The following is a 72,089-nucleotide window of genomic DNA, read 5'->3' as shown; positions in this document are numbered from 1 at the left end:
GCTGGAGTCGTTACTGTTGGTGTTGGGCTGCTGGAGAAGCCACAGGCGTAAGTCTGTGAACGGAAAACAAAGGCATGAAAGCGTATAAGCCGCTATGGTGACAAAGATGCCAAAAGTGAGCAAGCAACCAGAAGTGGCAACTCTGGCAACCTGCTGCGTTGCATAAATGTCGCGTGTTGCCGCCACACGCTTAAATGTTTGTTATTGTTATTATTGCTGCGATTGTTGTTGTTGTTGTTGTTGTTGTTGTCATTGTTGTATGTTGTATGTTGTAGTATATAATTAAGGATTTTTGAAAAAAAGAAAATCGAACAATCCCGATGTGAAACATATGCGGTGGTGAAAGGCGCTACCTTTCAAGAAAAAATACGAAAGAAAAAACAAAGCAACAGCAACAGCAACAGAACAAAACTTAAAAGCAACAACAATAAAAAATGCTTAAAAACTTTTCATTTGTTTAACGTTACTGCGTGAGCTACGTTCTATTGTCCTTTTGTTGGGTTATGTTGGGTTTCATTTGCCTGTAGTCTATGCTTATTGCATAAATCGGATGTTAAGAGTTGTGCATACGAAAAAATATCACTCATACGCCCCGTGGCTTTAAAATTCATAAACAAAATGGCATGAAATTACACAATAAAGAACAAAATGGTGCACATGCGGTGCCCGATTTCAAACACGAGATCCATACAATTGTTCTGCAGGTGGAACTTCAAATGGTTCCTTTTGGAGTGAGTTTATACTGGAGCATTTAAGAGCTTTATGTGAATTTGCATGAAAAACGACCACTACTTAACTGCTATTAATTTAAATTAAGTGTACAATCTTAATTTTATGTGTAGGTAAGCGAAAATTTATTTGCTTAGTTAAAATGATATTTAATTTAAATTATTATTTGAATTATTAAGCAAAGAAACGCACTCCGGAAAAGTGTTCCAACATAAAAAACAAATTTTCTGGTTGGTGTGTAAGGAATGGTGTTGTAGGAATGCAGGATTTCTAGAAAAGACGTCAAAGATATTATTTCAGTTGTATGTTTAATACCTAAATGAGTACACCTTTACAACTTTATATAACAGTAATCGATTTGTATATATTATACCCAATTTTAAAAATACGATTAGAATAGAACCCTCTTGAGATCTAACAGATCTCTGTTAGATCAGACCGCTTGTTTCACACTATTTCTATAGTAGCAGTAAGAGTTATAGAAGTTTTGACCTATGAACCAAGAATAGATAATGCAGAGAAACAAAAAATAGACTCATATAACAGGCTCGACATAGCTTTTATTTTTAAAATTGAGGTGTTAAAGATTTTTTATAAATAAAAAGTTACCAACTTCGAGAGGATTTACAGTACAAGAAAATTTATTTAAATTCTAGACAAAAATATAAAATTTAAAAAAATAATTTGAATAGATCTATATGAATTGAAAGCAATCTCACACATAATACAAATACAAATTATATATATACAAATTATATATTAAAACTATATACAAATTATATATTGAATCTTCTAATTCCTAGAAGGAGCATAGAGCTGTAACAAAGATCTTTCACTCGGTACGATTGTTGGTTAGTAGCTTCAACTCTCCCCAGCTTTCCGCATGTGTCACATTTCCATATCAATTCTTCTTCTTCTTCTGCTATCCATCGGGTTTCACTCAATCGCCATTCTTGTTGTGTCACCACTCGCTCTACGCAAAGTGTGTCCGACCTAGACGATTTCTATATTTCTACTCAAAATATCTACAAGCCAAGAAACCTTCAACATTTCAAAAATGTTTCACCCATTTTTATAAGTGTAATTATGTGCAAAATATAAATAATATATTTCACATACATTTACTACAGTAGTTCCATTAGAGAACTAATTGTATAAATAATCGACTTTAACACCAGATACAATTTATACATTATCTTACAGATCCGGTTGCTAAATTTTTTGCTTTTAGACAGCAACAGGGAAGAGTTTTTTATATGTATTTTAAAGAATCGTCAATATATCAATAAAGGTTCATTCAAATAGCTTGTCATATATCAGTATTCAGTCCAATAATATTTAAATTTGATGACTATTATGTTTTTGAAACGTAATGGATTCAAAAAATGTGATGGTTGAAAATTTAACTGCTTCCATGATTAATATGTTGTAAAACTTAGGTATATGTTAGGGAAAATAGTTGTTTTTCTAGAAAAATTTACATGATATATTGACTTATTAATAATCATTTTTTAATATGCATAAAGTAAATATTATGTTTGTAATATAAATACATCAATTTGAAGTTAAATCAACCGCGTTGGGATAACATAAAAGTGATATTCCATGAAAACCACAAATGGGCGCATATGTTCCTTTACCACAATATTCTCGACTTAGCTTCCAGCTACTATTTCCTTATTTTCAAACCTAAAGGAATGGCTGCGATTTTGTTTAAATAAAGAGGTCATTTTTGAAATAAATGGCTATTTTAAGGACCCTAATGACATATATTATTTGTAAGATACATATAAAAAATCGTAAAAGAGTATCGCTTAGTCACTGTATTACGAAACTGTCTCTGAGATTGCAGCAGAAATATATCGTTTTCACCACAAATACGGGAGCACATACAGATATTTTTAATTTTATACTCATAAAAACATTTAACTAATAAAAAACTATGATATGATACAATGTCTTGTGTAAAGTACGCATCATTTTTTTTGTGTAGGAAACTTGCATACGGCACTTTATAATAATATTAATTATTGTACTTTTATTTGTCGTATTTAAATAGAATTATTTTTAAAATTATGCCAATGCTCTGATTCTTCAATAATGGCGTGATCGTACAGGTGGACTGTTCAAGAGTAGCAGTGACAAAGATGAGATAGAATCGATTAAACATTTTAGATAATGAAAGTTGACTTGTAGAATCAGCTCAGGTTTATCTGAACATTTCAAATGGTTCAACAAGGTCAATACCAGGAGATAACTACTATTAGTGTAATTCGCCTCTCCCAGACAACTTTGAGCGTATCGCAATAGAAAAAGGAAGTTTCCGATTGAAAGTGCTAATGTCACAACACTAAGTTATTCATAAGAATCACTTCAACTAAAACAACAAAACAGCACAAAATAAATGGAAAAACTTAAATAAATGTGGAAACACTTGTGTAGATTATTCAATTCAGTTCTTTATTTCAGTTGTATTTATAATGTCGTTCTAATATGAAACTCCAGAATTTGTTTTGATCCAAGCCAAGTGACTGGTTACACGTGCGAAACCAGCTGGAGCACCAGAAGCGCAACCTTTCGATGAAACGAAAGATGTGACACCAATAAGTTCCTTGCTTGATTCCAAGGCCAATGGGCCACCAGAATCACCTTGGCAAGTAGATGTTCCAGATGGAGTTGAAACACAAATTACTGCTGATGTAATTACACTGGAGCCATAAGTGGAAGAGCATACGCTGTTAGTTATTACCGGCAAACGGGCGTAGTTCAGTGTACTGGATACAGATGAACCTTAAAATAAAGTTAAAATAAAGTAAATAATCATTAAATAAAGTAAAAGAATTTATTTTGTATTACTGTCGCTGGTACGTCCCCAACCAGAGGCGATGGCGTAAGAACCGGCATATGTGGAATAGGAAGAAGCGATAGCTGGTAACTTAATGGCTTGTATATTGGTGGTGTATGACACAGCTGCGATATAAAGTAAAGAAACATCATTGGCCAAGGTATTTGAATTGTATCCACTATGTTGAATTATATTGCTTTTGCTGACTGTGCGAGTTACTGTAGGTGAAGTACGTACTGTAGAACCGAGGTAAACAGCAATTGAAGTAGCACTGTAATAAAAAAATATTTTAAAATATTATTTTAATATATAAGTATTAATACTATATTGTATTTTATAAATTGTTTATAAAAAAGTAGTAGAGAGTCAAATGAAACTTACCCATTGGTACAATGAGCGGCAGTTAATACATAATTTTGGCTAATTAAAGAACCTCCACACCAGGAAGTGCCACCTGATGTTGTAATTGATAAGCCAACTTGGTAAGGAAATTGACCTGCCGAGGCTTTGTTACCATTGGTAATGCGACCACTGATTTGACCATCAATGGGTAAGTCCTCGAGGAACACAGGTTTGTCCTTTAAGGCAAACTCACCGGCTGCGGCGAATGCAATTAAAGCGAAAAATACCAGAACTTTCATTATGTTTCTTTCAAAATTGTCGAAACAATTGACTTACCTCAAACAGCGAACAGCTTTTATAGGAAAAAATTGTTGTTTAGAACTTTTTTCGGGTAATATAAAATCTATTAGCAAAAATTCTTGGATGATAAGATAGATTAGTTGTATGCCTTGAAGCACGACAAACCCCATCGTAAATACACAGTATGATTTTGATTAAAAAACTTCAAAGATAGCGAAATACGAGTATTTGTGCTTTGTTGCAGATATGATGACGATCGAACCGAAGTTGACATAATAAATCTTTGACGATAATAATTTATTTATAAATGTGAATAAACACTATAATAAATAATTAGGATGAGGTCTGCCAATCAATACATGCAATTGAAACAAAATAAAATAAATAATTTTCTGATTTACTAATTTGTAGTGTATATATGGGTAACTAAGTACGGACTAATTATTTGTTTATGTTTAAATATAAACTAATTGGTTGTAGATGTTACAGAAGTATAATTACGACTATATTTATATAATAATTCATGTTGGTATAATTATTCATTCTGTCTGTCTCCGCTTATAAATATTCATATAATTTTTTATATATGTAAGTTTTGTATGTAATGTGTTTTTCGAATGGTTTTTCAATATTACGTTTGAAGAGCTAATTATTTGTTCAGATTTCAGTCTACAGAATTATTAACTTAACTTCGTTACCTATGAGTAGTGAAGTATAATCAATTATATTTAGTTCTTAAGTAACTCTCGAACCTTTGTGACACCTAATACGTAATGAATTTTAATAAATATTGTAAACATTATTTAATAATAAATTTATTAGAAAAAGCTATATATATATATATATATGTATATATACACGAAATTTTCATGTGACAATTATGTATATCAATATTTGCATTGTGAACTTGAAATTAAAGAAAATTGTATTAATTTTTTTTAATCAAGCAGAAGAATAGAAAATTTTGACACAACTAATCAAATTTTTAGTGCCAAATATATATGAGTTTAAATTAATTTTAAAAAAATAGTTATTACTAGTAAAACCATTTATTAATGGCTAAATATTCCGATTCAACACTTCCAAGACCCTTTTCCTTGAGGATCTTGATCAATCAAAACACCTCACACTAAACAGCATCCTTAACTTCACCAAAGGTTTTAAGTTATTTTAAACTCTATGGTAAAGGGCCCCTTAGACAGCATCGCGCGTTGACAACGGGCCACTTAAGTTGCTTAATTATACGTTAACACAATGGGTCAATAGGTCTAAGTGGATCCTCTAGGGATCGCCGGTATAACTTAATCTAAAATAAATAAAACTATAGGTGTTCCATTTGGGCAAAGTTAGCATTATTTTTATATCGAGTTTTGGATTTTAAGAATTTATTTACATTATGGTTTCCCTGTTCCCTAATAGTGTGATAAAATTCGAATGGAACTTTGCGAGGAAAAATATTAATTGTTGGATAATAATAATATTAGACGAAATAATTCGAATTATACAAAAAACATAAATGCTGTGAACTTTATAAGTGCACTTCTTTTAGAACAACTTGGTTTTTGTTTTTGTGAATAAAAGAAATATATATATAAATATAATTTAAAACAATTTTAGAAATTTTGAGTTTATTAAAAATATCTTCTTTTAGCCAACCGACAATGAGTCCATGTCTTCTTTTTATGTAGTCGATGTTAAAAAGTTTTGTAAATTCTTAAGTGTCTTTGTGGGTGCATAGAATAGGCTTTTATTTTTAGTGTTAGTGATATTGATATTGATTGAGGTCTATATGACTATTGGGATTACAAACGTAGTACAATATTTCTGAGTTTTAATTTCAAGCAGTTGACTTCTGTTAATATTGCGTTAGGTATAATACCCTAAAGTTTATACATCATATAAGCAAACTGGTTGTTTGATTGACTGATTTAAGACCGATTTAATATAACAATGTTACTATAATTGAGGAGCTTTCCTCAACTGCTTGAGGAAAGCAGTGATGATTTAAATCATATGAACATCTTTCGGATGAAACATTTTTTTAAAACTATTTTTATTTTATTGGTTTTTTCCATTTTAGCTTAAGGAATAAGGTTGAGGCAAGAAAACTAATTTAAAAGAAATGCTCCAGCCGAAAGTTGTACATAATACAATAATATATATGATATTAGACTATATCAGATTATTTGTATATATATATTACTTTATTATTGCATTATGAACAGCTTTCTACTGAGGTATTTTTTTGAATTATTTTTATTTTTTTTCTATCTAAGCTTAATATCATGTAAGTTATATGTTAGTCTAATGAAGTGATAAACAATAAGCCAGTCAAGGCGTAAAGAGGGGTTTTGAAGATACCTCGAGTTAATAGAGAGTAACAGTGCTCAAGTGCACTGGCTCAAATAGCTTCAACATAATGATATATATACAAATATTAAATAAATTATAAATAAATATAATAATAAATAATAAATACATATACATAATATATGCAATTAGAGCATCAAGTAGCAGTGTTGCATATGTGAAGTATTGTTCTTAAAATTTCATTATAACCTCTCAAAATTTTAAAGGCTTATATTAATTTTAAAGCAATATCATTAAATAACCTTTTTGTGAAATTATTTTAAACAATAAGAGTAATTAGTTATAATTTGATATAAAAGCCAAAGAGACTGCACCGCAATACTGGGTCGTTATATTCAACTGGTTATGAATATGAAAACTGAAAATGTGTAGTAAACAAGAAGTAATAAAGGAGACTACCACATTGCTACTTTGGTAAATGTATCTGCATATGTGAAACGTATATGCAGTTACATGCAACATGCATCAATTTAATAAATGCAACAGGAGCAGAGCCAACTGAATAGAATAGTACAATTTTATCACATAAATTTTTTCACAAATGTCCTTTATTGTCTTTTTTGGCAACATTTATTTTTGTAAAAGTTTTGATAAATGTTTACATTCCGGAAATTTATGACAGAAACTTATATTTTGTGGTAAGATATGACAAAATAAATTATGAAATAAAAATGTTGCAGCAAAATAAAATAAGACAAAGGAATCGCCGCAGTATGTGTTCTAACGTGTATGTGATATGTAAATAAATTTCAAAAAATTTTATGAGTATTTCGTATATAAAAAAAGAAACTACGGAAGAATAGTTAAAATATACGAGCACGAGTAGCAATGCAAAGTAAATGTCACTTTAGTATGAAAATTGCGGTAGACTCCAGTGCATACCACATACCATATACTATGCACTATGAGTATTACACTTGACTACACATCTCTTGCATTGTGTTCGCAAATGTATCCTTTGCAAGGAGGTTGAAACAATGCATCGAAACAATCAACGATTTGATTGAAAATATTCTCGACTTGTTTGTTGGCAAAGTTTCCAAACTTTTCAACTTGATTTCGTGGTTTTTGAGGTCGTATGTTTCTTAAATGTCGTTGCCGTTGGTGTTAGCATTGGTACTGTTGCTGGCTGATTGCGTTACTGCTGGCAACAAGCAACAGTATTACTAACAGCTTTCCAGCGAGTATCGGATGCTATCGCAGTAAAAACTGCATCCATAACCGCAGCAGCTGCAAGATTGAAAAATGATTTTTCCTCACTTCTTTGGTATCTTTTTTTCCGCACTATTTTCGCTGGTAATATTTGCTGTGGTTCCACTGGCTTCCATCAAGCGTTTGTTTTCTGTCTTAAGGGCAATAAATGTAATATCGCTGTCACTGCAGTTGTAGAGTATAACATTCACTGTCAGTAGCGAGTGCTCTAGGGCATATGTACTGCAGTTGTTTTGCATGTGTTAGCCGAGTTAACACAAACGATACCGTGTTTGTATATGCTTCATTGAAAAACTGTAACAATCACAATAGAAATTCAATAACTTCTCAACAGGAAATGAGGTCAGTTCAATGCAATTCTTTGATAGATAGAAATATGTCAAATAATGTACTCGTAGGTATACAGCAGATGTGCTCGATTTCTTTACAGTTGTTATGATACAAAAATCACTTTTGAAGTTGTTTCTTGAATTTTTTTCTGAGTAATTGTCTGAGTTCTTAATTTACGCTTTAAGCAGCACTTAATGCACTTAACTTGTGCTGTCAATCAAATGACTGTCAAACATGAAAAAAAAGATGAAGTATCCTTCAGACCATGACAAGCAATTCGTATAAAGGCAGCTACAATGCTAACTACATGTACGTGTATAACACTTCGAATGAAGGCAAAAGAATTAAAAATGTTACCAAGAAAATTTCAGTTAACGGCAATATGAACTGATTTAAATAAGCTACACTTAGGTATTTTTTATTCTTAGTTGGTTTCGTCTTCGAAGAGCCGTGGTGCCTTATAGTACTACTCGATGACTTGGCACATAACTGGCAATAGCTTTTTTACTTGACAAAGGGTCATTTCAAAACGTCGCAAGTTGAAGGATTATTCGCACAAACACTATCCAATACCCAAGCCCATAAGAAACTACCCAGTATTTATAAATCGCTTGATTTTAATTTCAATATATATCGTCGATTATTATCCGCATAAATACAATATTTTCCTTAAGCCTATGAAAAACTAACCAGTAGTTATATATCGCCTGATTTTTATAGTTATTTATATCGACCAATATTATCCGCACAAGCACAATCCTTTGCTTGAGTCTATGTAAACTATTTAGTAGTTATAAGTCCATATGGTGTCCATATTTTTTTAATATAGTCAAAATAGTACTTGTTGAATGCCATTATGTTGAAAGTATCATTTCTGTTATCTATATCTTAGGTTTTCTGCAATAAAAATAAAACAAATTGTCGATCATGTGACTTCGGTGATTATTATTGAAGGATTGTGTCGTACCGTATCATTTTCTAAAAAGTAATAGTCTATAATTGTAATCCAGTTGACCAAATGCCCCGCACCACATTGAATTCTTGTGAGAGTAGTACTTTTTCGAAAGTTATTTATACTGCATTCACACGAGCATTTTGATTGTAATTTAAGCTGTCAAAAATTTTGAATTGACGTCTGTGAGTCAAAAAGCAAAAATATCGATTCACACGACTTATTATTGTAATTTCATTGTTAAAAGCACTTTTCAACTACTTCCAAAAAATATTAATTTTGCTATTATGATATATACTTAGGATAAATAACACTTTTGTTTAATTTTGTATGAAATGAATGAACTTCATTCATTTCTCAAAACTATTCAGAATAGCATAAGATTGTATTGCACACTACTGTACTATAATAAACTGTCCAAGTTGAAATCAATTTTGTAGAAATTAGGATTTAATTCTATTTTCAGCTGTTAAATTTCTCATAAAAATCTTCTTGAATTGTACTTGTTTTGCAAACGGTATGGTTTCTCTAAACTTCTACATCTCCTAAAGTCGCTGTTTAATAATAATCACTTCAACCTCAAAAATAGAAAGCTATTATATACTCAATAATTAGGCCAGCATTACTGTAGAGATGTGTAACATATAGCAAAGCCTCAAATACTGCCATAAAGTAATTACATATAGCACAAAAGCTGGCTTTAAGAAGACTAATTAAGATTCCTTGGTATATTAGGACAACAGATATGCATAGAGATCTAAGGATCGACTCAGTGAAAAAATATATCATGGACTGAGCCCTAAAATTATTCACAAAAGTCGATAGGTTGCCCGAACCCACCCTAACAAACCTTAAGTCCAACTCAGGACGCACAGAAGGATATGCTGATCTACGGTTCGTCATCAGTTAAAAGATAAATAAATGATAATAATTCTAGTATAGTTAAAGCCTAATGTGGGGCAGGGATAAAAGAGTAAAAGTGCGCAATAGCACTAATTCAAACCACAACAACATGACTTGTTTTGCTATTGAAAGCAATAATAGTTTTAAATGAAAGCTAAAATTACAATTGAACTCTCATGTTAATCCAGTCTTATGGATTTACATTATCCGTAAAGTGACATTTTGTGTCGCATCACCGCTAATTATTTTTTTTGACTGTTTTATTCTGGAAGTTCTTGGAGATATAGAAGAAAATCAAATACTTTAAATACTTAAAGTATTTCCAATAAATGTAGCTCACCTCAAGAAACTGAAGCAGTTTTTTGTAATGATATTCCTTGACGGCAATCAAGTAAGAAATTCATTTCACAAGGAAGAAAGTGGAAAAAACCTAGAAAATATACCAGAAAAGGAAACACCATAACAAACTCTGGTGCTTTGCCACTTGGCGAAGTGTTTTTGTTTGGATTTCATTATACAATTATCTCGTTACCAGAAATAATGTGATATGCCAAAAACATTGCAATGCCAAAAAACAAAAGCAAAAAAAGGCAGTCATTATAATCGAACACAGACATTCGCACATATAAACACAATGAAAAAATAACAAATTAAGTAGTAGAAAAATAAAATGTCGGCAAGGATATGTGTGCTGATATGTATACGAGTGTGTGCGTGTGTATCTGTGTTAGAATATTTGTCTGAAGCTGTATTGTTGGTACATTTGCAGGATTGTTCTTGATGCTAAGGCATCAGCGTGAGTAAAAGCTAAGCAGACAATTTATACGTTAAAAGCGATGCTTGATGCTTGATGTGCTGTCAAGAAAATGACAACGGCAGTAACAATATCAGCCATAACACCAGCTCCATCAAAGTCATTAGAGTATGTGGTACCAGGAAGTGCGTACGTATACACTCGCTCATGTACTGCTGAGTAGTATTTAATGTTTATTTGCGAAATGTGGGCGCTAATTACAAAACATCACTCAAAGTGTCACAAACAAAAGTCAAACGAATACATTAAACAAGTTAACTGTTTCAGAACAGAAGTCAAATGTACAAGTTTGTTGCATTACTGATGTGGTCATTATACCCGAAATGTCATAAAATTAAATTTTATTAAATAATTTGAATGAATTGAATAAATACATTGAAATGTGAAAATATATAAGATAGATAACACGGCTACACTCTTTACTCTTTACTAATCAAATGAGTTCTGCCAACGAAGATTTATTTAAACATAAATCTCAGAAATCCTTTGTGGATCATATATTATTTTCTCACTGATTCTATTCATATTAATTATATATTACATATTATTGTAAAATTTTTAATATATTATAAAAACCACATTCATTTTTAGACGCATTTACAAATTTTAAAAATAATAAATCGTCATGTCCTTGCCCAAACAGGAGCAATTTTTGCTCTTCATTTTAATTCATGTTGCTTGGCTGCATTAATTAATTTCCAAAGCTTCTCATTTTAATGACTTTATTACTTTTGCTAATTATGAGGAAAAAATGAAAGTTAGTTTTGCCAACGTCATCGTTCTCATAAGTCGCAGGATTAACTTTGTTATTGGCTTTCAGTGAAATGATACGAACGAATGTTTTCCTTTTTTTGCGATGGCATTGGCGGAACGAAATTTTCAATTCGCATTGGAAAGTTGTGCTTCGAAAAGGATTTGTTGGCAATTTGCGTGCTTGGCAGATTATCATAATTAATTGTAGCTGGCAAACCAATAATTAAGTTGATTGGATCCGTTTAATACTTAGCGTGTTATATGATGCTTATCAGTATTTTAGATATTAGCTTTTATTCACTATTTGTTGTGGTTATAAATAAAATAGTTTAGTTAAGATCTTTCAAAAGTATAATTCAATTATTTATTGAGGATAAAATCTGAAATCATAGGTAAATATAAATTTTCTCAAGTGAATAATATTGCAGCATTCATTAATTTTTAGATTATTAATTCCTGGGAATGTTAACAGAAGATGTGAAGAAAAATATTATATAGTAAAATCATAAAATGTGTAAATACTATAAGATCTAATAATTATATCTCAGAATATCTCATTAGCAGTCACACCTTGTACAACAGTCGTTGTGCCATTGTAAGAAAACAATGGACAATCATTAAGTATTTGAGTATGTGAGTTTGACAAATGTACTTCACGTGGCTACATAGACATTTTGAATGACTGTGTTAGACCTTATTTTATTATTGGTGTACTGCTTCTATCTTTTGATATGCGTAGCTAACTTGTTTGGATTTTTATAACAAACAAAGTTTAGTGGGATCAGCATTTGATGAGAATAGTAAGCAGTTATAAAATTGCTAGATTGCCACTCCGTCTTCATTTTACAAGTACTAAATATTATTAATAAGAAATCATAGAATTAATTTTAAAAGTTTTTTAAAGGATTTATTTGCTTTGAAATTTAAGAAGCATAAAATCGACACAATGATTTGTCGATTATAATTCTGCAACATTCTTTAAAATCTTACCTTTTCTATATAAGTAATCAGTGGTTAATCATATAATTTAACGAAATCTTTGTTTGCTTTTGAGAGAAAAGGCATTTGTGACTGTTTAAACTACAGATGCAAGCTCAATGACTACTATAACTCTAATCAAGTTCTTTACTTTATCGCTAATATGAAAAGACTTGATGAGTATCCCTTGTCTTTGTCATACAAACATCTAACTTATTTCTCTTGATATTCAGCACACTGGGACAGTTTTCACAGAAATGCTCTAAGCTCTTTTTCAAAGATCTCTCCAATCTCTTGCTATTTATTTCAACACAATTGATCATTTTCCCACACAATCACGTTGTTCGATCACGGATATAGCAGCCCGGTCCCGTTATCATCCATAATCAATGTTTATTACATTCTCACTTCCCCGTCAGATAAATTTGGATATTTACACACTAAGCTTTTTATGTTTCATCCGCTGATTACTGGAATGCGATTTCAGCCGAAAGTCTTCTGTAATCCAAAGGTTGGGATCTCACACTGGAGTTACTAGAATTGAATGGTTCGTTAAATTGGGAATCCGTTTAACTGGGTATTAGTTATATTGGACGTCTACTGTATTTGATTTTTTAAATATTGTTAATAAAAGTTTCATAGCAAAATAACAAAACTCCAGAAAAATGTTCAGACATGAAAGTAAATAACGGCTTGGGATCAGTTGGTTAAGGTGCGCTGATTCTGAGATTCAAATTTAGCAAAAACGAGTTTGATTCCTGGTGCTTGCAGTTTCAAAAAAATTATTTACGAATAATTAAATACGAGAATTATTTCCAAGACTACTGATGATGGGTACTTCGCAATACTCGAAACCGCTGTAAGGTAAGTCAAGAATTCAATTAATTAAAATAATATAAAATGAATTTTTGTTGTTGTAGTTCACTACTGTTCAAAAAACCTTCTTTTTAAAGAATTTAAACGAAAATGATGTAGGTTATTATTGTTATTATTAATATTTTATTGTCAAAAAAAAATGTTTTTTATATTAAAAAAATTTAGATATATCTTCCAATCATAAAATTTTCCAATTTTTGATAGAAATATGCAATAAAATTTTTTTTAGTAAAATTCCTGCGTTTTCTTCAAATATTTGAATTTAACAAATAAATTTATAATATTTCAATTTCATGCATAAACATTTGCATACAAATTTCATGGCGAATTTTTTTAATATGGGTTTTGTCATAATCATTTAACGCTGCCTAAAACGATGCTGTGAATATTGCTGGCCTTAAAAGTAATTGGAATTATGCAGAAAATCCAATAAATTTCGTAGAAATATGCAGTAAATATCTGTCTTCAAATTTATATTTGAAAACTTTCATTATTGGTTTTTAGCGCTTCGTAAGTCTGAAAGCATATTTTACTGTATTTATTGCAAAAAAAGGACAAACTCTACACTACTTTGTTACTGCATGTCTTTGTCAACTTCTTTTACTTTGTATGCGCCAGAGAGCAGCCAAGGACTGCTATGTAACCGATACTCGTCTCAATCCTAACTTTTGCTGTCAGTTAACATAGAAGCTTCTGCAGTAAATCGAATGCTGAATATAATATTATCAGTTTGATAGGACAACCTTAGCAACAATACAAGACAGTGAATGTGAAAGTAAATCCTTCAATTTCGCGTTTCACTGCAAGTACAAAGTAGAAGAAATCCAATTGACAATGTTGTATGATAACAAAAATATTTGCTTCATCCTATTGAAAAGGATTTAAATCCAAGGAATTTATATTTAAATATAATAACAGGAAACAAACAAAGAGCAAAGCTACAAACACATCAACTTGTGCGATGATACAAATATTTGTGGTGCCTTCTCATACTTGTTCTTTTTTGGCACAATGTGGAGTACATTTACTATATTATTATCAATATATATTCAAATAGAAAATTTTGAAATTTTTGGTTATTGACATATCTAAGCCAGGCATTTGGGTATGCGCTGCTCTTACTGCCGCTTTATAAAATAACCAAATTCATATTGGCATTCTTTTTATAATGGCTTAGTTGATCCTTTCGCATAAAAGTTGATGTCCTTTTTGCTGGGGCAAAAGTTGCTTGTCAGATTTATATAAAGCGGTAAAACCAATATTGGCATTTGTGGGTGAAATTGGGATGTGCTATCATTGTTGAGGTGTTGTAGCTCAAAAGATTTTTATGCGCTGATTTGACAGTTCGAGTTCGAGTTCGAGTACGACTACTCTATATTGATTGCAGATTGTATGTGTTTTATCTGTACATATTTATGAGTCAACGCTTTATGTAGATTTAACCTTTGTCAATATTACGAGATATTGCTTTTGATATGTATTGAAATATTTGGTCTGTTTTTAACTAAACCAAATAATAAAAAATAATTCATATTTTTGCTTTCATGTGTGTGCAACATCTCATATTGTTATTATATTTGATTGCCTTGAGGTTACACATAACGTAATAAGTTCAAGTTCGAAATTGCTATATTCTGTTATAAAGGATATTATATTGTGCAGCCGAAATTACTCAAGTTTATACAAAAAATGTAATATATGTCATTATAAAAACGTCTTAGTTCATTCAGTTGGAGTAAAAATAAAGATAAATTGAAAATGTTTAAGAATTCTCTATTTTTCTTATTTAATTTAAAATAAATATAAGGAATGATATTAAATATTATTTTTTTGAAAAAAAAAAGTTATAAACGTTATTTACCTAATTTAAATTAATTTTTAATTGAGTTTAATAAATTTTGTACAATTAAATAATAATTTATAATATTATATGTTACTTTGCTGAAAATTGGATGAACAAAATTTAAAGCATACCAACAGGCGAAAATATCGGATATTGTTTGGAAAGGCGCCCATTAAAACTTAATATTAATTTCTATTTATGGGCATAAGATATTTCTTAACTTTAATTTGGTGAAGTATCAATTCTCTATTCTTATAGTTAATAAAAAAAACTAAAGCATATCAACAGGCGAAAATATCGGATATGGTATGGAAAGGTGCTCGTTAAAATTTAATATTATTTATGGGCATAAAATATCTCTTAACTTTAATTTGGTGAAGTATCAATTCTCTATTCCTATAGTAAATAAAAAAAACAAAAGCATATCAACAGGCGAAAATGTTAAATATTTTGTGGAGAGATCTCAGTTTATTGCCAGCTAAAGTATTTGCATTACAATTAAAAAAATTTTGCATAATTTTTGACCATCATTTGATAAGCAACAGATTGCAGTAATTAAATTCTTAATTTTTTTTAAAAAAATTTATACACTATATTAATTAATTTGTTGGATTTATTGCGTCCCGGACTTAATAAAAATATTAAAGCATAGCAACAGGCGAAAAATGTTAAATGTTTTATAAAAAAATGCTTATTTAATACTAACTGTGGGATTTCTATTAAAGTCATAATATCTTTACTTTAATTCAATCAAAATGCTTCTCTTCAAATAGAAAAATGTTTACTACAAAAACAAGTTAAGTATCCTATTTTTCTTCAATTTATTTATTGCAGTTCACATGGTGTACAAAAATTTCCACAACTTGTGAAACTTTAAAAATGTATTTTTGTCAATGCATGCATACAAGGGCCATATGCAGGTAGCAACAGCAATAGCAGTTGTCGTATATGAACTATCCTCTTATTATTGAAATATATATTTTTTTCTTTGTTTTTGTTTTACTGGGTAAAGTTTGTGCAATGTCTGAGAAATTTTATGAAGCTGATCAGTATGCATCGTGCCTCTGAATGTACTATTCAGTCTACAAGGCGGCAAGTTCTCAAGCCATTTTTACTAGAAAAATTGGCAATGTGTGTCCATAGTATCTTGGCGGAAAAAATCTCATGTTTTCGGAGTTATTGCAATATCATACGGTTGCTTTTGATATTTCGTTAAATTTTTCAGTAGACATTTTAATATTCTCGAAAAATGTCATGTGTTTTGGGAAGTGAGTTTGTCTAAAACCACGAAAAAATCGATTCAAAATTTTCCAACAGCTGCGTCTGTAAAACTTTTTTAATGTCACTTTATGCGATACAAAATTCATCTGAGCATTGAAGTTGGTAAAATATTTGTTAATGTCATAAATTGATTGATAAGCTACAACCAAAATATGTTGGTACTTGAAGGATGGATGAAGGTTTTGAAACACGAGGTGTTTTATAAAACTTTTTGTGACAAAAAAAAAATTGAGAAAGCTTATTTCATGTATGATTTTTGAATATTCTAAATTTATGTTTTTTATACATACGAATATGTTTGATTTGTTAATATATATATAGTATTATACAAACGATTTTATTTTGTTTTAATTTTATTGAACATTGGTTTCAAAGTTTGGTTGAAAGAAAATGAATGTTAGCACTGTACTTACTATTTTAGATTTTGTAGATTTGAAGATTTAATTTATTTGCAATACTAAAGATATCATGTTTTGATTAGTTTTATTATTCTTAATTTCAACTATAAGACCAACATGGTCACTCAATGCATGTAAACTAGATTTTCTTGTGGGGTTCTATATGTTAAAACACATACTCTGTGAGAATTTTATAATAGCCACTTAATTTTGTATATATAGCTTTTATACGTTAATACGTATAATTATTATCATATATTATAATAATATATTATGGTTATAAAATTACAATTATTATATATAATCCTACTTCATTTTTTACTTCTTTTATGGAACCTCTAATATTGCTTACTTACCAAACAAAACCTAACAACACATTGTCTAATGCAAAAGTTTTCACACAGCATCTTTTTTGATCCCAACCGTTCTCCAGCTTTTTACTTTAAGAGTGATAAATACTTCTTTAACTAAAACATTCCACTGTAAATATGGAGTTGGAAACATGTTATTGTTATATTCTTATATTTCGATTTTAGTTCGTTGAAATATTATTATCCTTCTGCTTTATGTAGAAGCATTTTAAATATCTAAAGAGCCTATTATTTAAACTTATTTATATATAATTTCGATCAGTTATTGAGTTATCCGAAACCGATCCTGCTTACATGATTTAAGCAAATCTCCAAATGACAAATAATATTAATAATCGGAAACTATACAGTAATTATTAGGAATCACTGTAGGAAGAGGAGGAGGAGGGGGAGCAGATGAAATTGAGGATGAAAAAGAAGCAGAAGAAATAGAATTGGTTTATTAGAATTTATTTAAAATTTATTAATTTTTTTAATAATATATACTTCGCAACTACTAAGTATTTTGAGTATTTATTTTGTTCTTTTAAAAAAATGAGTGTTCTTTCATTTTATTTAAAATGAAATTAACTGTGATTCTTAATTGGTTGGTTTTATTGGCGACAGAGTTTCTTCTTCCATTCAAGTAACACATTATTACCACACACGTGGTAATAAAATCTAGATTTTAAGACGAATCTACGTGGTTTATAAAGAAAATAGTTTTTTGAAAATCTGCGTTTGGGAAGTTATTATGGTTATTAGCTCGTGGATTTCTATAGTAGAATGTCTCTATCTTGCCAGGTCTGCAAATAAGTGTTTAATAGCTCCGTTTATTATTATTTTTACCATTCGAAGAAATTGTTTATTTTTCTAAAAAGACGAATTTATTTCGAAGACCAGCTGTTTTCCTGTGAACCCCTTCTCTTAATGCAATATTGTGTTTCGTAAAAGTCTCTATATCAGCTATTATATAAATTAATTTATTAAAGTGTATGAAAACAATTTTAAGTAATTTTCCCTAAAAACTGTATTCAATAAGACATTCCCATCACCACAACCACAGCCACAACAGGAATCTGATGTCGACCATGTAAAGTGCAACCGCAGTCTTTCAACAAAACGACTAGAACAGGAGCAACTGTCAACGGAACACATTCGAATTCAGATAATTCATCAACAAATGTGTGCAGGGTCGACTGTTCTCGACAGTTGTCATTAATTTTGGTCAAGAAATGTTAAGAGGAAGTACAGATAGAGCAGAAAAAACTGAAGTAGTATAAGAAATGAAATGCCTTCTCCATCTTCACGAGAATTTAACGCATCCATAGGAATTTCCTATTTGACAATAAAATAAAATGCCATTGTATAAGCACTCCTGACAATATAAAGTATCGGAGTTTTAATGAAAATATATCCGAAAAAGAGCAAAAACACGCTGAAGGATAAAAGCGAATTCAACAAAAGCAGCTGCCAAAAGAAAGCAATTCACATAAAGGCAAAATAAAATAAATGAGAAATTTTATAAGTACAAGGAAAAAAGTGTGGAAATTGCGAATCCTTAAATCGATTTGGCGCACATAATTACGTACAACATTTGCCGAAACGCTGGTGTCCTGTCTTCATGTGCTGCGATTACAATATTTTTTTGGTATGTATTTTTCTTATTTTTCTGGTGAACTTACCATGGTAAAATGGTAAAATAGTATCCTTGTCGTACAGTCGTAAGTTGTTCATTCTTTTTATCATTTGTTGTCCACTTGTCGAAATTTTATTGCTGCAATCTTGTTTGTAGATGATACAACATTTCTTATATATCACAACCAAGTAGACAATGTCGTCGTTCAGTAACAACAATAAAACTTCAATAGAAATAGAAATGGCAATAGAACGCATCTATTACTTAAAATAAGTGGAACAAATTTGTTAACATGAATTATGTGCAACAATTACTGCAGGAGCAATTGACAAAATTGTGAGAAAATAAGCGTAGAACTTAAGCAGCTTAGAGCATTAAAGGATTCCAATACATTTTTCAATTTATAAAAAATTAGAAAGGATATTAGAAACTTCTAAAATTTTATTGATAAACATTTTTTCAGAATTTACTATATATTAAGTGAAAACCTTTCGATAATATCACTTAACACAAAAGATATATACTATCCAAAGTGACTTCTACGAGACAGAATTGCAATCACAGTATTAACATTCGCTTTAGAGATACTTACAGCAACTGCCTTTGCAGTGACAGATTTTGTTGTATCATTCTTCCTTTCTTGCTGAAATGCAAAAGATCCTATGAGTCCTTAAAGCTCATAAGTGAGTGAGTTCATGGCACAGCATACGCTTGAACTGAAACAAACTCTTTCTTCGGTAGAAAATGTGGATGTTTAATATAATACATATCTGTAGTGATTTAGCCTTGCAGATTTACGTTGTCCAATTATTGTTTGAATTTAAGTTAAATTTAAGTTATTAAAATTTCTTAAATTGTTAAGTTAAAGTTAAATTTTTTCAAAAAAATTTATGACTAGTTTCTTTTTATTGAACATCTTTTAAAATTTCTTGATAGGTAGTTGTAATTTTCAGATCGGACACTTGCTTAAAAGCTTCTTTATCTTGACATATAAAAACAAATTATTATAGGTAATATTCAGTTTTAGTCAATAATTTAACAATTTCTTTATTCATATTTAATGCATAAATTCTTATATTTTTTAAATATTTCTAAAACTATTCGTTACATTCAAATAGAGGCTCTGTTTCGATTATCAGTTTCTCTGCATATCATATCTATTTCCACAGAATATTGCGGATTACATACACGATTAGCTTTTCGATCAGCTGTCCTATCTGTGATAGCTTAAGTAGGGTTTTAAAAAGTAATGTCGTGGAAACCCTACCGATCCACTGCTGTTTCCGTGATCGTTTTAGTTTAGCTTTTTTCCTGCTGCTTAACTCGATGCTGATTTATGTCTAAAAGTATATAGTGACCTATATCAGTTTTACTTTAATGCATAAATAAATTTTGTTTTGTTGCCGCTTAAATAGATCTAAAGATCTATCTGAATCTGAATGTTCGATTAAAATCAAATACGATGTCAAGTTTGCTAACGTCTTTTTGTGATAAAATGCTTAGTATAATTTTTTGCTCATTTATAGTTGTAATGTATTTACCATCTATAAATCTGAAAATTTTTATCTTCTCGGATAGCCAAGCTGCTATTAAATCAGTGGTAGGCCTTACAGCCACATCCTTTATAATCCGTAAATGTTGCGTTTTCCTCAACGAGTTAGCCAGACTCATTAGGGTCTAAGTCATATGGGTTCCTGGGCATAGAAATATCTTGGGCAATTGTAGGGCGAATAAGTTTACCAAGGCAGGCATTATTCTCCCTGATATACACTTCACATATACTCGCATTTCACTTGCAACAGTTAAACTGGCAAATAAACAACAATATCTGAGCATGGCCAAGTAAAACTGCTTTCAGATCTCTAGGCAGTATGGGTGGTGACGAGTCACTGTTTATTTGCATTTCTTACATTTTTTTATTTTATCTGAATATTCAAAATTATGTTGAATATTACTATATATATTACTATATATATATATATCTATAGCAAATTTTCTGATTTTTTACTTCAAGGGTATTTTCTCATTTAAAAAGGTCTTTTGGAATAACGATAGGGATTTCTTTATGAAGTTGGATTTATATGTCCAACTTTTCACAGCGACATCCTAAAAAATTTAAAATTTTTAACTTTGAATGATGGTAAATTAGAAAAACAATATTTTTTATTATTTATTTATTAATTTAATTTTTGGCTGACCATACAGCTGTTTCGAGTATTGCCAAATGCCCATTATCAGTGATCTGGAAATTATTTCTCAGATTTAATAATTCTTAAATAATTTTTTGAGACTGGAAATATCAAGACTTGAACTCGTACCCTACCAAATTAGAAACTCAGAGTCAATGTGCATTACCCAATTGACTAAAATACTTGATTTGTATAGTATGTTCGAACTCGGAGTTATGTTGATTTATTATGAATTAACAAATAATAAATTTTTATTGTTGTTGTATTTGACTTCAGATATCAAATTTATTTATTAGCACTTAATTCTTAAAGTTTTTTAAACACTAGAAAGCCACACAGATTTAATTGAACAATATTTGATTAATTTTATTTTAAATCAAAATTTCATGTAAAAAATCTTTAAACAAAGTGAATATATATTCGATTCTGATGCGTTTACTGTTTTCAATCCTAATTCAACTCCCTAACGCACACCTTTGGATTACTTACATATAGTATCTTTAATAAGTTTTTTAACTTGCTACTCTATTATTTTACTTTATATAAACAAAGCGAAGTAAGTTCTTGCAATCATTAATATCTCCTTTATTTTTAAAAAGTAAAACTTTTAATGCTTTTTATCTGGATTATTAATATGAATCCTTATCCAACAGCATGGCGGGGCTACTTATTCCATTGTCATATTTTTAATTTTTCCTTACTTTCTTTCCGGCTTTTGTTCATTTGGTTTCATTTCAAAAGAATCGCCACAGGAATAATATTCATAACTGCAATACTACTTCATACTTCTTGCCATCCATTAAGCACAACTGGTTGCACATGCAACCTGCATTTCCTTCTCTACGGATCTATCCATTCCACTCACTGGAAACAAAAGAATTTCATTTTCTCAGAAATCTTACCATTGTTTGACATTTGCAGTTATTGCTGAAGTAGTTGCAATGGCTTGATTCCATTGCTTTTAGTTGTTATTAATACAGATTAGTTGCAAGTTATGACCACAACTGCAACCCGCTATATCTCTATGGGTACATATTCTATGAAGTATTATTTATAGTTTCTTTTTATGACTAAATACTGTGCAATTTTTAATTAAGTGCTTCAATGGAAAGCGTTTGTCTTGACCATTGTTTGACTTTGCTGGTTGCAGTTTTCTTTTAAACAATAATAACAGAAAAAAAATAAAAAACAAATGAAGTGAAGCTATAATAATACATATATAAAAGAGAATATTTTATATAAATAATTGAACTACGTAAAACATTTATATTGTACAGATATATGAAACATTAAAGCCACTGAAGCTGATCTGAAGTAGACCGAATATTTATTTAATAAATATATTTTTAAAAATATGTAAAAAATATTAATACGAATTAAATTTCATCGGCATTAAGTCTGGTAAAAATTAAAAATTTATTCATAAATAGATCGTATTCACAATTAATTATTTAAAATAAAAAACTTATAAAAGATATCTAAAAAATTAGTAAGTGTGAATTAGGTTGTGATGACGACCCATTGTGAGGCCGCATAAGACTTGAGTAGCATAAAAACATTTGGATTCAAGAAACTTTAGACACAATCTTTCAGCATGTAGACTGAGATCTTCTTAAAAGTGAGTACCCAACATATCTGGTTTATGAAACTGAATGATCAAAACTAATACAGAACTACAACAATGTAATCATACCAGAGATCTTCAGATACTTATTATAAGTGCCACCTTGTTTATTTTTGTATTAATTTCGTTTGCTTTACATGTATTCTCCTTTTGAGCGCAAGCATTCACTCTTTTTGAAATCCATTCACTTACCTGCTAATCACAAATACTTCAAATTTCTTCAATGCCTGAAATCGTAATAAAGTGGTTTGAGCTAACGCGTTATAGTGGTGCTGAAAGTATCAACATAGTTACTCCATCTTTTTTCTAACGAACTTTCAAAAACTTGTGATGACTAAGTTGCAGTATATCATTCAGCAGTTACCGTGTTATTACAGGATAACAGCGAGGTTAGTTGGGACAGAAAAGAGGCCACGATGATTTCAGATATTGTTCTAGACCAAAGATGGACTCTGATACATAAGGTGGAGCACAGTTTCATCTTTTCCCGTGAAGCCACAACCTCGACAAAAGGTATTATAGGTTAAAAATCGAGAAATTCATCGTACTAATTTCTTCATGTATTCAATATAACTGGTTAATATTCCTTATGTATATATAGCATTCAAGCCAAGTTCATTATCAATCATTTCTTGTGCCAATCTTAAATCATCATAAATTTTGAACTTCACCAGAGCGACGTTTACGTCAACATTTGAAGATTTTAGGTGACCTTTGCGAGATTGGTCATTCATGGGGAAATGTCAGATCTTGAACTACGAAAACCTGAATGAAAGAATGGATGAAATATAAAAGAGAAAGTAAGTTTCGTATTGCAGTTTTATTATTAGCTAACTGAGAAACAGTGCCTCATGGGTACTCGTATATTATAAGTTGTTTATGAATAAAAAATTATTATGAAATAAATAGATTATATATTTAAAGCTAAACACAACTTTCAATTGTCAGTATTACGTATCTTTTTAATTGATTAAATGAATGTAATTTCGGTTGAAAAATCTTAAGCCTTATTGTGTTGCCTGGTGTTGTGTTCTAAGCTCAATGAAAGTTTCCGAATCAACATTCAATGCTGAACTCATACGAAACACGGTGCACACGTGATGTAATTAAAATAAGCATGTAAGTAAATCGGCGGGACGTGCCAAAGTTTCCAGCACTTCTCAAAATAATGCTGCTGTAGCAGATGTTGCTGCTGTAAGATATTTCTGTCTACGGCATTGAATTGCTTAATAGCAAATCATTAGAATCAATAAAAGCACAATTAGTTACGTTGTTGGTACGTGATAATAATTTCACTGCCAAATGTTGCCAACCATTCAATCGTGCTCTCTCATCTCATCTCAGCAATTGAAGCTATATAAGCCTCTGGAAAGCTTTAATACTGTTTCCTATGTTAACTCAAGCACTACGGAATGAAGTTAGCGCGTCTATGTGCGGTTGTGGCTTGTGCCACGTTAATATTTCCTCTTTTCGGTTGTTATGAACGTAGAAATTTTCACGGTTACAATAGCTTCGATTTTTGGATTTTGAATCACACTTTCATTAATTGGTTGAAGAGATGCAGACATTTCAACAGATATGCAGAAACGATAAAAACGCGGATTGCGGGCGGTACGTTGGCGGGTACGAATCTGTTTCCGTATCAAGTAGGCTTGCTACTACTGCAAGCGCCAAAAGTTTATCAGTGTGGCGGTGCGTTGATTTCACAGAACTATGTTTTGACGGCAGCACATTGTCTGCTCAGGTAAATTTTTGTTTTTACTTCCAATATAATTTATTTAATGAAATACGTTTGTATTTAATAGAGCCACAAAGGTTCGAGCCTTTGTGGGTAGTAATCTATTTGCGGATGCAGCTACAAGTACAATGTATGAAACCAACCGTAGTGACTTTCATATATACGAACAATATAGTTATGGTGGCTATGATGATATTGGTTTAATATATTTCAAAAATCCTATACAATTGTCAGAGAAAGTACAGATTATACCGTTAGCAAAAAAATTTATGATTCAATCTGCCTTGGAAGGTGAAACAGTTACCACGTCTGGTTGGGGACGTACCAGCGATAATACAACAACTTTCGATATAGAACTTTATTATATAGATGTGCCAGTTATACCGTATCAACGTTGTGCTTGTTATTATCTGCCAGGTTTGGTAAGAGAAAGGAATCATATTTGCACAGATGGCAAAGGTGGTCGCGGTAGTTGTGATGGTGATTCTGGTGGGCCATTGACATATCTCTATAATAATGTTACTTATTTGATTGGTTTGACTTCATTTGGTAGTGCGAGTGGCTGTGAAATTCAATATCCTTCGGTATTTACAAGAATTACAACATATTTAAGTTGGATTGAAAAGAAGACGGGTATTAAAAGTGCTTAATAAATTCCTAAAATATTAAATTTTTTTATATATATTTTGTTTTTCATTCATTACTTGTTTGAGTACTGCAGTGCTTACCTTTAAATCGTTGATTATCTAAAATATATGAACCAATAAAAAGTTTCACTTAACAACTTCATGAAAAGCGTAAATTGCCAGGATGGTTCCCCCCATGCAATTAACGCATAATTGGGCGTCATTAATTACAGAACGATGTGCAGTCAAAGGCCGACAACAAACAAAAGGAAAACAACAACCAAACCATCAACAACATCGGTAAACAAAACCAATTAAAACATAAATACTTCTGCACACATAAAAATAGTTGTTGACTAGATTGTTGTTGTTGTTATTGCTGTAGTTGTTGCTGATGCTGCCATTGTAAGTCCTTCTATAATAGTGAACCAGGAGCGTAGGTAAAATATATGAACTAATGGAACAATTTAATAAAATTAAAAGAAAATTAATTTGAAGTGGTCTTTGACGTAATGAAAGATATATAGACTATGTAAGATGATATAAGGAAGAGGGAATCTAATGTGTATAAATTTTATTGTCTTAAGTGGATCGATCCAATCTTTTCTAATTGAAGGCATGTAATTGTTACTGTAGAACTCTCATGACTAAAGTCATGATTTTATTTTACTTATAAAATATTAATACTCTAATAATGCATAATTTTTTTAGAATAATCTGAGTATAAATTTTGAAAGACACACTGGGTTTAATACAATATATATTGTAGAAACTCTTCATATTAAAATGTTCTACCATAGCACGTATACGAATATATGTTGAGTGTTTAAAATTCTTTGGGACACAACTGCATGTTGTTCAAAGGAGTAAGGACTGAAAATAATTCGGTATATTTACTTAGTATTAATTTTATAACAAAGAGGTTAGCCATCGGTGCAGTAAATCACTCGGCTGGGAGTCAGTACCCTGTATACATTGGGTAATATAAAACGTATATGCGGTTCCATTATATCTAGTAAATATGTATTTGAAAGAGAACATTTTAAGTCACATTGTTTTGTGAAAGAAAAATTTATATTGATTTAAAAATTAATGACTTAAGAGTGGTTTTTTCACCTCGCTATGGTCGGCCAGTCGCTACAAAAGCCGATACAATTTTGCAATTGGTGGAGAAAGTTAGGTCAGGTTAGGTTAGGTTATATCGACAATACAAGGGAATCCATCTACTCATATTATCACATTGTGTTACTGTATAATGGAGAAACTCAGATTTTAAAACAAACCTGAAACCTTTAGCGAATTTTGAAATTGTGTTCAATGGGAGATCTTGTAGTTGTTCAAGATCCTCAAAGAAGGACAGCAAAAACAAAATAACGAGAGGCACTTTTATCGTCCTCCCCACAACTGCGACAGATATAATTGAAGGGGAGATTCAATCTTCTAGTATCTAAATCTAATTTACAATGACCTGCGAGTTAACCTACTACAAGTACCACCTACCACATATATATGCCGCACATTCAATATTAAAGAAGCAACTGAAGTTAAGGGAGAAGAAAACCAAAAACAGAAATATGTTGATCCCTTCTCTCTAATACGAACTACGTCACTGCATTGACAAAAGTACTTTTATTAGCATTCGTAGGAGTACAAGCAGAAATGGAAATTGACCAATAAATAACAATAAAAATACAACAACAACTACAACAACAAGAACGATGATAACAGCGATAACAATGAAATCGTAAATGGAACTTTTGTATGAGAGGAAAAAAACCAATAAAATCCCCAAAATTGCAAATGAACAAATTTTCGAAGAGAAAAAATTAATGCCCTTTTTTAGATTTTGCATAAAATTTGAACTAAACTTCGTTTAATTTGCGATTTAAATTGGCAATTAACATTATTTTCGGGGTAACAAAGTAATGCGCATAGTGCCAGGGGGACTCAAATGGACTAAAACTTTTAATGAGCGAAAAAACTAAAATTTGAAAATAATATATATACTGCTAATGAAATTGAATGTGGAGGGGTTCAAAATGATGGGGGTGTGAACGTTTTGGAAATTATATAGAATCAGTCAAGGGAAAAGTTTCCATTGTGAAAAGGTTAAAGGTGATGATAAAATAATGATGTTGCAAAATAAGTTGGTTAATGGGCTTTAATTAGGCTTTTACAATGAGTTTTATATATAGCCCATATTAAAATATATCTATTTATAAATACATATAAGCTAGTTTATGTTATTCTAACATTTTACTCATTTAATTAAATATTTAATTCTGACCTTATGAGGTATTAGAGATGATTAATATATTTCAAGAAAAATATGTGTAAATATTTTGAGAAAGTTTTTGGAACAAATATTTAACCTAAAACATAGCTAACTATTTTTTCTAGTATAAATAAAATGAAACCAATTAGTTAGTAAATATATATAGAGTACATCTTAATTACATATAGTAGTAAATATATATTTTTTGATATATGCATATTAAATCTTATTGTCTACATTCAATGTTACACATATAATTGAATGACAGACTCATACTAAAGTTTGTTTTTTATACTCTATATTATACATATATGAAGTTGAATTGCAGACATTAGTCGAAGATAACTCAAGCTGGAAAGCCTATTTACAAGTAGCTGATGCTTAGTTATAACCATATATCGGTAATAACTATGCGATTCCTGACTTCAAAATGGTCCAATTCCGGTTTATGTAAGTAGACCAGCAACGTCATATATTTTCATAGAAAATAATTCAGATGTATGAGATCGCATAATCGTGATGGTTTATTCAGAGAAGCACTAAGTGAAATGAAGTCCTTATTTATTGCTATAGTCTGATTGTGTCGCACGGTATGTGGCATATTGCATTGTTTTGTTGAAAAAAAAGCAGTTGTCCATTAAGCTTTGAAACCTTTAAAAATTGCTTATAGACCTTCATATTTAGTAATCAAAAATAGCTGGATCTAACAATGAAGATCAAAGTGGATATTTCTACAAATTTGATTACAGTTTTGTAGATATAATTTTAAAAATTGCATTTTGTCAATAGCAAAGTCATTTCATAGAATTGAAGGCCACAATAAAATTAGGTTACGATAAATGTATAGAGAACTGAAGGGTAAGGCATTGTTATGATTGTATGGCACTCACTGGGACCCAGATCGATTACGACAATATAAATTTAAGTGATTAATATGCTTGTATGTGTTTTATTTTATGATTCTGGAGGTTTTCTAAATAGCATATATAAATACCATGAGCACATACTAAACTTAAAACAATTAGGCTTGACGTAACAGTAATAACATTAGCATTCATGGCAAATTTAAGACGTACTTCAACTTTCAGAGGACGTTATTCAGTTAAGCTCTAAGAAGTGAACCTATTACGATATGAAAGTTTAGTAGCAAGTTAGCTGTTATGAGAAAGTTTTTGTAAATATATCTAAATCATGTGTTGAAAAGTCACTGCAATGTTTTAATAAAAGATTCAATACTTTCAATGTTTATATTGTTTTATATCGAATTAACACTTGAGAAAATAAGAAGTTAGAGTATATACATATATGATTTCTGTTTAATCGAATTTAACTTTGGTAATAAACAAAATGCTGATAAGTCTGTCTATATGCATTTGAGCATCGATGGTATGTTGGTGGTGATGGTTGAGATGTACCATGTTGTAAGTTGCTTTATTCGAATACTTTATAAAACTCTTTAATTTGAAGTTTTGATGTATGGGGGTGTAGTAAAATAAAAAGTTTTGGATTTTTTTTGAAGATACCTATTGTACTTTTTAACTTATGAGCGTGTGTTACTGTCGCACTATATCATTCTTTATATTGTACTTCATTGCTTTGTAAATTTTATAATAAATAAATTATAAGTACCCTTAGTACTTGCAGTCTTAAATAAATTGTTTATAAATAAAACCAAAAATTCAATTAACTAAAAATAATGTAAAAAAAATAATTTTTGTTACAATTTCACTACTGTTCGATGAAACCCTCTTCTATGAAAATAATAGTTTATATTAAGAATTTTATTTCTTTTGTCACACACAACGAATGTTAAACATCAATTTAATAATAATTAAATTAAAATATTTGCTAAGGCATAGACCCACTGTTGGTTCAGGTTTCTTGAGGTATTAATAACTTAAGGCAATATTCTTACTTAAAAGTTAACAAAATTGCTGATTTCCAAATTAGTATTTCGTTTTTGATCCATTAAAATAAAGTAAAATTGTTATCGATTAAGTCCTCTAACGATGAAACATGAAATCCTATTAACATATTTTGATAAACAACACTGGAATCCAAACTTTTGGGCCTGCAGTTAAAAACGGAATTCGCCAATTCACCAGCTGCCAATTTGCTTTGTATTGCTAAAGCTTTTCGAACCTCTGGCCAGAAAATAACTGAAAACTACCAAAAGCAGTCCAAAGTAGCTCGAATCAAATAACATTAAATAAAAGTAATGGCCAGAATTGTAACCTACAACAAAATAAAATCGTGCGTAAAACTTTTCCATTACAGAAATTATCTGTGAATTAGTGTTGCGTAAGATTAAGTAAATTCGATTTAATTTTGATTTAACGAAATTCCGCTACAGGCAATAAAAGCGCTGAAAAACTTTCTCAAAATATTTTGCAACAATTTTAATTCCATTTACTGGTATTAGTTGCTTGAATGCTACTTTTCAAATCCACGGCTAATAGCGCTCTTAACCCGCATTTGAGCAGCATGAAAAGTCATTTTCTGCTGCTATTAACTTCGAAAACTAAAACTGAAATTTTCTTATTCAATAAAGATATAACACTTTCTCATAAAATTATATGACGTTCATTTCGGCTTTAACGCCCGTTCACGCTAAAAACTTTTACGACTTCTTCACTTGGTTTGATGGGTGCTTATCTGGATCGGTGTGTGTGTTTGTTGTCCTGACAGTCAACACAAAAACATTTATGTAGATGTTCTACATTTCCACATCTGTACGAATCTCATATGTGTACTCATAACAGATACTCGTATTCAGTATCGAATCTAATCTGGTTTTATTGATATTGGCACAATTTTGCAGTTTTGTTTATAAACAAAAAACTCCACATAAAAATATTTGATTAGATAAAATGAGAAATGAAATTATATGGAAACCATTGAACTTAAGGTAAGTTCTTGAGGGAAAGAAAATACTTGAATGAATTATATGTAACAGTTACAGATGCGATGAGTTATTTCAGGAAAACAACAAAAATATTTGGTTTATGTAGTAAAAAAATCTTTATGAAATTGGAATTCTATTATTATAAGAAAAGATTACTTTTTTAGAGAGATCTATGACTCCAAATTGAATAAAAAAAAATACGATTCGAGTTAATTAATAAGCAATTAAAAATTAAAATATTTGATAATATTTTCGTATACTCAAGACTGTATCTTACAATTGATGCTACCGATTTTGATTTTAATACTAGAAACCCATATATACTAAAGGTCTCTAATACTTCCATACAAAATGCCATAGAACACCTTACTAGAGTTCCACTTCTCTTCACAATATTGTCTTTTCGATGTTTTGTTTTAAAAGCTCATTAATTACACTTATAATAAAACCTGTTGAAATTTCGACATCATAATTTCTTAGACATAAGAAATGACATGTTCTCTTCTTAGACATAGTTTTTGCATTTGCATTGTTGCTCTTTTTTCTACCATGTTAAAGTTTTATAAAGATGTATACAATAAACAGTAAAAAAATGAATATATTTCAAACGATTATAATCTTAAAATTAATAATACTAAGACTAAAATAATAAAAAAAAATAAATGTGCCATTGAACTTGAAAATTACTTTAGAAAACTTCTGCACAAACATATTTAATGTTAAAAAGTTTGTCACCCAATTGGGCTTGTTCAGTTTGTGTTGGCGTTTGTTTAAACACACATCATCACTTTAACATCTATTGCTCATAGTGCTGTTCTCCAAGCTGTCAAGGTGAGGCTTTGTTTACATAGAAAATTTTTGAAGCTTGAAATCATAGCCCACATTACTCCTGACAGGCATACATATTGTAAAAATATTAACACCATCATATTTTTACATGCTTGCCATCCGATTTACTATAAAATCTGCAATTATTTTAGAATCCTCTATTACTCCTTATAAATCATATCCAATGTTTAAGGTATTGACTATAAAGATCAAGATGCATTAGACCTAATTATAGTAGGAAGATTTGATAATTTCCTCTTGGTATTCCCAGCGCACGAAAAACATACGAGTATAATGACCAACGCATAAGACAAAAATCCGTGATCGTAAGACTGCACCTGCAGCATAATCCGAAACTAAACGGTATACCCAACAGAAGCAAAAATTGGGCAGTTAATGAGTTATTTCCACTTGAAGGATGGTTTTAAAAAGTATGTTCACTAAAGCAAGTCATTATTAAAAAGGTTAAATTTTGGTACTGTCAGATCCAGACAGGAAGTGAAATAAAAAAAAAATAAATAAAAAAGAATTGACTGCTTTTAAGACATTTATTAATTTAGAAATCATAATAAACAGCATTTGAGGTTTTTAATATAAAAATAAATTGGCATCATGTCAGACAGTTCTTCAGTTATTACACCTGTAAGACAAATTTAATAAATTATTGTTAATATAACTTCAGTTAATACGAATATATTACTCTTTCAACCAATATCGGTTACACGAGATTTAAAACTTTGAATGAGTACCAAGTTTAACCAACTTCATAATGATCTCTAAGGGTAGAATTTTGTTGTAAACCATTGTCATCATGTTAGTGTATAACTGACGGAATTGAAAACTTAATGCTACTTCTTGACTACAAGTTATGGTACAGATATGGTGAGGAGTTTCCCTACACTGAAATACGCTTAATACACGCGAGTCTTCATCGAAAGATTTGCTGAAGAAAAATACAATTTTTGGGACATCTGTTTCGGAGTCCATAACTGCAGATTTTGAACCAAAAACACCGTTTTCATTAAATTTGTTCCGAAATTTAGAGCAATATTGAACCAAAAATATATCTAAAGGAAATTTATATATTATTTATTATTAAAAAAAAAAATTTTAAGTTTTAGAAAATTTTTTTTTTGGGTGCTAAGATTAAAATTTGGTGAGTTAAATATTAAATTTAAATTACTATCGTCTCCAACACATTGTATACGAAAATGCTTACTCTATCATCTTATGGTATTATAGATCTGAATGGTCTCTAACATAATTTATTAAATTTTTTCAACTGGCTGGTATCCAATTCTTTTATTCTTTCCAATTCAGTAGCAGTGGTATCAGTTTAACGTATTCTTGGACGACTCTTTCGTTATGTGTTTTGAATCTCGTAGACCAAGTGTGCCTTATAGATCTCAAGATGTATTTATTATTCCATCATCTTATGGATGATTTTAACGATGACGATAACTCATTTTTGGGTGACTCTTTCGTTATATGTTTAGAACCTAGTAGAATAAGTGCTCCTATATAATTACGGTTTTTCTTGAACGTAATTACTTACCTTATAGATCTCACGATATTTTCATTAATACAGTCGGAGAAATTTGTTTTTGTTAGGTTGTTATTTAGTACAAAATAATATTCGTTGGCAATTTTTTCTTCAACAAATAAATTCGAGAAACTGCAGTCGTATAATATAATGATAATAAACTGCTCAAAAGTTAGATATACACTTTATTCCAATGTTATATAAACATGTAATCTAAGTCCCACAGGAAGACTATTACTCAGGGCATAGCAGAGTATCCTCAGATTGAGGATAAAAAGAAGTAATAATAATAATAAGGATAAGCACAAAAAGAACACAGGAGTTCTGAGTGGTTTTCTGAAGCACCTCTTCTTTGTAGCTCGTTCACTTTGCAATTGCTGAAACTATCTCAACGACTAGGAATCCAGATTAGACATTGTTTATGTGGTACTACACCTTAAATTATTAAATTTATATATACTTTGAGTAGAAAATTTCCTTAAAAATCGACTCACGAAACAGACGATAAATGTATGTGCAAGCATTCTTAATCCTTTCGAGTTGTTTAATGTCCATGTTCAAATAAACACCTTAAGAAAAGAAAACAAAACAACTAGAAAAGAAAAACGGGATAAAAAGGAACGAGTAAGTAAAATAGGAAAATCACAAAACTCGAAACATTTGCACAAGTATTACGTGCAAGGCATATCCTTAAGTCCTTTCGGTTTGTGCTTTCCTTTTTCTTGTACTGTGACACCGTTTTCACTAACGAAATCACGTGACAAACGATTGAATGCACTTTGGTTGCCTTTTCACTTAAAAGCAAGATTTCAATCACTGAAAGGTGAAATGCGCATAATGAAAGAAAGTTTATTTCATTCGCAAAGGTTTTTGCGTGGCAGTTAAACGGAAATGACAGAAGCAATAGTGCGGCTTCCGGTTGAGTACAGGAAAAAGGAACTCAGGAACTTGGGAACTCGGGAGCTCGCCGTTGAGTAAGTAGTGAAGATTTAAGTAGCGTAAAATAAACAAGAAAAACTGTATTCCCAACTAAATAAATAAATAGAAATGTACTGCTTCAATAACTTGCATTTCAAGGCTTATTTAACCCAAAATCTGACTTAAGGCAGAAACACGAACTAAGACCGCATGTGGTGGCGCGCTGAAGGCACGTGCCAAGTGAGTATGCAAATGAGCGCAAGGACAACTCGCACATGGCACATATGAGCAGTTCCGAGCTTGATTTGCTATGATATATGAGCGTCACTTTAAATTTAATTTGCAGAAGTTTAAAAATGCTCAACAACAGGAAAAATCGCATGCCACGCTGTTAAGCATTATCGAATCCGCAACAAATCCCATGTTGCGCCAGCGGACGTGACTGGCATCTGTGAAGAAACAATCCTATTTATTGCTACAAACAAAGCAGCAACTTACGTTTTATTGACGCGTTGCTAGGTTGCGTGTGGGCTTTCGCTGACTATGTAATCTATGTTCTTAATTTCCGATAGTAATGAATGTACCATAAATCTTGCCAAGCGTTTCGACAACCTATTTTTTTGTGTGTGTCCCGTACTTCTTTGTTCTAATACTTTTTGTTTTTCCCCTTTTCCCCCATTGTGCGTTTGACATTTCGCTCCGTGTACGTTTTTCCTTTTGCGAAACTTGAAAATAATTTTCTAAAGTTTTGGTTGTTCTAACGCATTTGGTGTTTCGACATCGACATTATCCTGAAGGCGCCACATCCTGGTACCCTTTTGCATATTACCTCCGTTGTTGGTGTTCCTATTGTTCTTGCAGTTTAGTTTGATGGAGTCGCAAATGGTGCAAGGTGCTATCGGTATTTGTTCCATATTCGCACAACTTTGCAGTGAAATCATTGTTTCCGTGTGAAATTCAATTTCTTATTGTAAATCTTTGGCATTACATTTGAGAAGTTGTGCATTATTTTGTATAGCACACCCTCTCTTTTAAAGTTTTCTATAGGTGTTGACCTTATTTCAAGACAAGAATGATTAATATTGTTAAGAAGTTAAGTGTTTTATGAGTATGAATAATTTAAAAGTGGGACATTGTCTGAAAATGGGTTATCGTACTTTAAGAGTTTAAAGTTAAAAAAAATTTCAATTTGAGATATTTTATCGAAGTTAAAGGAAATTTAAAGAGTTGAAGGAAGCTGAATTGTAAAAATACATAGTCCTCGATTCATCACTGGAAAATGGTAGCAATGGTGTCAATGGTATCAAAAATGAGGTCATATGTTAAGAAACAAAAGTGATGGATATTGCAAATACGATAAAGGTCATCTCCTGATATTGCTTCTGCTTGGGTCTTGTAGCATATAACTAATTAACAAATTTAATAATTTAAAATTTAATTTTAAATTATTTAAAAAAATTTGCAATTTTATTATTTACAAATGACGAACTAATACTTTACTTAAATGAGGTGTAATGAAGTTACTCGTTTGAAAAATTTGATCACTAAAACTTAATTAGTGAGTAAATAAAACACAAGTCAACATAAATATATATCTAATTATGGAATGGACTGATAGATAGAGTTGGCTGGCTAAGCCTACGCAAAGACCGCTATAAGGTCCAGATACTAGATTAAAGACCTTAGAGTCTGTTAATGATGCTAAACACTACTTTAAATGTGTATATCATTAGCTTCCCTTTCAGGATAGAAGGCCTACAAACTTTCGAGGTGAGGTATGTTTGTCATAGGAAGTGACTAAAATCAAGTGCACATCACCGTATACTGTTCAAAGTATAAATTGTAGTGAGTAGTACTTATGGAACCAGACCTAAGGCGTAAGTCTGATACCATGGGTGTCATAGCCAAAATCTTTGGCTGTCCTGACCAATAGAGGTTAAGTACTTTAATTGGAGTTTCTCGGTATACAAAGTTAAAAAATCCGAAGGTACGCGGTTGGTGGACTATATGTATTCATTTCGTATTTCATACATATTTCATTTGATTTGAAGTTATATTTTCCAGGCGGGTGTTGGAACCCCAAGAACAGTTAAGGTTTCAGATGGGTTTCTCGCCTTGATAAGTTGGAAACTATGCTCAACAGTGTAGCTTTAATTTTTACGGGTGGAAATTTTTGACATGTGTTAAGAGCACTAATCCGTTACGACATAATGGCATATGATTAGGTTAAAAAACTATATTTTCTGTATGTCACTAATAAATTGTAAGAGGTGGTTTGATCCTAACAACTTTCACAGTAAGACCTTTATCCTGGATAAAGCGAATGAACATAACAGAGTCCCACAGTATACATCAAAAAGCAGCTTTCGATATCCACCTTAAGGATCACATTTATGTCTTAATGTCTGAGTTCAGTATCCGTGTACAGTTAATATGATTCTGCAGAATAACGTTGAGCAGAACATGTAGTTTCATAAAGGTTGGATCAAATCCTTAAAATCTGGCGATGCTTCAGGCAAGGTACTTAACTGTCATGTAATGTATTCAATTTTGTTGTGAAAATGATGTCAAACACAATAGCATTATAATGACACAATGTGCTAAAAATGTTTCTAGTTCTTTATTCACGTCACCGTCGCCGTCACCGACATCATTGGGCATAGCTAGCGTAATGTTATTGCTGCGGTTGTTACTATCGTAAAGTGTCCTTCAAAATTGGATTTAGATTCTAACGTAATGAACAATAACGATGTAGTCTTAAATTCAGATATAGAATTATCAATATCAATAGGTGTTAATTAGGATCTAAAGAGGTCCACTTGAAAGAGAAGCATAGCAGTAAGTAAATAAGTAAGTAGAAAATTGCGAGGTAGAACCCTCTATCGATCAGCAATACTTACGCACTGTAGGTCGCTATTGCTACTTGTGCTTCTATATGGCGCGGAAGGATGAACTTTAGAATGATAAAGATGCGCTAAGATTTTTCAGGAAACAATTCAGTCTTACCTTTGGAAAGTATCGCAAAGTAACAGATATTCGAGGAAATAATGCACGGTTTTTTCATGTATTCTTTTCGTTACTGCTGGTGCTGTCTTCCTGCTGGGTATGCGATGCAACCATACAATTATTATATTAAAACACCAAATCAATTTCGGTATCTCTTTCAATATATATTTGAATATCTTGCGTGAAATATGTGTTTGCATATGAACCCAAGGACTTTACAGGTACTTAATTTACATCTTAATCTTGGCTATGCTTTTACGGCCATCAACTTAATATACCTATACTCACCCCTCTTCTATTTGCCAATTTGTCTATTGCTGTCTTGCACTATTGAATGGTTTCTAAAGATGGATGAAGGGTGGTTTACAAAGACGTCTATTGTACAGTTAGTTGTTTCTTTTAAGCATACAAATTCTGCCAATTTTGTAACAGCAAATACTTCTGCCTCAAATACACTACAATAATACATTAAGAAAAGAAAATAGTTTTTTATTAAGTGGTTTTAAATTAAATAACATACTTCAATTCAAACACACTAATCCTCGGTATTTATTCTCTCTACGAGCTGCCTTATAAGTTATTTAATAGCTGATTAAGTCTTTCGTTCCTAATTATTATATCCTAACAGATTTTAAAATTTATTTCAAATGATAAAATTTAATTAACTCATTTTACTTGTCGCTTGTATCTGCTGTGGTACATAAAACACGGATCCGATTAACTTGAAATATAATAAATTAACCCTCAACGCAGTTACAGTACAGATTACCACAAAAGGTATATATATCTATATATATTTATATATATATTTACAAGAAGGCACAAAGGCACGAAGAAAAAATTAGAGTGGGGAAGTGTAAATCAAAGCATTTTATCTGCTTTAAGCTGTGCGCTACTCTAACATCGCCGTAGTCACACCTACCGAAAATTCCATTTCGACCGTGTCCTTATTGTGCTTTTTTGGGTGTGCATTCGACTATCTCCGGAGCCACCATGCGACAAATGTTGAACACTCGCCGGTTAACCTTTCTTTTTGTGTCGTAAGCTATGCGTTTTCTAATTTATGCTCATTTTTGTGTGTTTGTGTTCGTCGTAATAAATTAAAGGATTCTTGTTTTCCACTAAAAACTCATATAAATGCCATATACTCGTGTGTCCTTAATGGCGGCAGTGCAATAACAATTTATCGCACTTTGAGAACGACACCAATATAGCGACGATACAAATATGCTTTCACCTGGCCGAAAAGGATTGTCTGGTATTTATCCCTAAACGTTAAAATACGCTTTATCGCTTTGGTTAAGTCTGAACTATGTATTTTTTAGGTACATATCGGCTTTAAATGGTTCAGTTAGGTTCACATCGGTTCAGCTCAGCGTATAACTAACGATATTTTAAGGCACTAAGGACAATGGCTGTGGATACGGCAATAAAACTTAGGCCATTGGCAACGACAATCGACATTAAAGCTGATTGTGTTTCTAAATGTATTTCACTTTTAAATGGGTTTTTGTGGTTAAGTTACTAAATTGTGCTCTGTTGTTGTACTAAAAATTTTAAAAAATTGTTCAATTACATCTAAGAGCTCGTAAATACAGTGAAAGTATTTTATTGTTAGAAATATGTGTAAAAGTAAAAAGAAGTTTAATCAGATTCGAATGAATTGGTGTTATTGTACTTTTTTCAAAAAATTTTTATTCTTGCCATTATAAATGATAAAAAAAGGCTTAGATATTTATCGGATAATGTCTTTAATATTATGACTGATTAATATTTTGTGATTTATTAAATAAATTTTGGAATTTCTTGGTAAAATTGAATAATCTATGTAAAACTCACATGAATTCTGAATATTCTAATTATTTTATTGTATTGTTAACACACAATGAAGTTCTCTTACCATATAATATCATTCAACAACTAAAAATATTATCGTAATATGATTTCTTTCTGAATTTGATTATTTCTCTAGTATGACAATATAATAGCTGAACAAAGACTATGTGAAACTATATTGTTATAACACTAGGCAATCTATTTTGAAATCTTATAAATTAATCTCAACTTATATCTTATTTTTTGTAAGACTTATAAATCCTATAAATCTTAAAAAATCTTCAATTTTATAGATGATAGGTTGTTTAAGCGGTGGATAAAGGTCAACAAATGTAAATCATTGCAGGCTATATACCACCTCATAAAATGAGGATGCTCAGTAGTTAAATTCAACAATATTGCAATTCTACGATAACTGAGAATATACATATTTGAATCTAAAAAGGTTTGATATAAATATTCCATATATTTCTGAAGATTTTATAAAACAGTCAAACAGTTACTACTCGTTTTGGAATAGGATTAGTACTCATTGATATAAAATAAGCATAAAATTTATTACACAAAAAATAATTTCTTACATAAAGGATGAAACTCCTTCTTCTATACATCATACAACTCTTGGATATATTAAAGTATCTCTAAAATAGAAATCCTGCGCATGGATCAAATGTGTAAATTTCGTTTCTTCTTAGTCTTCATCTTATAATGATCCATCTTCCAGTACTTTTCTTTCTAACTGTTACTTTTTCTTCATATTATCGTTATATGGCTAATAGTAAAAATTATTTGGAAACGATCAGTAAACATGTCAGTAATATATTCGAGATCTAATCGTTTGGATATAAAAAGGTTGGAAAGATTTCACGGTTTTGATATACCAAATATCAAAATAAAAAAGAACAAGTTTGTATTTTACATACAATCACCCAAGTTTCACTTTTTCCACTTTTTCCTTTCTATTTTAAAGGATTATTCAACTATTTAATAGTTCCACAAATGGTTCCCCTTTTTATGAAGCGGGTCGTGAAACACCATGCTCTCAGATTTTATTATAAACTAATATCTTGGCCACACTATTACAGTTGGTCCCGCTCCTCGATTAAGTACGCCGTTTACTAGTGACCTATAGCTAACCTAAATAAAGACTACTTATTTCTATGATTATCAGCTGTTTTAATATTGCTAAAACAAATTAGCAATAAAATTAAATTTGAATAGAAAATATATTAAATGCATTCATAAGAATAAATGAATATTTTATATGCTTGCCATGCTTTTCTAGTTTATATGAAATTAAATTAAAAATATAATATTTTATGATATATTTAAACAATTTTTTTTTTAACTAGAATATATTTAGAATTCACTTGTAATTTTTGAGGCACCTTTATTTTTTTAAAAATATTATTGCAATTGGCATAACTCAATCAAAATTTTCAGACAAACTAAAAATAAGCAGTAAAAATAATTCATATTAGACCTACCTACACAAAATATTAATATAATTACCTCAAATCGCCAGCAAGGATTCTGTTAGAGGAGAGGATCGAATCATATTTCTTTTAAGTCAGGTAAGGTTTTTTAGGTAAATTATGGTTATAGGTATTAAAGTTTATATCAAACCTAACATAATATATAGTAAAGAGTGAAAGAACACATATATATGGCCATTGATATCTGCACATTTTACTAAAATGATAGCTACTTCCATTTACCGCTATCAGATACGGTGACGCAAAAAAACTCATATTTATTTAGAACCAGGTAAGGTCCTTTAAGTAGGCTTTTTATACCTTAAAGTTTCTTTAAATTTAATACTTCAACTAAACAAAGAGCTATAAAACGCTATATATTTAATTATTATTGTCATTGTAGAATCGTTAACTTTTGTAAACTGTTTCCATAAATCGCCATCAAAACTCAGGTAAAGGGGAGAAGAAAGCCATATTTACTTAGAACCAGGTAAGTTCTTAAATAAGTTTAGAATAAGGTAATCTTAGAATCGGTAAGATCCTTTGAATAAGTTTAGCATTTCTTTAAAGGAAACTTAAATTAAATACATCAACTCAACAGAGTGTGGCAGAAGACTGTATTACGTCTATATAGTTGATGTAACTACCAACTCTTTCACAATACCAAAGTAATAGTGTTTACAAACTATCACAAAACTGAACTGCGAGTTAATTCTCTATATTGCTATAAATTGTTAGGTACAAAAGAGGAGAAAGCAATACTACTTGAGAACCTGGTAAAATCCTTCAAGTTATGTTTCAGTTATTTTTATATTTTTTTGAAACGTAACAAAATAGCCAAACAAAGAGCGGGAGAAGTCTATATTACATTTTTGAACTATATTACATTTTGAATTCTTTAAATTATCTGTGATCTGTGAGTTTATATAGAAAATATAGAAAAACATCTATAAAGGGTAGTTCCTTTAAAATATTTCTCATATCTCTAACTTATTCATTAGAATAAAATAATTATTTTAAATGCATACCTTGTATTATAGAGAATATTTAATAGTTTTGCAGCAATTAAACAAATTTTATACCAAATAGATTTAGCATAAACTCCGACTTATAAATTTTAATAACGATTTAAGGACAAACTCATCGTTCGTTTCAAGTACGCCAGGTTTCATTAAAATGCAAACACCAAACCCAACTTTGCGGAATAAAATGAAAAATTTGCATTGAAGACCTTACATAGGAAACCAAAGGAGCAAACTTTTCTATATTATACAACAATGGAGAACAGATTTAATTTAAGGGTATCAGCGATGAGTACATGAAGCGAGTTGGCGGTCTCATATGTTGGAACGATGTCAGCTATGAAAGTGAACTTTCTGTAAATTGTGTTAGAAAAATATCCTTAAGGTATTCATGGGAAACACAAACATGTTAGTGAGCAGTTATGGTGATATGCACAACTGCGAACGGTACCGTATATCACTCACCATTGAAATCCACTGCAGTTGGTTGCATACTCGTAAGCGTTGCTATATATGTGATTCAGAGTCGCGAACGCAGGATATGAAGTTTAATCCGAAAGCATTGTCAGCTGACGCTCCCAAGCACTGCGAAACACATGCGATTGAGTTGCTTTATTGTAACCACGGTTACTTTACCTTTACTTTAGTGTTCGGTTCGGTTTGGTTTGTTTTGGTTCTGTACTGTTCTGTTCTGTTCTGTTCTCTTTTTCATATATAATAGAGTAAGTTTTTATAGGTTTTGTTTGCAGTATGGTGATGCCACAAAGTCCTGCTCCATTTGCAAACAGTTTTATTTCCTTTCTTTGTTACATTCATGAATTTTTAAATTATTTTAAAATTTATACGTATGAGAAGTGCAAGCATTCCTACATGCAGAGCCTCATGCGACTACGTGTATACGTTTGAGGACATTGCTATTGTTGTAGGATTTCATTGAATCCCATTGTAAGACCATGTCAACAACAACAATAACAACAAAAGCAGCAACCTGTGTGCAATAATACACGAAAGTTTTTGTCATTGTGAAAACAATATTTTTGCTTCTGCAAAGTATCAAAAGCCATTTTATTGCCATATGCCGTTTATATACTTGACCCATATTTTATTGGTAGCTTTATTTTTTTTTCTGTCCATTACCATTCAACTTACTTTAATATGCACTCCCAAGCATGACCTAATTTATTTGCTGCACTGCAATGCAACTTTACACAATTCAATATTCAAGCAGCCAAAAATTGCATATGCAAACTGACTTAATTAACAGCCAATATGGTTTGACGTATTGATCAATTGCAATAAAAGCGCATAAAACAAATATCTAATCCTCATCTAAATATTGTAGACACGTCCTTTCCAAATCCATAGCCGAAGTCATTGCAAAGCCCAATGCAAATAATATTTGCTTTATCCTAACCGCAAGTTGCAGGCTGCCAATGCAGCAGCCAATGACGTTTACCTAGTGGTCGGAATAGTAGCCACAAATATTCCTTGTATACAAGCATAAATTATATCGGCCATCCTTGCCCTTTGGGCTGCAACTGTTGCCAACTTTGGTTAGTCATTAGCCAAATGACACAAAAGGCATGGCTGCATGCAACGATGTTGACTTCAAATGATGCAGTCTAGCTGCCCAATTACTATTATTGCTGCAGTGTGGCAAATTAATAATGTGTCAATGGGAAAATGAATGTTGCACACCCAACGTTGGAGATCAATTAAGGCAAATATTAGTTTTGGGCTGCCATAAATATTTTGGAACTACGTACCGAATTTTGAGTATGTGTTTGGTTTATTTCATGAATGTAATTTGATTGTCGAAGCTGTGGAAATTATTAATATATTTCAACGCCTGTGAAAAATACTTAAAAAATATTTAAAAAAATTTTAAATTGAATTGGATTCACATATCACACAAAATAATATTCAATAATTCATACAAAAATTTGTCACAAAATTCATATATAAAACCGCTTGAAAGAATTTTATTATAAAAAAAATATTTTTTTAAAATCAGCTGCGTTACAGTAGACAATAGAGTTTTAGGCCTTTCAAGCTTACTATGCTTTATGCAATTAAAATAACTTTTTTAGAAGTATTAAAAGATGAAATCTTAAAATAATATTAGATACTAACAATTCTCTTTTAAATAGGTTTCATCGCATCAGTTCATAAGCAAGAGGGATTTCAAGTAAATAAGTGCGCTGCATAAACTGAAAATTAAGCAAACGCGTGTACACACTAGAGAAGTCATCTACAGCGGTTCTTGACCTGTGCAATCTGAAAAGAAATATTTTGTGATTCTTGACCAGTGCAACCTGTGAAGTGACCTCTTGCTGTTGTTGATCTATTTAATCTGAGAGGTAATTTTTGACTGCACTTAGACTGTGCGATCTGCGAAGTGATCTTTTGCGATTCTTGGCGTATGCAATTTGGGAAGTGATCTTTTGCGGTCATTGGACTAATAACTATTTTGACAGACAGTACCTGGCTGACGAGGTATAGTATATTTTGAACGCCTATATTAGTTATAATGTCATATAAAATCTTATATACCATTCTATAATCTTTATCAAATGTAGTAAAAGATATGTTGTTTAGTGTAGGTTTTTAACTTTAAGTATCAAGCAAAGTTTATCCGTGTGAACTTGATCATATTGGACTACTTCTACTTCTACCTCTATTGGACTACTTCTTTACTTCTATTTTTAAGCAAATCACTTCTTGAACTTCTGAAAAGAAAATTACCTATGCTTAAGGATCTGTATTGTAAGGTGCTTCCAAAAACGAATGACACGAAGTCTAGACGTAGACCTAAAAAGTACATTCATATTAAGTATCATTTTTAAGTAATGTAAAAACGGTCCGGGAGATTGAGTTTCGATGAAGAGGGAGTGTTTTAGTCCCTATATCTTATGCAACCATGTTAGAGAGTTGGGCACATAATTCTGGTGACAGTGGGAATTGATGGTACTTAAACCATGCCATCTTTTTAAGATAAACAACAAATGAATTTATATTTTCGTTGATTATTTAGTAGTTTTATTAAAATGTACTATTTCTTATGGTTAAGATAAGAGGTGCCAGAACCAGCACAGAGTTTTTGCAATATAAAGTCAAACAAGCGCTAAGCCGTTCAATATATTTACTTTTATATCAAAATAAATATAAGCAATTGACAAAAAATCCAAAAAATAGGAGTACCTAATAAAATAATAATCAAATTACTATAACAATCAATATAAGCGATAATAATATTGTAAATATGAAAAGAATCACCAAATGATTTTTGGGAACTTGGCACTTAGCCTTATTGTAGATACATAACTGCATAATAATTTCGTTTTATTCAATGGTAGGTGGCACCTATTTAATTATTTTTATTAAAATAATTTTACGGTCTTTACCATTTCAAAATTTTAACTCTTTTAATTTGTTTTGTTGAAGATTCTTAAAATTGTTTTTCAGATTAATCCGTACAGTTTTGCTTTAATCAAAAGTCTTTCCTTCCATTTCCATTTTGGAATTGCTATGAAAACTTGAAGTTGCTCTTCGTTTTAATGTCATTTTGCCTCTTTGTCTTTGGCCATAACAGATTTTTTGTTGCAAGTAAAAGCTAAGTTCATATTTGGATTAGCATTTTAGTTGATTGCCAAAAAGCATTTGCTTAAACATCATTTCCATGAAAACTGTTACTGCCACTTTAGCATATCCTTGGCAACTTCCTGCAAACTTGTAGCATAAAATCGTTTCTGGTTGCTACAAGGATCTGCACATAAAACAAAATCAAATTTTATAAAAAAATTTACCAAAAACGGAAGCTGTTTTGGTATGTTTCCTTCCTTCCTATTGTAAAAATTATTTCGCATTTTTTCCCTGCCACTACACTCATCATACTCATGTATCTTCCCTTTTTTACTCTTTTTCCTATGCATATATACGAGAGTACATAACATATATGCAAATATTAACTCTATTGTTTTCTTGCTTAAGCTGTCTTCTTGGCGCTGAAAAATTTATCTGGAGAAGCCTTAAATACCTTAAAAACTCAGTAAGTCTCAAGTCGTTGGGTTTAGTATGCAAGTTACTTTGCCAAAAAATGGTCGAAATGCGATAAAAAAATGGCGGTAAAATGTAATGTAAACATTTTTTTCGCGTCAACTTAAAATGGTGATTTTCTACTATTTTATTTAAGAGAATGTAAAAAAAATTAAATGTTTGCGTACTTGAACTTGTACGAAAGGCATTGGCTGGCAACCTTTCTTCTAACTATTCATGTCGCTTGGCTTTGAAAGTTTTGTTAATTTTAGTAGCTCACTTTTCATCACAGCAACTCTCTCTCGGTGAACTACTCACACTAACTTTCTTACTTACATTCATACCCACAGTCATCAGTCTTCAGCACTTGCAGTACATAAATTCCTAATAGAAGACCGACCGCATAGGAAAAATAAATATTTTAACCTAAGTTTTACTATTTTTTTTTTTTTTTGTTAATTTTTGTCTAATAAATTTATGGTCCAAAAAGGTGTTGAAAAGGTGATGAAGTTTTTAAAAGTTGCCTTTTTAAAAACTTTATTAACTGCTTTTTTAGGAACGAAAAGTGTGGCAGAAGTTAATAAAGTTCAATTTTTAATAGATACTTTTTAAAATATTTTTTATAAGTAAAGTTCGGAATATGATAAGATATTAATTTCATTTCTTTTTTAGAAATATAATTCATATAATGTTAGATAGCGCTTAAAGTCATATATAGTTAAATAAGTTAATTGCAATATTAGCATTAATCCTGCTATAATATAAATAAACCCAATTTTAATAAACCATTTTTCTATTTAGAATTTAAAACACTTAACTAATATAGTATGATATAGACTTAGAATCATGTTTAAAATAAAACAAATTTTCAGTAAACATAACTAAAAGTATGGCACCTGAACACGGATTCTGTAAACCCGTACACGTATTACTTACTACCTATCTATTAAGTACAATTCAGCAATAGTAATAAATTAACTAATAGTTAAGATTGTACTACTTCTATCCAATGAAGAATGTTTTTAAGAAAAGAATAAGTAAAAGAATTTGTAAATAGAGCAGTTTTTAATATTAAAGCAGGGGGACTTCAAGTATAAATGCAACATGGGTTACTGAACACATCCGACGCCATAAGAATCGTCATAGTATTGTAAATAATTAATACTCTCATACTCATATATATTCGATAATACTCATAACTTTTTATTAACGGATGGAATGTCCAAAACAATTTCAAAAAACTATGTCTAGAACCATGTCGAAAACAATGCCCCAAACATTGTCCCAAATGTCCCAAATAATGTCCAATAAAATGTTCAAAACAATCTTCAAAACAATGTCCAAAACATTTTCTCTGTGAATGTCTAAAACGGATCATTGAATAGCAGTGCATTATCCATCTTATGCATAGACTTGTTAACTCAAACAAAATATGGAAAAATGAGACCCTGAAATGACTTCACGATCACTAAAAGATTAACGATGGGTGAAAAACTGGAAGTAATACAATAGACCACCTGAGTGGCGGTCAGGTGGCCGTATATAATAATATTAATCATTTAAATTCAAGTAAAAGAAGAAGTATAGTCTTAAATTTACTGTTTCTTATCCTATGAAAGTAACTTCATAAAAATATGTGATGCAGTGATATCAATGAGTTGTTGATAGTAGAATAATAGTATGCACTGACTATCTTCTTAATGTTAATGTTACGGATTTGGTTGGCACACTGTTTTGACTTAGTAATGTTATTTTCTAAAAGTTGTAAAAAATAACTTGGCACAAACGAAGTGTGAACAACTCGATTTTATTTGATAAAATGAACTCAGAACTGAACAAATGCTCACAAATATATACGACTATGAATGCATGATTCGCATATAGGATTTTCGTTGGCACAATCAATTCTATGACGGCTATTAAAATCTTGAATGTGATGATTAAGCATATAACTTAAGTCCATAAAAAACTTTCAGGTATTTGTGGAATTCACCAAATAAAAAACTGAAATACCAACAAGGACGGGTCATCACATTTGGCAGGAAAATTTGACCACACGAAAAGGTTATGCTCGTATTTTTTTCTACAGTTTGACGATGAAAAATATTAAACCGTTCAGTAATATATTGATATGCTGAAACTATTCCAAATGAGTTCTGTTAAAGTCAAATATATCAAGCATTGTAACTGGTGATAACATGCAACATCGCCAAAAGAGACAGAAATCAAGACATCAGAGTATGGCTGGAAGTCACCAGAAAAACCAAAAAAACAGAACTCTAATGAAATTTTCGTTGTCTTGAAAGAAGATTATTTCTTTCAATACAGTTTTTGTTTTTTTTTTTGAGGCAGGTCTTAATCGATCTGTGACAAACCAAGCATACATTATTTACTAGATATGATATATGTTCAGTACTAACAAATTAATAGAATGTTAAGAGTAAATATAAATACCTTCGGGAAGTAAAATTTATATATATAGAAATCTTAGCAAAAAATAAAAAAACATTATTTCTTCACAATACTAAATAAAATTCTTTTCTCTTTCATTATTCCAGAAGAAACGCACCCGAAATTTGTTTTGGACTTAATCAAGCACTGACACGCATTATAGTCTAGTAGCAATATGAATTTTGAGCAGATAGATTTATTAACACCAAATGAAGCGGAACATTTATTCTATACCACCAATCTTGGTATAAATATCAGGCGTAGACACTATGAGCAACTGGCAGACGAGTTGGTGTTTGTGATGACACCAGCTGTTGAGCCGGAACTTTTTGAAGCCTATATTTATTATCGCAGTAATGGTTCTGTAGCCTTTCTGGACAAATTCTGTTGTCGTTCCGCCGATATAAAATTGTTCTATAAGGTAAGAGGATTCAGTAGTTCATTAGGTGTTGAGGTGAATCGTCGGTGCTCAGCAGAAACAGCTCTTATCTTGGCAATGCATCTTTAAGTCTGAAATACATGGAAGAAGAAAGGATGTAGTGCTACTTGTAGCATGCTGTGGTATCAATCTGATTATAGAATTTTTGGAATTCATGATTATAATTTGAGTTTGAAATTATTTTTACAGTATGTAAAAACTTGATAAAATGAAAAATCTAAAAATTAGTGCCTAAAAATCCAAAAAATTTGTAAAATCTTGTGAGACTAAAACTTATTTTTGTATATCCAAAGCCCATTTATTTTTTATATACTTGCCTATGTAATGCTAATAAATTTGTAGTTGCATATAAGAAACTATTTCTGGTGTTTTAAATCATTTCTGTATGTTTTAATTACCCATTACCGAAATTCTAGAAATTGTCATATCACAAAAGCTCACATGTATTGGTAGCGCCGATGAAATTTTGATTTTAAAATATATATATAATTAAATAATTTAATTATTTTATAGCTAGTTTATGATTTCGTTCTGATATAACATAGTAAGTGAATTTGTTAATTAAATTTCACAATAAATTAACAAAACTCTAAGTTCGAACATAAAATGTACGGCTATGCCTCATTTGGTTAATGAACACTGACTCTGAGCTTCAAATTTGGTGGGGCGCGAATTCAACCCTTGGTATTTGCAGTCTCAAACAATTATTAACGAATATTAAAATATAATAAATAATTCCAATACTACTTAGAATGGATACTCGATTACTCGAGTAATCAAACTGTAGAAAATGGGGGTTAGAGATATTACACAATACAAGTTCTGTAATGGGACAAATGAAACAGGCAATTTATAAAGTGTAGGAGTAAGGAGATAAGTTGATTAACCATAATTAATGTTTAAAGATAAACACTTTTGAAAAAAAAAACGCTTGGAAGATCAAACGCGATGAAGAGATTTGACGAATAAAAGAGAGAAGCACATATCACCGATTTTTAAGGTTCACAATTTTTTAATTGTCAATATCATAAATATCATTTATATTGATTTATGTTTTATTATATGAAAAAATATGATTTAGTCTTATTTTATATTAAGATTAGTTTAAAACATAATATGTCACCGATAATATATTTGAAACACTACATACATTAGTAAAAATGAGTTGAGTCCTTTAAGTTTAAAGTGATTGCTTGGGCGAATCCATTTTCCGCTGTCTGCTTTCTGGTTCCTTATATTTTGTTTTCTTCCTTCAAAAGAAAATGAAATGAAATTTTTTAACGCCAAGTTTAATGTTTCTAAGTTTCTTTTGTCCTGTTGGTCATTGCTGGTCTTGGTCTGTGAATTCTACTCTCAACTTTTGCTAAATCATTGTCATTATCCAATTTTAATTTTCTGGACAGTTGTACATGAAAATTCTTAAGGAAAAATTAAAATAAAAAAAAAAACGCTAAGAATGTATAAAAGTCGTTGAATCAAAGAAAGAAAATTTAATTTGTATCTTTTGGTCACCAATTTCCGACGCAATCCTTTTTTAATTGCGGTAATTTTGAACACTTTTAACTCTGTAACTTGTCTAATTTAATACCAATTTCTTTCCATTCTCCTTCTCTGCTTCTTGAAAACTTCAGAGGAAATTCGTCTAATTTTAATTTTAATTTGGATGAAAACTTTTTTCGTTATATGCAGTAGGGAGAAATGAAAGGGAATAAGTTCAAGTTGAAAATTTCATTAGTTTGTTGATTTTATATTGGTTTCGGTATAAGTAGAAGAATAGCTATTTTAAATTTTCTATTTGAAAGGAATATTATCTCTGATATTAAAAGTGAGGTTATTAAGCGATATGTCATTTAAAATACATAGTTGAATGTCATATGGAAAAACTAAGGACTTGTTTATGGAATACATTATGACCATATGTCTTACCTGATTGAAAGTTGAGTAGAGATCATACAATCAGATCTTTAATCAATTAAGTACTTCATACATGAAAGTATCAATAAATCTGAAGTGGGTTTAAAAAGAATTATAACCCAGTATTTAGTATGCAAGTTTGCTGAAGTTGTTGGCATTTTAAGTAAATATATTCATAATGCTCTAAAAGATTGATCACACATGCTACATAAGTCACAGAAAAAGTACTACCGAGTAACTTCTTTCACTGTTTAGTGTATTCATTTTTAATGAAATCCATTGAAATTTCTCATTCGGTTCATACCTAAAAATGAGACGTCATCAAACTTCCAGAATATGAAATCAGTGAAGGAAAAGAATTTCTGGTTGCGACTTCATACAAAAAGATTAAGACAATTTTATTATTAGTAAAGATTATGGTTGTTGTTATTTTACAAAAATTATATACAACTTCAAAAAAGAAATTAAGGAAAATAGGATGATTATATGATACTTCTAACCCAACTAATTATAAAAATAAGTATAGAAGGAAAGCATTCGCAAAAAATAAAACTCTTTCTTATTCTTTAATCTACAATTGCTAGAGTAACACTCTTTATATTATATTAAGATATCAGTATCATTTAATATATTCTCCAGATTAATCTTCTAGTACATATTTTTCTCATCTAATAGAAATCGAATTGTTTTATATTGTACTTTTCTGCAATAAATAATATCGCTTATAACTTGAAGAGTGATGCATAATATATGATATATAATTTGCAGACTCTATTTAAGAAAATGATATTTAAATATATATATGAAAATATAATTCTAAACTGTCCATTTTTAAACTGGTATCATGATCTTACTCCTGATTTCTTTTAATGCAAGATATTACTCTTCGATTTGGTTCTATATACATAGCATGTCCAACACCCTCAATTCTAAACTATTTTTGTCTTCATAAAGTTTAATGTTTCCCCTTATTCAACTCCACAATCGTAAATGTTCTGGTTCAGAATGAGTATTTTACAGATAACTAAAATAGAGCACAATCTTACATTTATAGTACGTCACCGCTTTACCAGACACAACTGAACTTTTGTATAAGCTAGATCAAAGTTTCTCAAAATAGAGTGTACGTTTCACAGAGACTAATTTATTTGTTAATATGGGTGATATAAGATTACACGTAAACTCACATTGTTAAAAATTTGGTACAACTGACCCATATATATCTTCATTCACGATCTTGCAATAATACAGAAGTGCACAAGCATATCAAGAAAAGCGATGAATACAGTTCATCTGTAGTCGTTCAAAACATGTTAGATATTTGACTGATCGGTTCACCTTGGAATTTCTTTAAATCTTATAAGTTCATGCATACTACGAAAGTGTCGGGAAACACTGACTTTGATTATTTAGTTTTCTAAATATTCAGCATATTGATCTCTACTGTGTTATATTTTCTGTAGATATATCAATTACATAATGGATTTGCTGACAAGTTACTGGCGTTAAAAGAACTATTTTAGGAGATTGACTACACCCATTTTATTGTCTAGTACCGTAGCTGATCAGTAGCTGAAGAAAGTATTTTGCATTCATCTAGTTATTGTCTAGTACATAATCTAAGTAGATTAAACATGCCAGGGAGTTATATTGTAAAGGATTCTAGTCAGTTATAAAACTTTCCTCCAAAAAAAACATTTTCGGCTTTATTATGCATTTTAATTGATTTTTGAACCTTCGGCAACATGGCCAACTTAGCCCGGCAGGTCTAAGTAGATCCTGCAGGATAATATTAATAACCTAGTTTAAGCGGTCCTCATTTTATTGTACCGGTTATTGGTTTCATTAAAGAATTTAACAATGTCTTTGTCAAAACTAATGAAGCGGTTATATATGAAAGTGTAGGGTTTTTATTGATGTCCGCAATGCCTAACATATCTGTCTACCTAGTCTAACTTTAATACTGACTATTTTCAATATAAGCATGATGTACTTGTTTTCACTTTTTGTATTTTATTTTATTATTTTTTCATTGAAGTAGAAAAGTTTTAGGTCGCAATTATCAGGCTCGATACACATGAATACTTTTTGAGCACAAAAGCGGTGCGGGAGAAATGTCATTTAAATAATTAGAAATTTTTTTGTATTTGCAAAAAGTAAGAAAAGCATCCAAAACTTTTCAGAAATGAAAAAATTGGCTACTTAAATATTCATAAGTGTTTGTTAATAATATGAAACGAATAAAAAGTTTCTCGACAACTACAAAGCGACGATTGGCACTTTACCCTCTTTAAAGTTTGTCAACAGACACCAGAAATTCACTTGTCAAACTCTCATTAAATATTTAAAAAGAAAATAAACATTTCAGCAAAAACATCTGCACAAATGCTGGAAATCAATTATGCCAAAACAACGATTTGTTACGGGGGAAGGAAGCAATGCTATGAATGTGGATGCGAATGCGAATGCGAATAGGTACACATATTTTCCAAATGGAAGAGCTTATTACTCCCACACCTAGCAGCAATCTGTGACTGATATAGTAGCATTATAATTTCTAAGTGGTTTCAACTTATTTTTTTATCCTGCAAGCACAAGTGAGGGGGCGGGAAGTGAAACGTACGTATAATTTTTGATAATTTTTTACTTTGGAGTGACTTTCTTTTTCATTTCTTTTGTTAAAAGTTTTTTAATTGAACATTGAAAGAACGCAATTTTCGTAATGAGCAGAGTTCCGAACTGAAGGGAAAGTGATATGCTGTGGAACGTTTGAAGCTGGAGTGGCATGCAACTCATGAAACATAGCTCGGCGGGGGAGAAACGCTTGGGTAGAGTATGAATTTATTTTCATTTGCAAAATTTTTGTCGCATTTTAAACAAAAGAATTATTTTGAGATACTTGCTTTGATTCGAGACAATGAATTATGAAAATTGTTTACACATTGGCTGCAGTTGAAATTCTAGGATTTCAAATAAAAATTGCTAATAAAGATACTTTAAATTCATAAAACTCCTTGTGTTTATAAAGTTAGCGAAAGTATGATTATACTTTTCTTCAGGGTAATGGTAAATTTTTAATTTTAGTGGTAGATGAAAAAAAAAGTTTACAAAGTGACGTTAATATGATTGTAACAGTTGGCATGTGAATTAAAATAATGAATTAAATTCTGACTTTCGATTTAATTACCAGAAGAGCTTAATTCTAAGGAGTTACACGCTTTAAGAATAGCATAATTTTAGATAGTTTTTAAATATATGCCCGATTGACTTCTGCTACTACTACTACTGGCCTCCTTTAACGACTTCTATTTAACTGCTTAACCGACTAACATCTGACTGCTGTCTTAACTACTGCTACTGCTTGACTACTTGGCTGCTTGACAGATATCCACTTGACTGCTTAACCGGCTTACATGTATATGTATTATATAGCTATATATAATATATTCAGTACAAACTAAGATAACAGTAGACGTAAATTTAAATGGATATACTTCAAATATCTAATGCTGACTTCGTACATTGACATCAATTCGTCTAGGTACTAAGCAACTTCGTTGATCGCAAATATCTTGGAAAAGGAAGATTTAAAAGAAAAAAGAGTTAAGTATTGTTTTAGTACTAATAGAAATTATTTTAAAAAAGTATGAATAAATTATAAATCCTTGTACTGCAAACTTGGACCTTCGATCGTCACTTACAAATAGTGCAACAAGTTATGTTCAATGTCTGGAAACAAGTGGGAAACTAATACAGAGGTCCGTAAAGCAGTACGGATGAAATGGTAAGGATCGATAAGTACATTTTGAGTATAGTATATTCTGCTGTTAAGAATACGATGTGGGTAATATACATACAAGTATATACATATATGCAGTTAAGAAATGTTGTGGTAAAATTTAACTGTGTCTTTAAAAAAACGGCTGATTACATAGCAGTTACAATTGTTCTATTGTTCCTATTTGGGAACCTAAGGGTTATGAAGCATACTAGAGGTATTTGTGATTCAAATATACTTGCTGTAATTAGATTTATAGAGTTCCAGCTTCATTCTTGAATATATGTTGAATGCCATAATCTGTGAAAATAATCTATCATTTGGAATATCAGAGAAACTTTGGAGCACTACTTACTATAAATACTACAACTTGAGTATAATGACTTCTATTTTTATATAAAGCGTTTGAATAACACATAAAAAGTAAGGATGAATTTAAAATGGGAACAAATAAACCAAACTATCTAAAATTCTAAAAGTTCCATTTTGTACTTATGTCTAACGCTTTACTGGTTCCACATTAAAGTATTCTGTTAGATTGGGCCTGTCTTTCAGTATATTATTTATGAAGAAAATGAAATAGGTATATTTCATTTCTTTTGTCGATGTTGAAGTCACTTTTATTAGATATTTCCATATCATTTTTAAAGATGTCAGTAACTCATAACTGACTCTGCTCACATAGTTTTCAGCTTTCCAAATTTAATACAGTAAAAAATCATCGAGAGTGAAGTAAAAACAGCGAGATGAAAATGATGACAGAGAAAAAAAGGAGTGACAACGTTTGACAAGATCTGATAGATATGAATGTCACCAACTGGAAGGTAAAGGTCAAAAATAGAGAAGAATACAGGAATGTTGTAAAAAATGCTTTGATTCTACATGGACTGTATAACTATGGATGATTATGATGGATATAGTAAAAAAGCTTTACTTTTAATCCTTAAAAGGGTTTGAATGCATATGAAGTTTTATAGTCAGGATTATTCTAAGAGAGGGATCTTTATGCTCTTCTTCTTTTCTTCTTCTGCTCTTCTTTCCGATTGCTCACTATAGAAGTATATTTGGTATTCTTTTTGGTTTTTGTATCACGTAGAAAATTTCTTACAAAATAGCGAGTCTACATTCATAGGATTACGAATTAGGTTCATTAAGTATATTAAAAAGGTATTCTATATTAATTAGGTTTATTAAAAATCCTTTATGAAAATAATACAAGTAATTCGAAACTGTCATTTTAAGAAAAAGAAAAAGTGTGTAGTCTTCATTAAAAGGATTATATTCGTTTTTGTTGATTCGTTATAGTCTTTGTTAAGATTGATAAGTAACGCTTGATCGTTATAGCTGACGAATGACTGGTAGACCTGGTAGTTACTGGTCGCTACTGGTCGTTTCAAGAAATTAATTTGTAAATTACTTAAAAGAAAGAATTATTGTATGCAAACTAAACAATTTTATTAAATTATTTACAATCTTATAATTTTTGTTTCACATTTAAATATCTTAACAATTACTCAAAAACAACAACATTAAGATTAGTTACAAAGTAGCTTAATAATATCACATTTTAAGTGTTTTATACTAAATTGTTTACAGTGTATACATTAAATATAACTAGATACGATATTTGTTTGTTTAAATCTCAAATATCAAATAGCATTGACATCAATGGCAGATATATGTTACTTACAGATACAAAATGCCTTCCAATGCCTTCATTAATAATCAAAAATGTAGTTCTTGTCTTTTAAGAATATAATTTTTTACAGTGTACTGCTAGCTTTGTATTATTTCGTATTAAAATATATATTATATTTGTGCTTTTCTTGAGGTAACTTTATATTTAAATTTAATTTTTTTTAGCATTCCCTATAATACTTCTTTCTTATTCGTTTTCCATGTTTTTAGCGCGTAAATATTTTAAGAGCATTTGCAGTGAATCATAAGTATCAAAATCATCCAAATTTCGACGTGAAGACGTCATATTTGTGGGCCTCGGCATTGCTAATGGTACAGGCAGTAGTTCAGGCATAACCGAGTGATGTGTGATGAGGGTTTTCAGTGACGTAAACTCTTTACGGAAACCCTTGGTTATAAATGTTATTTATTATTAAAATTTAAAATTATATTTTTTGATATTGCTAAACTTACTTTTATTTTATAACCTCGAGTTGTGCGTAAAATGATATAATTGGCCACCTTAGGTCCAGGTGGGGAAGGTACACGCAGTGTTAACGCATAACAGCCTGGCTTTGATGTACTTTTACGCACTAAAAAAGCGCCTGGACTCTTACTTGAAAGTACTTCTTCTGCTATATCACGTGAGATACCCGCTTGAAACCAGGAAGCATCTTTAAGATCTGTATCTTCTTCCTCTGCGCCGCTCGTATATGTTGTGGAACTTGTTGAAACATTATTTTTCGTGTTAACTGCTGCATTCATACGCAAACGGTTTGCAAATATTTTTGGACTTGAATTCGCTGTGGTGAAAATGGAGTTTAGTTGCTAGTTTAAGGATTTCAAGAAATAAGAAATTATTGGTGCTTACCACTGCTCGTTTCACGTAGGTAACGTTTTTTTAAGTTGAACTCACTGTTGTCATTGAGATTTAACGTGTCTAGCATGGGTATAGCAGTCAGTGACTGCCGACAGGAGTCACCAAATTTGCTTGCTATGAACTTCTCTGGTTCAAAGGCTTCTTCGTTGATGTAACCATTTGAGTAGACTTGATTACTTGCAGCCTGACTTTGTTTTATAGTGGAATTTGTAGTGCTCGTCGTGCAATTCGTTGATGGGGTTATGTTATTTACAAGTGGACGAGATTCTTCATTTGTGCGTAGTAGACCCATTGTGAGACGTTTCACCTGTTAAGAGAGTTGCATATTATAAATGTGTTTCTTAAGTGGATTTTTCAATTTAACAATTTATTAAAGGCATATAAAAGGACTCTTTAGTTTAAAATTGGACTTTAAATGACTTAGAACCTTGTACAAGTATACATGTTAACTTAAGACTTCTTAAACTACTTTTAACATTTTTGCACTTAAAGTTCAAGGTACTGATACTAAAAGAACGAACAAATATTTACGCAAATCCAGATAATCCAAAAAGTGCACTTTATATAACTTTTAAAGGCAAAACATCTTGGAGCGTGCAAAGTAAAAACGTAGAAAATCCTCGATTTAAGCATCAAATTTAAACACCTTTCTGCTAGCTTAACTAAGGACACCAATGCATTTTTTTCTATTGCAATCGCAAAATCGCAATTGTATACGTTGCTTCTACTAAACGCCCACTAACGGAGTCAGACGTTTGCGGCAAATAAATTTCCTGTACCAAGAATTTATTACCAAAAACCACAGAAAACAGAGTACAAAGATTATACAAAAACAGTACAGAAAAAAAAGATATAAAAGCATAACGTTAAGTTTTTACATGAATGCGACACTACCTGCTACTGGAAGCTGCATTCAGAAAGGAGCTTACTTTCTTTCCAATTCGTGTGCGGTTTAGTTACAGTTTAACGGAAATGGCTGCTACTGCCGCATACCGGCAGCCGGTATAAGTAAGGAGACGGGTGCTTAGTATTAATGCAGCGAGTCTGTTACTTGTAGTTTCTTTAAGTGGCAAAAGATAAATGCAGTAAAATAGCAGTAAGAAACAGGAGCCGGCACTGTATGTTGCCTGCATATTCGGCGTGAATTTTTAAAGTAACTTAAAAAGGAATGAAACTCATTTCCGCGGTTGAGTAATAATTCAACAGCATTTGGTCCAAGTTGCTAGTAAACCGGCAAAGTTTTTGCAGAAGAAAAAATTTCAACAGACTTGAGGGTCAGTGGCTTTGAACTAATGCAATACAAATAAAAATGAAAAAAAGTTGTGAATTTTAGGCTGAGCTAAAATAAACTGTAGCCAAGCACTTGAAAAGCACAGAAATGAGAGTCAAGTTCGTATCCTGTCAGCAAAAAATACGAATATCAGCACAACATCCCGTGGCATTGACAATGAAGTTTATTGCAGACGAATTCATTAAAATGGATTTACTCTGTAAATAAAAAAAGGAAAGAGCTTCCGCATCAATTTTTTATCTTGTATTTCGTTGACTTTTATTAATTTTTTCTATTTTGATTATTTTTATGATTTTTTAGAATTTTACGGTTTTTACAATTTTGATGACTTTTAGGATATCTACTATATCTGCAAAAAATTTATTATTTTATTGTGTTCAAATGAAAATTTAGTAAATACCTTGCATACTTTCAGGCGTCAAAAGTGTTTATTTACTTTCAACGTAGCGCTGCAGTGACAAGTGAAGTACATAAAAATAGCGGACTGAGTTGGTAGTCAGAGAAATGTTGTCTGTTATTATTTGAATTTACTTCGGTGTTTATTTTAATTTCGGAGTGACTGAAATTCATTGACTGAAAATAGTGGATAAGTGCTTTTGTCGGATGAAATTGTAAATTTTAAATGAAATCTGATGTTGATTTTCCTTTAAGTGTTGTACATTCTAATTCTTTGTGAGAATATTTTTTAAGCTAAGTTGAAGCTTGTACTAATCGGTATTTAACAGTAGAAACATCAGTCTCATAAATTTTCAATAGATTAAATGTGGGTTAGATTGTGTTAAATTGCAGTGCTTGTTATCAAGATGGTATCTCAGAGATCTTCGAACTTATAATGTACTAGTTAGAGACGTAATTGATAGGATTGCAGTCCATTAAAAAACCACATATGCAACATGTCTACGGGTTTGTTAATTAAGAAGAGGCTCTCACTCTAATCACTGACTTATTTCTATTTCTGGTTATCTTTTTGGTAAGTAGAAAATATTTTCTTTCGTTTGTGTAGTTCAGGAATTGTTGGAGTTTCTTGTTTAGCTATATACTTCCAATTGTGAAGTGTCTTGCTAAGCTTTATTATATAGATTAGACAGCTTTCTGTTTGCACAATATTTTATACATAATGAAATGGAATTCTTCAACCGCACAGTTTCTTTAGTTTCAGGCATAAAAATTTACCGGAGTTGTCTTTTGAAGATAAGATAAGAAAGAACAGGGTATTAGCTCCCATTTGACCAGAGCACCGCGACCATGATTGATCTTTTGTGCTTGTGTCTTTTGAAGATGTGTTGTTCAATTTAGTGAAATCTGGTCAGTTTTTTTTGTGATAAGGTTGCAGATAATTATTGTCAAGTTACAGGTATTATGCTACTTAACCATTTGTTCTTTATTGTCTAGGTTAAAATAGAACCTTGTCTTGGTTACCACATACAAAGAAAGTGCCAAATAATTTGGAACTTGAGCATTAAAATTTTGTGCAGCCTGGACCACTTGTGAAAAAGCACGAATAGTCATCGTTTCTAATTTCTCAGTCATGAGTTTTAAGCCTGGCAATTTTGGTCGAACAAATTATATATGAACTATAAACTAATAAAATAAAAATTCGAATATTTTTTAAAATCACTGGTGATGAGTACCTGGCAATACTCGCAACAGCGCTGGTCAGCCACATTTTAATAAATTAATCAAATTTTTGTTGTTGCCTCTTTATTATTGTTCGAAATGTACCTTCACAGTCTAACAAAGTATTGTTCTTTCATAGTATTGGACCTTCACAGTCTAACAGGCTATTGTTTTTTCTATTCATTTTCAAGAATGGTTTAGGTGAGTTAAGGTTTCATATAGTGGCTTTCCACCTACTAACAAGAAAAAAACAGTTTCAATTGGTATGACTTTCAATACATAATCTTAAAACTATCAGCCTATCTAATCTTAATTTATAAGGATATTATAAATTTAAGCACTTCGCAATTGTTTATTCTGATATTTGTGTACTGAATATCAGTCAACAGAAACCTTTTTAATACGAATTATATTCATTTAGTCAACCATAACTAAATTTGTGAATATATATTGGCTTATGTACTTAGAAACATTTATACGGACATATTTTCTGATATATATACGTACATATACATATAAATATTGTGTGATGAAATGGTTTTAAAAAAGTTTTAAATCAATTTTTAAATAAAAATTATTTTAAAATATGTCAACGATTTTTTGTTGAAAACGAATGGCCTTTAAAAAAGTTTGTGATTTAATGAAACCATTAACCAAAATATTTACAAAATAAATATAAATTTAATAACAAAAATGTAGTAAATAAAAGGACTTTTATATTTTTATGCATTTTTTCGACATACTCGTAGCTCCCCTTTGCGTTTCATCGCTCAATACAAGTACGCAAAAAATAAGTCAATTTTTTATTTTTAATATAATTTTTTTTTGGATATTTTTTGGGTATCTCCAGTCAACTAAATTGTAGTAAATTTACTACAAAACATGTCCTGTTGGCATTATTTTTATTCTGTATGCAAAACAATTTATAATAATTTTCAAAATGTGGTACAACATTCTCAACAGCTGTGTCTGGCTATGAAAAATATTGGGTCCATTGGCAGCAACTAGCAAGCAAATGGGCCCTAGAAGATTGCTATGACGCAAAATGAAAAGGAAAATAAATTTATGTAAATTTAATGAAGTCCTTGCCGGAAGCACTAAATGTTGCCTAAATATTTGGAATTTTTGAATTATGAAAACATCAAAAATATGCTAGCAAATTTTTGTCAGTTTGATGTGTTCCTAATGAACACACATAGCCACTTGCTTTTAATGGCAAAGCATTTGCCTTTTAGAAGCCGGCACTTGGCTCTCCCATTCACGAAAATTGATTCTAAAAGTTGGTTGTCATTTAAAGCTCATTTCTAAATGGCAGCTCACGTACAATTGCAACCGAATCCGAAAACGTTCAAAAATGTTTTCATTTGAGCAACATGTCGCCGTCAATTTAATTGGATTTAGGACCTATCAATCCAAGTTTGTTGTGGGTATTTTTCTGGATTTTAGTTTCATTTGCAAATTCATTTCTCTGCTCTGGGAGTCGGTGATGGGAGTCCTAATCTAAACCCCGCACTTTGCAAAATTTATTCAAAATCCGTTCCTAAACAACTGTCGATCAAATGTCATCAATGCGTATGTTTCGTGTTTGACGTCCTGTGCTGCTATGGTATATGTTGTATGTTGCATTTGAATGTTGTTAATATTCATGGTAACTGATGCATATTATTGTGCCGTTTGATTTGGCGCATGGAGCACTACTTGAACTTATGCCGCCGAAGTTTGTTTGCTGTTAGTGATTTGCTTAGGAATTTTGCTTACTTTGCATTTTGCTGGCTTAGCAAACATTTGCTTGAAGTCAAAATCATGTTGAGTTTGTGGGTATCAAAGCTGAGAAGTGGTAAAAATGCGGGCCACGTATATGAAATTCACTTTGTACAGAGTTGCCAATTATTCTGATTTTAATTACTGAATACTGATGTTAATAACTACCTTTTTACTTTTAAAATTAAATCAAAATCAATATCCATCCAAAACTTACACAAAATCCATAGAAATATATTCAGTGATGTTTGATATATCTAAGTATACCATAAGTATCCTCGTTGTAGAAGATATATTCTATGTCCGTCAAATCATATACAATATATCAAATATATGCTAAATTTCCAAAGCATATTTACTTGTAAAGTAAATAGTTTTGAAATTGTGATTTATTTTAATTGGGTTTAAGTTTCCTATTGGAATATTGGAAAAAATATTTAAAGAAAACACTTTTAATCTTAAGAAATCTTAAGAAAAGTGAATACAGGATAATATTTGCAAAGTGCCAGGTAACTGCACTAAAATAATGCAATTAAAATAACAATTAAAAAAAATCGTATGAAAAACTTTTTCATTTTTCAATCTAAATAAGAATTCAAAAGAAAAGAGAATAGAAAATAATATATAAAGTAAGTTAGCTAACTGCACTAAAACAACGGTGTATATGTTAAAAATAACTTAAGTAGAAAATCATTATATAATTGATCAGAACCTTTGTCTTTGTCTTTGGCGCGCAGATATGTAGATCGTCGAAAAAATCTCCCTGTTGATATTCTGCACACCGATGACCTTCCCACTTAGCTTCTCCAAGCTCTTTCCCATAGGTGTCTCCAATTACATTTTCTTTATTTCAATGAGATTTATTACGCTCTACACACAATTCCGTTGTACAATTAGATATAGTCACCAGCTTCATAGAATATACTTTTAAAGAGTCCTTAAAATTTTGTGCTTACACATCATCACCCAAAATTTACGTATAGTATTTCTTATTAAGCTGCGATTAGACAAGTTTAAAAAATTTTTTTCAAATCTTTTGAAATGATCTTCCCAACTTGTTTCTAAGACGTGGTTTTAGTGGATTGAAGTTTAATCTAGTGTTTTTCTATGCCTTTCACTAAAGAATCGCTGTAAGAGCATTTGCGGTGTTAAAAATAATTTCTTTAATAACGTTTTTTATCATTCTGGCAACTCTGTTCACTAACATTTGTATGCCAAATCTGCAGTTTGCTGTCTGTCTGCTTGTCTATTGCATACATGATTTCTCTTATGCATTTTACATATCTAAAATTGAATCTTCATTTCTTCGGCAAATTTACAAAAAAAAAAAGAAACAACGGATATAGACTTTGCGACTTTCCGCTGGCTGTAATTAAAAAAACGATGCAAAAGACAAAAACGACCCGGCTAACATCCAGACGTTACTCCAGTGGAGTTGTAGAGTAAAGGGCAAGAAGTGCAGCAACTTCTGGATGGAACTACGCAACCAAAACGAAATTTGTCTAGCAGCGCATAGCATAAATGTTTGGTGTCAATATTTTTTTTTACTAAATTAATTTGCGTATCGCTAAGAGGAATCGATACGTTGTCATATGATTTCAATGATGTCAGTAGCCAAACACAGAACATCAGCTAACGATGTGCATCGTTTATCATAAACGAACAGGCATGTAACTCCATTACAGCAGCGACAACAGCAAGAACAGCAATAACAGCAATAACAGCGACACAAGCAACAGCAACGACCACGACTATAAGAGTGAAATACGTGCCGGCATGTTGCTGACATTAAAGCCAAAGCAGCAGTGTCTACTCCTCTGTTGGATCACAGCAGCAGGCAGCAAAGCAATACACCACATATTGAATTTCTTAGCATGTGACAGCGTACATGCTTTGGAGCGTATATGCTTGTGTGTATGTGTTGATTTAACGTAACTGAATGTGAGCGTAAGTGTGTGTGTGTGTGTGTGCAAGTTTATTGCAAGTTGAAAATTTTGTTTGTGCCTTTGTCTGTGTTTTCGCCTGATAAGGGATTCCGTTTTGTTTACTCGTTTGTTTTAGTTTATATTAAAATTGATTTATTGACAAAACATACTAAAGCAACAACACCAACACCAACACTGACAACAACAACAACAACAAAGTGAAAGCAGTTTTATCGGCAGAGAATATCAAAATGTTAACCCGTTGCTTACCTCCGCACAAGCGTTGCTCTTTTGTTTCCTACGACATTGGCACGCATTTTCTTTACGTTTTGCTATTTGCTTAGAAAAATGTTATTTAATTTTTACTTTCCTTTTTTTGTTTTGTGGTTTAAGTTGCCGGAAATGGATTGCAACGCAATAACGGAAACTATGGCAAAATTTATGGCAGCCATTAAGGAACTGATTGCGTTCCTGTCCGTATTGAGTTCCTCTTTTTAGTAATTTTTTTTGAATTTATTTATATATTTTTTTTGTCTTAACTGCGCCTCATTCCTTTTATTTGTTGTCATTTGCTGAATGTGTTTTCACTTTGCTGTGTAATAATTTAGAAAAAAAATATTTTTGTTTTTGTTTTTTTTTTGTTTCATTTCGTTTTTTTGTGTAAACAATTTTTTTTGTTTTTATTTTTGGCAGTTTAAATGCAGCAGTGATCAGTGGTGACATGCAGGTATGTTCTGGTGTGTGTGTGCCAGGGTTGGCATATCGAGTTTAACCCGTGCGTGTGGCTTTATTGATACCCAAATGTGCCGTCATTTGTTATGAAGGCAGGCAGCATAAATATTATACAAATATGCTAATATCGACACTCATACGCCCGGTTGTGGCTGACGTGAGTGAAAGTGCTTCCATTTGCCTTCTGACTGCAGTTGACATTTTGTCAATTTATGGCAGTAGCAGATTAGTAAGTAATAAATAATAATATTTTTTCTTTATATAATTTCAAAAGCAGAATGTATGTAATATTGTATTTGTAATAATTTCAGTTCAGAGGAGGGACAAGAAAAAAAAAAGACGCCTAGGGAAAGGAAAAAAAATATTTTTAAAAAAATGTATTCCTACTTTTTTAAATAAGTGTTCTCTTATCTATTTCGTATTAATTCTTATCCACACCCAAATCCAATTTTAAAAAGCTCAGCTGAATTTTCGAATAGCCATTTAATTTTCAACTTAAAAGGAACTCATGAAATGGAGTTGAATCTTCCAATTTGGTAAAAATAATACGTATTCAAAAAAGTTTTTTGATTTTAAATCAGAATAATACTAAGGAGCACTCAAGAATTGGGAGGCATAAAAAAATTCCTCAGGTTACCTATAGGAAAGGTCTAACAAGAAGATTCTGGTTTTATCTCTTTAAATTTTTTGCGAGGAATATGACAGTGAAACGTTGGAGAATCGATAATTAATTGCAGAGTCCATAGTAAAGAATTTCGGTATCCATCTATTTTAAAGTTTATATTATAATTAACAAAATTTGAATTGGAAATTGAACATTTACAGAGCCGCAATTTGAAAAGTATGCAGTAGTTCCTAACCCATTTATTAATATGGGTTAGCTGTTTAAAAAGCTGTATTTGGCTTTTTTGTGAAGGGTTAATAATAGATGATCAATATGATCGGCATCTGGCGAAATAAGATCAAGCTGGAATCCATAGTGATACCCAACTGCGCATGTTTGATGGAGTTGTAGTCTTATTTAAGACTAGATATCCACCTCGAGAGGGAATACGCTCCTTGGTAAGAGAATCTCAATGTCTAATTATTTTATTATTGCTATTGTAAGAATGCCTTGAAACCATCTTCGGATAACAGCATATACTTGTCCTTTATTTCATCATTCTGTATGAATATAAGAATTGTAAAATGCTTCTCCTTGACGGATGTATACAAACGTATTATTGACACTTTAAAGCTATCGTTGATAAAGCTGGAAACGTTAGTGTACTACATTTATATCTGAAGTCGTAACAAATTGTATTAATAATTTGCATATCAATCAATCGATAATTTGTAGAAAATTATGCTTATAAATTGGAAGAACAATGACAGTATCTTAAGTCATCTTAAGAAAACACTGAAATATATTGAATCTCAAAAAAAAGTATGCGATTTTAGAGTTGAAAAATTTTAGTTACTAGTCAGGTTTTTTTTATTATTTATCCAATTGTGCTAAGTTTAATTATAAGAAATAATCAGCAAAATTTTTATATCGGGACTTAAAATAGTCGATATTAATCCTTATCTATAATATTATAGTATAATGATTAATATTTTATTTAATTAGTTAAATCCGACGGTTCCGTTCTCTGAAGCTGTCGTACGAGGTGTTCTGTTTGAAGGAGTGAATTGAAGGAGCTTCTGTGTTGTAGTGAACTTCAAGTCTTTTTTTATGTGCTTCAGCCTGAAGCGTGATTATTTCAGCAACTATCGGAACATGCAACTTTCGATGAAGGTCGCTGTTATAAACAAACCATTGAGCATTGATCTTAGGATGTTGTTTTGATATTGTTGGATTATCTGCCTATTTGACTCATATGTCCAACCCCAGAGTTGAGATCTATAAATCCAAATTAAACGTTGTACCTGCTTGTATATTATTAGTTTATTTTTGATTGACATAACGGAATATCGTCCAAATAACCATTTAATTGAGTTGAGCTTAAGATTTAGTTCTTGACGTTTAAATTTGATTAAAAAGCAGTAGCAACTGTATTCCCCAGCCATTATAGAGTAAAAGTGCGTAATAGCACTAACTCAACAAGAAGAAGAAGAAGAAGAAGCAACTGTATTCAAAATCAAGTAGCAACTGTATTTAAACTTAATAAAAAAGTTCTTTTAAAATTTAATTATTTCATAAGATTGATTTTTGATTCTAATTAAAATCCTTAATTCATTCATTGGTTATTAACTACGGCATAATATAATATAAATATATTATTGACATATATTTTGCGACTCATAACTACCTAAAAACCTTTTAAATCTATTATGCTTAAAAGTCTTTCACTTTACCTTGAATTTCCTATAATTTAAAAATAAAAGTTTAAGTGCTGTATATTAATGCGTGACATATAATGAATATACATCGTGTAAGTATCTTTACTCATATGTAATTTCTAATTACTTTTTCCAAAAGAACTTATACACGATATCAAAATTCCTACACGTATTAATCTCAAACTAAGTTACGACAAATTCTTGTGTGTATCAGCGATACGAAAAGGATTTATTTTCGCACATTCCCGCACATATGTATCTACACATATAGCACTAAGCGATAGCACTAAGGATAAGGATAATGAAATCATTCGATTTAATGCCAGTGTATGCACGTACACAGTTTCGTAAAAGTCTTTTGCTTGGCGTATGATAAATCTTTTACCAAAGCTTTTTGGAAATGTTTTAAAAGTTTGATAGTAATGGATTTATTGAACAGATTGCCTTTAGTAATTTAACCATTAGTTAGGGATAATATAGAATGGCGTTTTAATTGATGAGACTCTCAGAACAATGAAGCTAAAAAATTTTTTGTTGTTCGTAAACAAAAGTACAAAAAATCTTTGATTGATAAAATTTTGCTTTAAGTTTGATTTCCTCAGAAATTACTAGCAAAAGCTCAGATTAAACGTTTTGATATGAAAAATTTTATATTTTATTTGTGTTGAACTAACTTTGGTTGATGAAAGAATTTTGACAAAAAAAACTTAATTCGTTGTTAAGTCATTGGGTTACTGGATAATCAGATCTTTTCTAGTAAGAAACTGTTACAGGACAAGCTAGGTTTTGGGCTGTAAGACTTACAGATTTATTAGTCTCTTCAGTTTATCTTCACCCCAATAACTCAATATGGAGGTCAGGATCAGGATCGATCTTCCCATCGATCCGGGGAAGAAGGTGATTATCGAGAAGATATCAAGAACATTGTTAAGATGAGCCGATTAAATAGAGGCTACTGCACTCGAAAAGCCTAACACCGATTTGGCAAAAAGTGGGATTGTGTCAGATTGTGTGTTTGTTGTAAACTTACTTACTGCTGTTCTTCTCTTTTAGTGTAGCATAGGGCCGCAGCATAAGGTTTGCTGTTGAAGTCCCCTTTTATCAGGTTGGTTAAGAGAATTGCTAAGGTACTGTGATCATCGGGATAAATGACTAGAGATAGAGGCAGTGTGGTAGATGCAAACAATGTTTAGGTAAAGACGGTTGTTGGGAGATAAAGTATTGCCCATTGCCGTAAGAGAGGAGAGCGTGCAGATGACCTTTCGAGATAATTTGAGAGAATCTCTTACCAGTATAGCGACTTTCCGATGATTACTGATCCTGTAGAAACGGATAACGTATTATCCTTAATATCTACTTGGTCCGTCATAACAATAATGTGAGGCTCATTGCGACTGGATTAATTCTCAAAGATAATACGCTAAGTAAGGGAGTGAATAGAGTTAACATTGATGAGAATGATGCTCAGACAATTCATCTCAAGGTAAATTCTAGAACCTTCTGCACTATATACAATAAAATACTACGAAATGGTTCTTAACAGCTTGAACTCAGTTCGTTTATTTTATTATTTATCATAACACAGTAGTGTTGTACAGTAGTGTTGTACAGTTGTATTATACAGTAGTATTGCACAGTAGTATTGCACAATATGTTTTCTTATCGTAAAGGGGTTTGAGAGCTATAATATAATATAGTTTGGAAACTTAAAGTTTTTTATTTGGGTTTCTTTTAACTTTAAGATGTATATACTAGGTCCGAATCCAAGTTCACCTATGAAAATAAATGTTTAAATTGATTATAATATCAACGATAGATACTGTAATGTTATTTAAGAAGATTGCAGTTGAACTGCGTCAGTAAAGGACTAAAGATTGTTTTTTAAGCTTAACTTGACTTTAAAAAATCTTTAAAATCACAAAAATGATATGATTAAATATAAAGAATTGTAATTCAAAAACTTTTTATGTATACCTTAAGCAGGAGTTACTAAACCTAAATTATTTTAACAAAAATAAATTTATATAATGAATTTTAAAAATTGTAATATCAGCTTAACCTTTAAAATCAAATATATTTTTAATATCAATTCTTGAAAGTCGGCTTAAAACTAAAATAAAATCATTTGTTGTTAAGTTCACTCAGTTGACATCGCTGTATATTTCCACTTCCATCTGCTAACTCCACATTGTATTATGAAAGATTCCACATCACAGCAATATGAAAGACCGTCTGTAGACGTACTTGGACGCGCTTTCCGCACGTGGAAGAAAAGTAAAACTTTTCGTCCTTAATTCCTTAACAACAATAAAACGTATACACGGTATTTGCTTTCATTTTAATGGCAGCATTAAAAAACTCCTTCAACCAACTGTTTTGATATGTTGACAATGGCAAATGGCATTTATTTTTTGGTTAAACGAGGCTTTAAGCTGTTCACCTAGGAGGTCTTTATATACTTTTCCAGTATATCAAATATGTTCGTTAGTACGGGTATGAATGGAGAAAGTTTTTCATTCTCGAAAAGTTCTTAAGGTTGTCAATAATTTTATGGCATCAACAATGTAGTCACGTTCACGGATGAATGTGATATGCTTGGTGACTGATTTCAGTGCGACATATTTCAGTAAGAATGAAATGAATGTAAAATATGGAATAGGAGGTAGGAGTTAAGGTATGGGAGAGCATAAGTGTTTTGGTGAGGGTATTATAAGGAATTATTTGATAAATGCCATTGTCATGGATTTCTAAGTTTATGAAAGGTATTAATAGCAAAGGACCGTGTTACTAATTTAATAGGGTAATAATTTAATTGAAAATTAAATATTTTATTAAAAAATTAGTTATAAAAAATTTTATTTAATTTTTTTATAGAAGTCTTTATCCTGATTAAAGTAAAAAAATATTTTTTTATATTACTTAAGATCATGGAATCATTAAAGTTAAAAAATAAAAGTGCTTCACTTTACTTCACCTTAAAAAGTACCTTACTTTATATTATAGGATAATTAATTTAATTAAAAATTTAAATAAATTTGTATAACTTTTTTATATAAGATATTACTTTGATTACATGTCAAAAAAGTATTTTTATTAGAATTGAATGATTGAAGCTGAAATAGAAAAAAATTTGTTCTCCACTTTATTAAAAGTTAATATACAAATGATATATCATTTGAATTTTTTTTTAATAAAAATAAAAGTATTTTTTTTTGGAAAATTATACTTCTAAATATTTTTAATTTAATTTATTTTTAGTGTTTTATTATTGTGTTATTGAAATTGAATTTATAATGAGTACAAAACATATACTTGATTGGAATTTAGTACAAGATATATATTCGGTTCAACTATATTGAGTCCAAGTATCAATATGAGAATAAAAAAATTCTGTAAAGTATCTAAAGTAGATTTGGTGTTCGTTTTTAATTTTTGATGCATTTCACTTTAACTTTATTTAAGTTGGTATGCACCCTAAGGACCAATATTTTTCCAATAAGTCATAATAAAGCCCAATAGCAATATAGTATTTCACTTACTAATGTCGGTGGGTGGTTATAAAACCACCCTAATTTCAAAGTCAAATTATTTTTCATATAAAATATGCAAAAATATTGACAAGTAACTCTAAACTTTATCGGTTTTACTATCCATTTTACAGATCTTTTGTAATTTCGTACGAATTATTGTGCCCCGGAAACTATGCAATGAAAAAAGTTTAACTTACCAGTGGCGGTTTGTCGGCCAAACGTTTGCAATTGTTTAACTCCGTGGGTGAATTATCCTCATCGGAACTGGGAGTTTGCACAACTTTTTCGTTATCATTGCAGCTGTGAAAGAAGAAAATTAAATAAAAAAAAGATATAAACTATATTTAGCAAGAAGGCAAGCTTGGTGGGGAGTGTTCTCTATCTACGCATAGGGTTGGTTGATTGTGTGTTAATGGAGCATGTGTGCCCATTGGGGTGTGGTAAATAAAAATAGTGCATAAATTTTTGAAAAGTATTATGTAGAAGCAATAAATGCTGTAGATGAACTATGAAGCTGTATTTGAAGGGATAAGTGTAGGACTTTGCCAGTACTTTTGGGAATATTGAATTAGGGTTGAGTGCATGTGAGGCCATGGAATAATATTCCTTAAAGGCTTTTGTTAAAATTTTTGTGAAATTATAAATGTTGAATAGCTTTTAACAATTGAAATAAAATAGAACTACTTTTTTACATAGATTTTATTTTGGAATGAAGAGATTTAAATAGATAAAAATAAAATTAAAATAAAATTTATAAGCAGTGCAACATGCATGGAATAGAGCAAAATTGAGTTGGAAAAGATCAAGAGAAATTTTTTCTTCCAAATATGGAATTGACATATTTTTTTACTGTTGTTATTTTTGGTGCTACTTACTTCAGGTTCGCTTGAGCGAACAAATGCAATGGACGTCGGCGACCCGTTGTGGTATTGAGCATAGGTGATGATGGACGTGAGTAACTGTCATTGCGTAGTTGTAAGTGTTGTTGATGTGTGCCATCCAGCGTAGCCACACCATTGTAGTGGCGCATGTTCGAGTCACGTTTAGTGCTCAGGTTACAGCTTGAATTGGAAATGCTATTTGCATTGGTGCGTGTCGATTTACTGCATGATGATGAACGAAATCGTGAACCAGTGATGACCGCAGCCAAGTTGGCGGCAATACGATTGTCGAAGCGATTAAAGTAGCTATTGTCGTTTGTAGCAGCATTATTACTGTTGCTGACATTTGTTGTGCTAGCAACTGTTGCTGTTGATAATGTTGTTGTATTGCTATTTTTCTCATAGTCCAAATTATTGTTTATCATTTTGTTATCTTTTTTTTGTGTATTTTCTTCCAATTACTTTTACTTGTGACAAAAGCAAGTAAATTGTTTAAGGTTTCTATTCTAGGTGGAGGGAAAGACAGCAGGAGGTTAAGCAATGTAGCTTTTTGCTGTTATTTATTTGTTGCTGCCGCTAACACTATTGCTTCTCTAGACAAATTCACTTTGGCTGCAATCAATTCACTTGCGTTTCCGTTGCGTCAGTGCGTTTGTGCGTGCGTCACAGTTTTAGCAAGATATTTATGATGTCTACATCCGTGGGGGGTTAACGCTGTTTTAACACAATTTCAGCATAAAGCGCGACCAACAGCGACCAACAGCGACCAAAGTTTGCAACGTAAGGATCAAAATTAATTCATGCGGAAATTGGCAGAAGCGCAAAGCCGGAAGGCAACAAGCATACATAACCACAAAACGCATAAACAATGGCAACAAACAAGTTAAATTATAACAACAATAAAAACAACATACAAGATGAGTATTATTCAACAAAAACAAAAAAGTATTGTTTATGCAAAACAACAAAAACAATGTTAAGTGTGGAAATGTACAGTACGCCATTGATAAAAACAACAACAACAACAACAGCAACAACAACGAGAAGTACATAAAAATATTCATAAACAAAGTTAATGCAATTGGGGTTGGTTTAAGAATGATTTCATATGATTTCATAGTGATTATGATCAACATCATTAGTATCAACAACATCATAACGATGATAATGAGTACATTGACAGTTGGACAGTTGTGAAGTGAAGAGAATCAAATAATGAAGTTTATGTGCATGACGAATGTGAAATTGAATGTCATTATGAAGTTGAAGGATTTTTTTTGTATTTGTTGTTGTTTTGGGGTTGTATGCAATTTTGTTCATTGTTTGTGATGATTTCGTGTTTATTGAATTTTGCACATCAAATTTTACGCCATTAAAGGATATTTTATATATTTTTTTCAAGGATATTTTATTTATTATTTTTTGCCAATTTTTTGGAAATTTTTGTTGGTTGCGAATATGAGGTTTAATTTTGTTTTTGGGGGTTGCAATCGCCGGTTTTTGCCAATTTGAATTATTGAGTTTTGTTGTGATTGTCAGTAAAGTTAAGCCGATTCACATGAAATTAAAGATAAAAATATAAAGAAATTTAGCAAGAATCCTTTGAAAAGTTTTACTTATCTTTAAAATATATGTTAATATAGAATAGATTATATAGCAATTTGAATTGAAAATAAAGTACTTACGCTTTTTCTGTTGCATCCAACGTCTTCATTGAACTGAGAAATTCCTGCCTTTGGTATTACTTATAGTGATATAGTGGTTGTCCTTAGCAATGTTTATATATTACATTCTGAAAAATGAAAGCAAAAATAATTATAACTTATTATATATACATAACTAATTAAAAGTAATAACTTAATAAATTATATTTATATTTATTTATTATAATCACTTATTTACTATAAATTAATAATAATTTTAATCATTCTTAATAATTAATATCAAATTATATTA

General features: G+C 30.9%; 3 protein-coding genes and 2 long non-coding RNA genes across 5 annotated transcripts; 2 read left to right on the top strand and 3 right to left on the bottom strand.

Moving 5' to 3' along the window:
* Window positions 1-3,168: 3,168 nt before the first annotated feature.
* On the bottom strand, window positions 3,169-4,231 carry LOC119672727 (serine protease 1-like). Its single transcript, XM_038083842.1, has 3 exons — window positions 3,956-4,231; window positions 3,586-3,845; window positions 3,169-3,519 (listed from the first exon to the last, which is right to left on the bottom strand). Exons 1-3 carry the CDS (start codon window positions 4,213-4,215, stop codon window positions 3,218-3,220), a joined length of 822 nt encoding a protein of 273 aa, XP_037939770.1. The 5' UTR covers window positions 4,216-4,231; the 3' UTR covers window positions 3,169-3,217.
* Window positions 4,232-24,140: 19,909 nt separating this feature from the next.
* On the top strand, window positions 24,141-25,116 carry LOC119677166 (brachyurin). The gene is made up of 2 exons (XM_038088436.1): window positions 24,141-24,472; window positions 24,534-25,116. Exons 1-2 carry the CDS (start codon window positions 24,141-24,143, stop codon window positions 25,114-25,116), a joined length of 915 nt encoding a protein of 304 aa, XP_037944364.1.
* Window positions 25,117-31,629: 6,513 nt separating this feature from the next.
* On the bottom strand, window positions 31,630-32,173 carry LOC119673050. Its single transcript, XR_005251997.1, has 2 exons — window positions 31,801-32,173; window positions 31,630-31,740 (listed from the first exon to the last, which is right to left on the bottom strand). It is a non-coding gene; the product is annotated as an uncharacterized LOC119673050 (long non-coding RNA).
* Window positions 32,174-39,744: 7,571 nt separating this feature from the next.
* Window positions 39,745-48,061, top strand: LOC119672836. Its single transcript, XR_005251958.1, has 5 exons — window positions 39,745-39,977; window positions 40,046-40,170; window positions 40,282-40,368; window positions 43,051-43,396; window positions 47,494-48,061. It is a non-coding gene; the product is annotated as an uncharacterized LOC119672836 (long non-coding RNA).
* A 7,064-nt stretch (window positions 48,062-55,125) lies between these two features.
* Window positions 55,126-70,792, bottom strand: LOC119672181 (uncharacterized protein DDB_G0283697). Its single transcript, XM_038083174.1, has 5 exons — window positions 70,128-70,792; window positions 69,450-69,552; window positions 56,066-56,381; window positions 55,669-55,997; window positions 55,126-55,603 (listed from the first exon to the last, which is right to left on the bottom strand). The coding sequence occupies exons 1-5, from the start codon at window positions 70,556-70,558 to the stop codon at window positions 55,403-55,405; spliced, it is 1,380 nt and encodes a 459-aa protein (XP_037939102.1). The 5' UTR covers window positions 70,559-70,792; the 3' UTR covers window positions 55,126-55,402.
* Window positions 70,793-72,089: the final 1,297 nt, after the last annotated feature.

This window comes from Teleopsis dalmanni, chromosome 1 (assembly GCF_002237135.1).
Source record: "Teleopsis dalmanni isolate 2A chromosome 1, ASM223713v2, whole genome shotgun sequence".
In the NCBI taxonomy this organism is placed as follows: Eukaryota; Metazoa; Arthropoda; class Insecta; order Diptera; family Diopsidae; genus Teleopsis; species Teleopsis dalmanni.
This window is presented reverse-complemented; position numbering and strand designations above follow the sequence as displayed.

What these genes read in the sequence shown, in the direction of transcription:
- LOC119672727 (XM_038083842.1), bottom strand. Translation starts at nt 4,215, where the DNA reads ATGAAAGTTCTGGTATTTTTCGCTTTAATTGCATTCGCCGCAGCCGGT. An exon ending in GCCGCTCATTGTACCAATGG is followed by an intron (nt 3,846 to 3,955) that starts GTAAGTTTCATT and finishes TTTTTATTACAG; the next exon opens with TGCTACTTCAATTGCTGTTT. An exon ending in TTGGGGACGTACCAGCGACA is followed by an intron (nt 3,520 to 3,585) that starts GTAATACAAAAT and finishes CTTTATTTTAAG; the next exon opens with GTTCATCTGTATCCAGTACA.
- LOC119677166 (XM_038088436.1), top strand. Translation starts at nt 24,141, where the DNA reads ATGAAGTTAGCGCGTCTATGTGCGGTTGTGGCTTGTGCCACGTTAATA. An exon ending in GCAGCACATTGTCTGCTCAG is followed by an intron (nt 24,473 to 24,533) that starts GTAAATTTTTGT and finishes TGTATTTAATAG; the next exon opens with AGCCACAAAGGTTCGAGCCT.
- LOC119672181 (XM_038083174.1), bottom strand. Translation starts at nt 70,558, where the DNA reads ATGATAAACAATAATTTGGACTATGAGAAAAATAGCAATACAACAACA. An exon ending in CCTACGTGAAACGAGCAGTG is followed by an intron (nt 55,998 to 56,065) that starts GTAAGCACCAAT and finishes TTTTCACCACAG; the next exon opens with CGAATTCAAGTCCAAAAATA. An exon ending in CTCGAGGTTATAAAATAAAA is followed by an intron (nt 55,604 to 55,668) that starts GTAAGTTTAGCA and finishes TTTATAACCAAG; the next exon opens with GGTTTCCGTAAAGAGTTTAC.